The sequence below is a fragment of the Nycticebus coucang genome, chromosome 20 (assembly GCF_027406575.1).
Source record: "Nycticebus coucang isolate mNycCou1 chromosome 20, mNycCou1.pri, whole genome shotgun sequence".
Classification (NCBI taxonomy): Eukaryota; Metazoa; Chordata; class Mammalia; order Primates; family Lorisidae; genus Nycticebus; species Nycticebus coucang.
Genome location: NC_069799.1, coordinates 9828912 through 9901000, shown reverse-complemented (window position 1 = coordinate 9901000; position 72089 = coordinate 9828912). Strand labels below are relative to the sequence as shown.

The 72089-nt window shown below is 39.0% G+C and overlaps 1 protein-coding gene and 2 pseudogenes across 1 annotated transcript; 1 reads left to right on the top strand and 2 right to left on the bottom strand.

The window, feature by feature from the left end:
• Positions 1-19952: 19952 nt before the first annotated feature.
• LOC128573134 (protein ZBED8-like) lies at positions 19953-21540 on the bottom strand (annotated as a pseudogene).
• A 1969-nt stretch (positions 21541-23509) lies between these two features.
• Positions 23510-32090, bottom strand: LOC128573133 (GPN-loop GTPase 3-like; annotated as a pseudogene).
• A 178-nt stretch (positions 32091-32268) lies between these two features.
• LOC128573132 (transmembrane protein 241-like) lies at positions 32269-54403 on the top strand. Its single transcript, XM_053573315.1, has 3 exons — positions 32269-32293; positions 35884-36731; positions 54185-54403. The coding sequence occupies exons 1-3, from the start codon at positions 32269-32271 to the stop codon at positions 54401-54403; spliced, it is 1092 nt and encodes a 363-aa protein (XP_053429290.1).
• The last annotated feature ends 17686 nt before the right edge of the window (positions 54404-72089 follow it).

The following is a 72089-nucleotide window of genomic DNA, read 5'->3' as shown; positions in this document are numbered from 1 at the left end:
TTAGGTGATTCTCTTGCCTCAGTCTCCCGAGTAGCTGGGAACTACAGGCACCTGCCACAATGCCCAGCTATTTTTTGTTGTTGTTGTTGTAGTTTGGCAGGGACTGGGTTCAAACCTGCCACCCTCAGTGTATGGGGCTGGCACCCTACTCGCTGAACCACAGGCACCATCTCCCTTCCCCCCAAAAATGTCAAGGTTTTAGCCTAAGAATGCCATTAACTTCCTGAAAAGAAATCCTATGGGTCATATTTTCTAGGCACTGTAAAATGACAGCAGAAACTTATTTGTTGAAGAGCAACTAGCAAGTAAGGTCTAACCACATCCAAATTTTAATTAATATCCTTTTGAAAACTGTTGGATTAAGTGGAAAACCCAAACTGAAATATTACTTTTTAGGTATCAGTAAAATGCAGAGGAGGAAACAGCACCTGGTGTCAACCTGAACTCAAAATTTTTATTAAGTACAAGAGCAGTGCTATATAAAACTACTTATGTATGCATACACGGAAACTTTTCACTAAAATTGAGGATTTGCACTTCAAAAATTTGTTCAAATCTTAAAAACTTTCCATATAAAATAAAAATAATCATACCCTGCAAATATCAAGTTCTGTGGTATACTGGAGGTGTACAGCATGATGAACCAAATCAAGGAGATCAGGATTTCTCATAAGACCCTGTTTTCTGCCACAAAATGTCTGTGAAATGTCAAACCAGCATGCGTTGTGCTTTAAAAAATACTACATATTTTAAAAGTTTTATAATGCACACAGCAAAAAAAAAAAAAAGTACAAGGTCATTAAATACCTGACAGAATTGAATCACTATGGTAGCACAGGTGCCAACAGTGTTTAGATAGTTTAAACATGTGACTCCGCACATAAATGATTGCAAAACCTGTGTTAATGTAATTTTTTCATGCAATAACATATTTTAAATGGATGAACTTTGCCCTACAATTTGGAAAATATTTTATTAGAACTGAGTAGCACTAAAAGACTCATTGAACCAGCCTTGAGACCCTGGGATAAAACCGACTTGGTCATGATGTATGATTTGTTTGATATGTTGCTGGATTCTGTTAGAATCTTGTTGAATATTTTTGTATCTATATTCATTAGTGATATTGGTCTATAATTTTCTTTTCTTGTTGGGTCTTTTCCTGGTTTGGGGATCAGGGTGATGTTTGCTTCATAGAACGTGTTGGGTAGTCTTCCTTCTTTTTCTACCTTTTGGAACAGGTTGAGTAATATAGGTACTAATTCCTCTTTAAAGGTTTGGTAGAATTCTGACGTAAAACCATCTGGTCCCGGGCTTTTCTTTTTGGGGAGATTTATACAAAATCTCCCTATGACAGAATTGTGTGCTTTGAAGGTTTGTCAGACAGGGTATTATGCCAATTCCCTCAAAGGTGTTTGTAATCTGCTTGTGATCCTAAATACCAGGGGTCACACTAGACCCATGGGAAGACCACCAGGAATTGCCTTGACCAGTAGGGATACATTAAAAAATCTGACATGACATTTTACTCATTTTTGAGGTTAGTATTAGTTGGAGCAGTGGTTCTCAACGTTCCTACTGCTGCAACCCTTTAATGCAGTCCAAAGGGGTCGCGACCCACAGGTTGAGAACCGCTGAGTTGGAGGGTTACTTTGGTGACAAAGATTAACGCAATACACGCCATTAGGCCAAAATCACCACCCCAATGAGCTCACACGTGGAAAAGCTTGCAATTTGGCAGTTTCTTGCCTTTTTAGTAATTAGCTAAGTTTAACTTTGCTCTTGCTGGCTCTCCTTTCTAACAATCCCAAGGCCAGGACTGTCCTACTTTTAGGGCTGACTTGACAGATATGGGCTTGGAGTGAGGTGAGGTGATTGGCACCCTTTCCTTATTATCACATATTGAGGACCTCATCTCGAACACAAGGGATTATTCTACAGACTCAGCCGAGTGTCAATTTCTTAGCTTCAGTAATGGTGAGAACTCAAGACTCAGGGCGATGGTTAGGGTTGTTACCTGTACTCTGAGTCCATGAGAGCATGAGACATAAATTTTTCAATGAAGTGTTATGAGAATTCTCTTCTAGTAAATTCAGCATTATATCTCAGTGAATCACAACCAAATACAATAGATTTTTCCAGATGGAAAGATCAATTTCATGCAGTATGTGAGACTATTTTAAGATTTATTGAAGGACATTTATAATTTTATGATGCTGAATTTGAATTGTATTTAATTTTTTAATCATTTTCTCTCAACTTTCTGTATGTATATTAGGTGAAATTTTTTTAACATACCAGATATGAAATAATTTAAATATTCCTACTTTATTTTTTGTTTGTTCATACTTTATAATTTTGCAAATGCTGTAAGACTGTTCAAAATTATTTTATCATAGAACATGATTTTTAAGCATTTTCCAATGATGGTAATTTAGTTGATGTCCATGATCATTTTGTTTCATTATATTATAGTGATTACTAGTAAACTTATTTTATAATTATCATAAAACTATCATCACAATATTTACCAAATTTTTGTAGAATAATTAATGTTGTCAAATAGAGGTTGGTATTATCCAGTATCCCCACGATATATATTCAAATATATCCTTAAAATTCATTTTCATGACCAAGTGTGGGAGGCCGAGGTGGGTGAACTGCTTAAAGCTCAAGAGTTCAAGACCAGCCTGAGCAAGAGCGAGACCCCATCTCCAAAAAATTGCTGGGTGTTGTGGTGGGCACCCGTAGTCCCAGCTACTGGAGAAGCTGAGGCAAGAGAATCACTTGAGCCCAAGAGAGATAGAGGTTGCTGTGAACTGTGATGCTACAGTACTCTACTGAGTGAAATTCTGTTTCAAAAAAAAAAATCATTTTCATATCTATTAATATGTTATCTAAACAAATTGACTTACAACAATGTTTTGTACATTAGGTTGAGGATATTTGTTTAGTCATAAGATTAAAAAACAGGTGGGGATTTTCTAAAATCTGATTTGTACAGATGAACTTTTCTAAACTCTGAATTGGAAACTGTTTGTGGCCATGCAAAATGACTTTTAAAAATGTCAAAATTTGGTGTATGTATCTCAAGGAAGAAAGGGAATGTGATTAGTTTGATTCTACTTCTCAGATGTTATAAAACTCAAAACTGTGTGGATTTCTCCATATAATTGAATGACAGATGTTATGATTTCCTCCTGAGTCTAGAAAGCTTACATAAGGACTAACTAGGATAGAAATTAAACTGAGAATGAGGGGGCTTGAGGGGAGGAGACAAGATGGCTGACTGAAGCCAGCTTTCCACAGAGGCTCCCATCCAGTAGGAGAGTTAAAGGACAAAAATTCAGCAAGTAACCTGGTGGATTTGAGCTGCACTAAGAGAGAAGGTTGAAGAATGCACGTCAACCCCGCTGAGGCAAGCTGCGACCACAAGGATACAAACAAAATCCATCACCAAGCAGACGGGAATCCCCTCCCCCATGAGAATGGCTCAGAGTGCCCACAAACAATTGGGCACAGTTCAAAGGTCCTCCCACTACACTCCACGGGAGAGACCCTCTAAAAACTGGACCTACCTCCCCTACTAGGGTGCCACGGCATCCTCCTGCCATGCATAAAACTGTATAAACTGTATATAGTCTCTACCTGGAATCCTGAGGTCCGGCGCTCCCCTTCACTCACACTGAAGTCTGGATGCCAGTCCCGGTCGGAGGAGAGGGGACCGCACTAGAGTAGCAGTTCCCTGAGGTACAGTGTGACAGCCGTCTTTTGGTGACAATACAGCCAGGCATAAAACTGTGTAAAGCTGTGTGTATTCTCTGCCCACAACCCCAGGCTCCCAGCGCTCCCCTCTGCTCTCACTCCAAGGTCTGGAGGCCTGTCCACCAGGACAGGTGGACCACCTGTCCACCAGGGGTCCAGACTCTTGGGCGATTGCTCAAGGGATGTAGACAGTGCTGGGCTGCAGCAGGTCGGTGCAGACTCTGAGGTATGGGAGTGGAGAGAGGACAGTTGGTGCGAAGGGAGCTACACCAGAGCACCATTGCCTGAGCCATAAAACAGCAGCCCTCTTTTGCTAGCAATAAGGCTCACTACTGAATATTCTGAAGCCACACCCCCTGTCTCCCAGGGCAACCAGAGACTGAGTATAAGATTTGCCTGAGGCAACTCCAACTTGCAAACCGGGAAAACTCCCAGGGTGGGGCTGACCCAGAGGTCCGCTTTACTAAACCCAAGACGCACCTGGCCCTCAGGGCATCGTCAGTCTATAGACGATACAAGAGCAAAGACAAGCTGATTTGGAACTCAATTCAGCTTCTCTGCTGCAGGGGAACTGCAGAGTTGTTCTGTTCTGTTCTGTCAGTAACATTAATCAGGGGCGAGACTGGACCTGAGTGAAAACCCCCCAACCTTCATCAAGCACCTGAGGTTGTCAGGCCTCACCTCCTCATGCTAGAGAGAGGCAGAGTGCAGCGACCTGGCAGACTTCCTTGTGATTCAGGCAGGTGCAAACTCCTGGAGTACCGATTCACTACAGGCAACTGGGTCAGCCAACTGCAGGACTATCAGTGACTGGGTGTGGCAGCGGTGCAAGGTGAGGAAGGAGGCAGCAACCTTCCCAGACTAATCTATTGGGTGGCTCCTCCTGACTCCACACAGCACTGGAGCAAGCCACACCAGAGTAGTCACCAGACCCCTGTGATCCAGTTCCCAGAGACATCTTAAACTCTCTCACCGGAGACAGGTGCAGACTGAGACAACTGATTTGGACTTTTTGAACTGAACCAATTGCCTGAGGACAAATCAGGTGGTGCCCTGGGTGCACAGTGGTGGGAAGGTTTGATTTTTCTTTTCCAATTGTTTGACAGTGGGGGGTGGGGTGACATAATTGCTGATATTTCTCCACAGCTGAGACTTCAATCCAGAGTATCTGTTTCACTAGGCTGGAACAGAAACCAGCTGAAAACAAGACAGAACCACTTAGCCCCACCACACCAGACAGGGCCCCAGTTTCTCAGGCCACAACACTGTACAGGCCCTCGACAAAGCCCCAGGGGGAAAAAAATCAAAGGGAGTAAAGCAACCATGGGGTGGAATCAGTGGGAAAACTCTGGTAACATGAATAACCAGAATAGATCAAACCCCACGCCCCCAAGGAAAGATATGGCAAATGTAATTGAAGATCCTATTCATAAAAAACTGGCTGAGATGTCAGAAATCGAATTCAGAATTTGGATTTCAGACAAGATTAACAAAGTAGAATTAGGAATTCGAGGAGAAATTCAAATGTTGTCTCAAGAATTTAACGAATTTAAAGACAAAACAACCAAAGACTTAGACACACTGAAGCAAGAATTTGCAGCCCTCAAAGATATGAAAAATACAGTAGAATCCCTCAGCAACAGAATGGAGCAAGCAGAAGAAAGGATTTCTGACATTGAAGATAAAGCCTTTGAACACTCCCAAACTCTCAAAGAGGAAGAGAAATGGACAGCAAAAACAGATCATTCTCTCCGAGAGCTCTGGGATAATTCGAAGAAGGGGAATATCCGAATCATTGGAGTTCAGAAACAGATGAAGTGGCCTCGCTGGGCACAGAGGCCCTTCTGCATAAAATTATGAAAGGGAATTTTCCAGACATGCCTAGAGATTCTGAAATTCAGATAGAAGACAGCTTCAGAACCCCAGCACGACACAACCCCAATAAGACATCCCCCAGGCATATCATAATTAACTTCACTAAAGTTAATATGAAGGAGAAAATCCTCAAAGCTGCCAGGAGAAAGAAAACCATTACCTTCAAAGGGAAGAATATTAGAATAACTGAAGATCTCTCTGCTGAAACTTTTCAAGCCAGAAGAGGGTGGTCACCGACTTTTAATCTCCTAAAGCAAAATAACTTTCAACCCCAGGTCTTGTATCCAGCTAAACTGAGTTTCATTTATGATGGAGAAATTAAATACTTTAATGACATTAATATGTTGAAGAAATTTGCCATAACCAAACCAACTCTTCAGGATATTCTCAGACCTATCCTCCATAATGACCAACCCAATCCTATACCAGAAAAGTAAACTCACTCAGAAACTTTGGATCAAACTCCAACTTCCACACTGGCGAAAGGATTAAAAATGCCCACTGGACTTTTGAAACACTCGATACGCAAAACTTCATCAGACTTATCAATATTCTCCATTAATGTGAACGGCTTAAACTGTCCTCTAAAGAGGCACAGGCTGGCTGACTGGATAGAAAAACTCAGGCCAGATGTTTGTTGCATACAAGAGTCACATCTTAACTTAAAAGACAAATACAGACTCAGGGTGAAAGGATGGTCATCCATATTTCAGGCAAATGGTAATCAGAAAAAAGCAGGTGTTGCAATTTTATTTGCAGATACAATAGGCTTTAAACCAACAAAAGTAAGGAAGGACAAAAATGGTCACTTCATATTTGTTAAGGGTAATACTCAATATGATGAGATCTCAATTATTAATATCTATGAACCAAAACAGAATGCACCTCAATTTATAAGAGAAACTCTACCAGACATGAGCAACTTGATTTCCTCCAGCTCCACAATAGTCGGAGATTTCAACACTCCTTTGGCATTGTTGGATCAATCCTCCAACAAGAAGCTGAGCAAAGAAATTTTAGATTTAAACCTAACCATCCAACATTTGGATTTAGCAGACATCAACAGAACATTTCATCCCAACAAAACTGAGCACACATACTTCTCATCAGCCCATGGAACTTACTCCAAAATCAATCACAACTTAGGTCACAAGTCTAACCTCAGTAAATTTAAAGGAATAGAAATTATTCCATGCATCTTCTCGGACCACCATGGAATAAAACTTGAGCTGAGTAACAAGAGGAATCTGCGTACTCATACAAAAACATGGAAGTTAAATAACCTTATGCTGAATGATAGCTGAGTCAGAGATGAGATTAAGAAAGAAATCGCCAATTTTTGGGAACAAAATAACAATGAAGACATGAACTATCAGAACCTCTGAGACACCGCAAAGGCAGTTCAAAGAAATTTATAGCACTGCAAGCCTTCCTCAAGAGAACGGAAAGAGAGGAAGTTAACAACTTAATGGGACATCTCAGGCAACTGGAAAAGGACAAACATTCCAACCCCAAACCCAGTAGAAGAAAAGAAATAACCAAAATTAGAGCAGAATTAAATGAAATTGAAAACAGCAGTATAATACAACAGATCAATAAATCAAAAAGCTGGTTTTTTGAAAAGGTCATTAAAATAGATAAACTTTTGGCCAACCTAATCAGGAAAAAAAGAGTAAAATCTCTAATCTCATCAATCAAAAACAACAAAGACGCAATAACAACAGACACCTCAGAAATCAAAAAAATCCCTAATGAATATTACAAGAAAGTGTATTCTCATAAATACGAAAATCTGAAGGAAATGGACCGATACTTGGAAGCACGTCACCTTCCAAGACTTAACCAGAATCAAGTGGAAATGTTGAACAGGCCCATATCAATTTCGCAAATAGCATCAACCATACAAAACCTCCCTAAAAACAAAAGCCCGGGACCAGATGGTTTCACGTCAGAATTCTACCAAACCTTTAAAGAGGAATTAGTACCTATACTACTCAACCTGTTCCAAAAGGTAGAAAAAGAAGGAAGACTACCCAACACGTTCTATGAAGCAAATATCACCCTGATCCCCAAACCAGGAAAAGACCCAAAAAGAAAAGAAAATTATAAACCAATATCACTAATGAATATAGATGCAAAAATATTCAACAAGATTCTAACAGAATCCAGCAACATATCAAACAAATCATACATCATGACCAAGTCGGTTTTATCCCAGGGTCTCAAGGCTGGTTCAATATACGTAAATCTATAAATGTAATTCAGCACATAAACAAATTAAAAACAAAGACCATATGATTCTCTCAATCGATGTAGAAAAAACTTTTGATAACATCCAACATCCCTTCATGATCAGAACACTTAAGAAAATTGGTATAGAAGGGACATTTCTTAAACTGATAGAGGCCATCTACAGCAAACCCACAGCCAATATCATTGAATGGAGTTAAATTGGAATCATTTGCACTCAGATCAGGAACTAGACAAGGGTACCCATTGTCTCCATTGCTTTTTAACATTGTAATGAAAGTTTTAGCCACTGCAATTAGGGAAGAAAAGGCGATCAAGGGTATCCATATATGGTCAGAAGAGATCAAACTTTCGCTCTTCACAGATGATATGATAGTATACCTGGAAAACACTAGGGACTCTACTACAAAACTCTTAGAAGTGATCAAGGAATACAGCAGCTTCTCAGGTTACAAAATCAACATTCATAAATTGGTAGCCTTTATATATACCAATAATAGTCAAGTTGAAAAAACAGTTAAGGACTCTATCCCATTTACAGTAGTACCAAAGAAGATGAAATACTTGGGAGTTTATCTAACAAAGGACGTGAAAGATCTATATAAAGAGAACTATGAAACTCTAAGAAAAGAGATAGCTGAGAATGTTAAATGGAAAAATATAGCATGCTCATGGCTGGGAAGAATCAACATTGTTAAAATGTCCATATAACCAAAGCAATATATAATTTCAACGCAATCCCCATTAAAGCTCCACTGTCATACTTTAGAGATCTGGAAAAAACAATACTTCATTTTATATGGAATCAGAAAAAACCTCGAATAGCGAAGACATTACTCAGAAATAAAAACAAAGCAGGAGGAATCACTCTACCAGACTTCAGACTATACTACAAATCGATAGTGATCAAAACAGCATGGTACTGGCACAAAAACAGAGAAGTAGATGTCTGGAACAGAATAGAGAACCAAGAGATGAATCCAGCTAATTACCGTTACTTAATCTTTGACAAGCCAATTAAAAACATTCAATGGGGAAAGATTCCCTATTTAACAAATGGTGCTGGGTGAACTGGCTGGCAACCTGTAGAAGACTGAAACTGGACCCACACCTCTCACCATCAACCAAGATAGACTCTCACTGGATCAAAGATTTAAACCTAAGACATGAAACTATAAAAATACTAGAAGAGAAAACTCTTGAAGAAATTGGGTTGGGTGAGTTTTTTATGAGAAGGACCTCCCAGGCAATTGAAGCTGCTTCAAAAATACACTATCGGGACTTGATCAAACTAAGAACTTCTGCACAGCCAAGAACACAGTAAGTAAAGCAAGCAAACAGCCCTCAGAATGGGAAAAGATATTTGCAGGTTATGTCTCCGACAAAGGTTTAATAACCAGAATCCACAGAGAACTCAAACGCATTAGCAAGAAAAGAACAAGGGATCCCATCACAGGCTGGTCAAGGGATTTGAAGAGAAACTTCTCTGAAGAAGACAGGCACACAGCCTTCAGACATGAAAAATTGCTCATCATCTTTAATCATCAGAGAAATGAAAATCAAAACTACTTTGAGATATCATCTAACTCCAGTGAGACTAGCCTACATCACAAAATCCCAAGACCAGAGATGTTGGCGCGGATGTGGAGAAAGGGAACACTTTTGCACTGCTGGTGGGAATGCAAATTAATACATTCCTTTTGGAAAGAGATATGGAGAACACTTAGAGATCTAAAAATAGATCTGCCATTCAATCCTGTAATCCCTCTACTGGGCATATACCCAGAAGACCAAAAATCACATCATAACAAAGATATTTGTATCAGAATATTTATTGCAGCCCTATTCATAATTGCTAAGTCATGGAAAAAGCCCAAGTGCCCATCAATCCACGAATGGATTAATAAATTGTGGTATTTGTACACCATGGAATATTATGCAGCCTTAAAGAAACATGGAGACTTTTCCTCTTTCATGTTTACATGGATGGAGCTGGAACATATTCTTCTTAGTAAAGTGTCTCAAGAATGGAAGAAAAAGTACCCAATGTACTCACCCTTATTATGAAAATAATGTAGGACCTTCACATGAAAGCTATAACCCAGTTACAACCTAAGAATAGGGAGAAGGGGGAAAGGGAGGGGAGGGACGGGGGGAGGTGGAGGGAGGAGGGTTAATGGGATTACACCTGCGGTGCATCTTACAAGGGTATATGTGAATCTTAGTAAATGTGGAATGTAAAGGTCTTAGCAAAATAACTAAGAAAATGCCAGGAAAGCTATGTTAACTAGTGTGATGAAAATCTGTCAAACGGTCTATGAACCAAGTGTATGGTGCCCCATGATCAGACTAATGTACACAGCTATGATTTAATAAAAAAAAAATTGTGTCATGGGGGCAGAATGTAGTATAGTTTTCGCTTAAAAGTATTTGGCAATTGCATTTAGTGTGAGCAGAAAGAACAGCTCCATTCCAAGCAGTTCTGTGTTTGAGAGATGCATTGCCATTCTTCATTTGTCTTACTTGAATGGGGACTATCAGACTCCTCTGGGGACATGTTCTGCCCCCTTATTCCTGAGTCTCCTGTATTGTTTCTATGCATAGGATAGTTTTATTTCGCATGCTCAGCTTCAGAGTATACACTTTTAGTAACTGCCAAACTTTTGGTTTCTTTGACATCCACCAACCACATCTTTCTTACAATTGACTTAGCTGTGGGCACCATGTGTGCCTGGCAGCAAGTTGGGGGCCTTGAGGGCTTGGCCACCATGTACTCCCTGCTGCCTCCTCTGAGGGAACCAGACCCTATTTAGGATGCCTGAAAGCTATTCATTAACTGGCACATTATAGATTATTTTTCTTTGATAAACGTTTTTGGGTGTACTTATTGTCATTGTCCAAAGAAGCAGCAGCATCAGTCAGTTTTAAATTCTCTTGTAGCAACATCAGGGGAAAAATGAACACAACATACAGCTTTGTTTGGCACTATGCATGAGCCCAGATGAGGTAAAGAGATCTAAAGTTGTTTGATAATCCATTATGTGCTTTTGTTGAGCCCATGTATAATCCACCTTTCAGAGCACGGACAATGTGAGCTTTTACTGGTCTGAACTCCTGTGAGGTCTGGTTTGCCATAAAATTTAAGACTGTTCTTGGCCACAAGTGGTGGCTCACACCTGTAATCCTAGCAGGAGGCTGAGGCAGGTGGATTGTTTGAACTCAGGAGTTTGGGACCAACCTGATCAACAGCAAGATTCTGTCTCCACTAAAAGTAGAAAAACTAGCCAGGCATAGTGGTGCACACCTTTGTCCTAGCTACTTAAGCCCAAGAGTTTGAAGTTGCTGTGAGCTATGATGCCAAGCACTCTACCAAGAGTGACAAAGTGAGATTCTGTCTCAAAAATTAAAAAAGGGGGGGGGCGACGCCTGTGGCTCAAGGAGTAGGGCGTCAGCCCCAGCCAAAACTGAAAAAAAAAAAAAAAAAAGAAAGAAAAAAATAACTGGAATGTATGAGCCTATTGCTTGGCTCAAGCCTTAGACTCCAGCAGGTATGAGACAAACTGGGGCAAAAACGAGAGAGATAATGATCCATATATTTACTTTCATACAAAGTGCCAAAAAGACAAAATGCAGCAAAACATTGCTTTATGATAATAAAGCCACAAAAAATACCTATAAAATCATGGATGATGGTCACCTCTGGGGAAAGGAGGGAAACTAAGTCAGGGTAGAGTTTAATTATTATTAACACATAAAAATGTACATTCTTTTTTATGTGTAAAATAAATCATAACCAAAATATAAAAGTTATTTCAGCTTTAAAAGTGACAATTTTCAAATACAATGACTATATTTTGCCACGTATTCTAACCATCTCATCACTTCTTACTTACAGCCTTAGTTCAGTACAGACTTGTAGGTCTTTTCTAGGGTGTCTATTGATATTTACGTTGACCTTCTTTTCAGCAATGAATGAGTGGCAAAAGATTGGGAACATGCTCAGTATCTATTTAGAGAGAACCGGTGACGTACATGTCCATAGTCTTGTACACTTCTATGAAAATTAAGGAAGGCACCCACTTATGTGAAAAAAGGTACAAATATTATTTTTAAGTGAATAATAAGCAAAGTATTCTCTTTGTTCCAAACCATGTTGCTTTTACCTTTTATATCAAAGGAAAAAATATGTAGTTTAAATTACTTCCTTTTACATAAATGCTGAGGAAATGTCAAAAAATACAGTAATTCCTGGGTATCCTTAGGGAATTGGTTTCAAGATCTCTGGTAGATACCAAAATCTACAAATGCTCAAGTCCCTGATATAAAATTGGATAGCATTAGTATAAAAATTATGCATATTATTCTGTCTACTTTAAATATCTCTACATTATTTATAATGTCTAATATAAAGTAAATGCAATATAAATAATGTTATACCATATTTTTCAGGAAAAATGACAAAGAAAAAATCTGTGCATGTTTACTACAAATATAATATTTTTCAAATATTTTTGATCTCCAATTGGTTGAATCCATGGATGTGGAACCCAAACATACAGAGGGCTGAGTATAATAAATCACTACCTTAGGAATCTTGATGTAAGTAGATGGAAATGCTAAAGGATTTGGTAAAAGTCAGAGCCTTCATGTATGATTCCTTTTTCCTTTTTTCCTTGAGACAGAATCTCACTTTGTCACCCTCAGTAAGGTGCCCTGGCATCCATAGCTCACAGCAACCTCAAACTCTTGGGCTCAAGAGATCCTCCTGCCTTAGCCTTCTGAATAGCTGGGACTACAGGTGCCTACCACAGTTTCCTGCTATTTTTAGAAATTGTGCCTTGTTCTTGCTTAGGTTGGTCTTGAACTCCTGAGCTCAGGCAATCCACCTGCCTTGACTTTCCAGAGTGTTAGGATTATAGTCATTAGCCACCATACCTGGCCTTCATGCATGATTTCTAATGCTCAGCCTGAGTTTTTGAATTTCTACATTCACTATAAACAATTAATGATAGATAAAAAATTGTTAGGGATGGGTAGGGAACAGGCTAAGAAGGAAAAGAAAACCAGACAATTGCTGAGAAAGAAAAGTGGGAAAGTGCTAAGACAGAGGAAACAATTCCTTAACTTACACATGAGCAGGACAAGGAAGATAGACTATACTGGCCTACTACGAAATCAGAAGTAGCCACAATTGTGGTTAGAAAGTTTAGAAATTCAGGTACTGTTCAACTCCTAAGACTCCCACGGAGGGATGGATCAATAAGAACTTTTTGAAAAAGTTAGTATCCCATGATTAATCAATGTCCTATTAATATCTTGGAGAATTCCAAAGGTGAAGTTAGTTAAGAATAATGTGGAATCACCTTGATCAAGGCCTTAGATGAAAGAAAAGCATAAACATGAGTTAGGAAATGCATAAACATTAGTAAGTAGAGCAAAGCTAGGAATTAGGGAATAAATACATGAGAAAAAGTTTGTAAGGGATCCTTCCTTATTTTCTAGGAAGAGACCCATACCTTCCTTTCAGGTGTGTTCTATTTGCTTATAAACTTAAGTATGTTCTATATGCTTAAAATAATTAAACTTTTCTGTTAAATTGCTACTGCCTCCTGGCTTCCTCTTTTTGCAATAGCTCTGCTTTTGCTGCTTAGTTTCCTTTTTTTGTGCTGAACAAATCAAAATGCTTTTACATTCTGGAGACCACTTGCTGGTGGCACCCAGAGAAAGCCCAGACCATAGCCTCCTGACAATTATATTAACTCTATTTTATTTTTAATAGTTTATACATCAAAAGCACGTAACATGTTTTTGCATACCATAAGAATGATATCTTTCAATTTTTTTGTAAACAACATAACAGTTGAGATTGCAGAACATTTACTGATGTAGGCAGAATATTTAATGCATTATGATGGCATGACAGCCTGAGGAGCTCTAGAGAAACATGATCGTTATTTTAAAAGAACTATTTAAAGCCTCTGAAAATTATCCATGAGGCAAACATCAAAGGAGGAACATCTATTTAACACAGTCTCTGGAAGTTCTGTGAGGATGTTAAGTCTATGGTGTTTCAGTACTGATTGCTTCCTTCTTCTTGATCTCAGCTCAGTGAGGGGAAGACTCCAGACCAGACTGTACAGCCAAGAATACAAGGTTCTCTGTTCCCCAGAAAAGTCAGAGAACTTTTTCTAAGAAGAGTTTGACTTTAACATTTTTCACCCTACCTCTTACTACCCTCTACTAAGGTTAATCCTATATGGGTATGCTTAAATGGTAGGAATATGGTTCTGAACTCATGCCTACTAATGGAATGGAAGCTCTACTGTGAGCATGGTGTGTTCGGAATACTGCAACACTGGTCAGTTTCATCCTAGCTCAGGAGGTGGTAGATTCACAGCAGGAGACACAGGCTGCTATCTCTCCCCTCCAATGAACACTCAGTTCTTAAAAAGAAAAAAAAAAATTACTCTGGAAGCAACTTGCCATTGTACCTACCTAAGTTTCAGAACCTTATCAGAGACATTTTTCTATGAGTGAAAGAAGTTGTAGAACATATAACTCTTCATCTCTTGCCAAAGAAATTAATTTCAATTGTAACAGATTATATGAAATTCAAGCCAAAGGGTGCTCCACCCTCAACAGTGGAAATAGATGTGAAAATCAAGTAGGAAAAGATGGATTTAATGAAAAGACAGTGTAGATTGTGGGCCAACTACTTGGTAATAAAGAACCACTGGGGGACCCCCTTCAGGGATGAAGAAATATCAAACACTAATATTGGGTAGCATTCTTATAAAGAAATTGTGGGAGGCGGTGCCGCCTGTAGCTCAGTGAGTAGGGCACTAGCTACTACTCACTGAGCCAGGTTCAAACCCCGCCCTGGCCAAATTGCAATAAAAAATAGCTGGGCATTGTGGTGGGTGCCTGTAGTCCCAGCAACTCGGGAGGCTGAGGCAAGAGAATCACCTAAGCCCAGGAGTTGGAGGTTGCTGGGAATTGTGTGACGCCATGGCATGGTACTGAGGGTGATAAAGTGAGACTCTGTCTCTAAAAAAAAGAAAAAGAAAAAGAAATTGTGGGGAAGAAATCCTCAGGACTCTGACAAAAGTACAGCTATGTGGGAGACAAGTAGAGAAAGAAAACAGGCCAGAACCAATTTGCCTGATCACAGCAACCCCCTTCCCATACTCCTGTAAATCCTCACGACCCTGACAAGGGCATAGCCATCCTGGGAAGACAGCTAGTGATAGAAAGCAGGCCAGAGACCAAGTGGCATGGTCACAGAAGCCCTCTCCCCACCCTCCTGAAATGTTTTAGGGCTGGTGTTCCTGGAAAGCATCAGAATCTCCTATCCTGTCCTGCTTGGCACTGGAGATAAGGCCTTCCTGCAAGATTAATACCTTTTGTGGAAGGCAGTAATTCTAAAATCAGTCTTTGCAGGAAAGATGACTTCCCTCACTTCTCATGACTGCCTCCCACATTCCAACTACACTAATGAAATTCCCTTGAAACTGTGTGAGTCAAACTTGGCTGACTTATGGTCAGACTCTATTCTGCTCCTTTAAAATAAAGCCTCTCCTTCATCCCTGGACTGGCCTCCTCTCCTTGCACACTCTGGCCAGACCCTATCCCTAAACCTCTCAAAAAACTTAACTAAAGGCATAAATGAAATGATTTCACATCATTTAAAAAATAAAATAATAAAAAACAAGCCAAAACCAGTAAATAATAAGTGTCGGTGAGAATGAAGAGAAATTGGAATCATTGTGCACTCTTGGTTGTATGTGGCACTTGTCTCTGAAGCTTCATCAGACAAACAAGAACAAGTTGATGCGGAAAAGCAAAGAGGAATCCACCCAAGGATGCCAAATTCTGTTATCAAAAGTTTGGCACTTGTTCCCAAGGCTGCATTAGAAAAATGAAAAATGGTTGAAGAAAAAGAAAGAGGAGTTTTTATCATTTTTCTAGCAAGTGAGTAGGGTGGAGACTCCCATATTAAAATGCCATCATCCTAATCATAAGCAGAAAAATAGAGATTTTAATGGGAAGGTTTTCAGCTTCAGTTTATTTGCTGTTTGACTATATTGTGATTCATTCCATCTCCAGTGAAGACAATCCCATTATCTCTGCCCCAGACCTCCAAGTGGAGCAAAGGACCCTACTGTGCTCCTCCCAGCCATTGGCCTGAGGCAGGAGTGCAGGTTTCAATTCCCAAAGTGAGTGGGGGAGGTTTTAAAAAGAGAACAACAACAACAAAAAAAAACATTTTTACCCTTCAGCTCATTCTGTTACATATTTCCCACTGTCAATTTTACCCTTTCATATCTATAAGAGAAAGGAGGGGCAATAGTCATCAAATTATTTCCTGCTGAATTGGGGCAATGTTTTATTTTATTTATTTATTTATTTATTTATTTATTTATTTATTTATTTATTTTTGAGACAGTCTCACTATGTTGCCCTGTGTAGAGTTTTATGGTGTCACAGCTCACAGCAACATCAATGTCTTGGGCTTAAGCAATTCTCTTGCCTCAGCCTCCCAAGTAGCTGGGACTACAGGCACCTGCCACAATGCTGGGCTATTTTTTGGTTGCAGTTGTCATTGTTGTTTGGCAGGCCCAGCTGGATTCAAACCCGCCAAGCTCTGGTATATGTGGCTGGCATGCTAGCTGCTGAGCTACAGGTGCCAAGCCTGGGGCAATGTTTTAGATGGAAGTTTTATACTTATATATGTCTTTGCAAAGCTTTGGTAGTAGATTTATAAAAATAACGAATGTAACAGATTACAGGTGCAAAAACATAAACAACTATAGCCATGAATATGGCTTACTCAATATGGTTAAATAAGAAAGAAACATGGGATCTCTGAGCAGGCAGCTATTAATCACACCCTTTCAGGCTCGGCACCTGTGGCTCAAGTGGCTAAGGTGCCAGCCACATACACCTGAGCTGGCGGGTTCAAATCCAGCATGGGCCCGCCAAACAACAATGACGGCTGCAACCAAAAAATAGCCAGGCGTTGTGGCGGGCACCTGTGGTCCCAGCTACTTGGGAAGCTGAGGCAAGAGAATCACTTGAGCCCAGGAGTTGGAGGTTACTGTGAGCTGTGATGCCACAGCATTCTACCCCGGGTGACAGCTTGAGGCTCTGTCTCAAAACAAAACAAAACAAAACACACCCTTTCAGTGATCCAAGAACTTGGTTTTTGTAAATTTGGAAATCATATTCATGAATCTTACACCAAATGAGGTTTAGGATGACAAACCCAGCAGGAAGACAGATCAGCAGATTTGTTAGCTCATGTCGTGAGAATAAGATGGAGTCAGTCAGGCTAGGGCAGACACAACACAGCTGGTCTGGTCAGTTTAGATTCTACGAGCCTTTCATCTCAGGTCTTCCATTCTTGTTTTGTAAATTTTGCTCCCACCCTCAAGATGTATATCTTAAGTATCTAAGGATGATTGATTTAGGAGATTAACTTTCGAATTAGAAATATTGTGATCATGAGTTATGCTGATCATAGTTTATTAGTGTTATGGTCTTTGGTTTGAACCTTTATGTATGAAACTGTGGTTTTGGAAATGGAAGGGCAGAACAGTGTCAGAGATGCTACTCTGATTGTTCTCCAGAAGTGCTGGCCATATGATAATAAAGCTTTTTAGATATAATCCTTATGTCTGCATTTGGCTGATAGTGACAAGCCTCCAGACCCTCTACAAGAGGCACTAGTCTGGAGAAATCCTCAGTAAGGAGTTATCTCTCTATCCTATACACAGAAAAAATAATCAAGGAAAGCTTAGCAAAAATATCAACATTTTCATTTCCCTCCTCTGTTTTAAACAGATACTTTATATTGTCTAAAGGCTGGCGCCTTCACTGAAGGCTTGGGTCTTCTTTTTCAATGGGATAACTATTTAGTTTGGTGTGATACATCTGGTAATTCTAATGAGGTGTGAGTTGTTAGAGGTAATTCATAGGGTCTCTTCCATTTCTCTGCTTCCAAATGAGGCAAGGATCTGAAAGAGGTGAATTCATGCATAGCAGTTAGCATCTGACTCACTCATTTGATGAAATTGCTTTAGTCTGCTTTCTTTACTCATGGTTATAATATCATATTTACCTCAAGATGCTAGAAAGGGTCTTTTATAAATGATTCTGTAGGGATTTTACTTAAACCTGCTTTTAGGGGCTGCCTTTATTCAGAGGAGGGCAAATGGCGACACCCAATCTCACTTTATATGGGTTTCTCACTTCAATTCCAAAATGTAAGAATTGGCTTCCTTGCCGGATTGTCTCTACTACAAAGGGGTGGTCTGTTGCCACTCTTGCAAAATGCCCAGGTCACCATAGATGTACTTCTGCGTGCTATCAACCATTGCATGCCTGCTGATATGCTCAGTCTTTGCAGCTGACTGCCCACAGCATCCATCACCAACATGCCATATTCCATGTGGTTGGCCTCGTCCCTGTACTGCGGATGCTTATTATCCCATTGTCCTCAGAGCCCTGTTTCTATTCTACCCTGGCATATGCTTGTTAGGAACTCAGCAAAGGCCTGCATGATGTAGGTGAAAAGCCTATATGCCTCTGTACCCACCATTCTGAGAGTGAGCAAGGACAAAGTCTTTCTTTACACAACCAGGAAGAAATCGAGGCAGAACTCTGTTGAAACCATTAAGCCTGATCACTGAGGAGGTGAAATTCCTGTGATCAGAAGCTGGCCCCAGAGGCTGAGGTGTGCAAGCATGTCATCTGTATGTCTTAGGAATCATGGGCTGTGTCTTAGCAAGATAGTGTTAACTGCCTCCAGATGGTGAAGGGCCCAGAGGGCAGGTGAAGAATCAACCTTTTCCCCCACAGCAGTCTTGTGACTTATTGGTTTATGGGAAAATGGCTAACAGCATGTTTTTCCAAGATTACTATTTTTAAATATAATGGAAAGTTTAGAAGAATGAGTATCAGTTGATCAGTAGATTAGCAGACTCCAGGGAAAGGTTAATTTGTTTTTACAATATACCTATGAAGTGATTGTGTGATTGTTGATTAACATTGTGTACGTGCAGAATTGGCTATATATGCCAGGTAGAAATAAAGAAGTTTGCTACTTGCCACCATAGGAGCTTGTAGTCCCCTTTATTGCATACTATTTCAATAAGCAGGTCTATACTCTGCATCACTGACCACTCTAAAGAACCACACGCAACACATGACCTGGGCCAGTAGCTCCTGGCAGGAGCCTATCTCAAAGTGAGTTCCTTTAGAAAGATTCTGGTAACTTATGATGCCCCTCTTCATTTAGGTAGTACAAGCCTCTACCTAGCCTAAAAATGTATCTCCTAATACAAACCTGGGTGTCTGAGTGGAATTGCCAGTCACCAAAGGTGTGTTCCCACATGCAGGGCTCCCTGTGCAGTGAGTCACCTTTCTGTTCTTGGACTGCCCCAAGCAAATAAACAGTTTATTGAAAGTGGGATATTCTCAAGTAATAACCCACCAAATCCATTAAGAGGCATCGTGCCGCTAATGTGTGCATTCATGCAGGTGCCCCAGAAGAGGCTGAACCAAGGCCTCAGGCAGGAGAATGAGTTCGTGACAATCCTGTCCCCATTTAAATATGCCATTGCACATATTGAACCTTAATCTTTAGTTTTAAAGAGGATCTAAATCTAGCCAGTGTATCAAGGCTCTGAGGAACTAATAATCTCCAGCAGTTTCCTTAGCACAGTGGTTCTCAACCTTCCTAATGCTGCAACCCTTTAATACAGTTCCTTATGTTGTGGTGACCACCAACCATAAAATTATTTTTGTTGGTACTTCATAACTATAATTTTTCTACTGTTATGAATTGTAATGTAAATATCTAATATGCAGGATATAGTTTCATTGTTAAAAATTGAACATAATTAAAGCATAGTAATCAATCACAAAAAACAATATGTAATTATATAACATTATATAACAATATGTAATTATGTAACAGTCTTAATATAACAACAGTAAACTATATTGCTACATTTTGCAACAGTATGCATAAAAAGCCAACGCGAAGTTGGCATAAAAAGTCAGTGCGAAGGTTGAGATTGCATCTGTCTCACCAGATGAGAAATTCTCAGGGCAGTCTTTGCAAAAGCACAATGAAGATCATCTTCCACAATTCTACTTTTGTATTTAGACTTGATAACCAACAAATTGGAAAACCCTGTTTCACAAAGATATGTTGTTGGAAATGGAAGAAGAAGGTGCAACACAGTCTCAGAACAAGATATGACTGCAAACACTTGATCCAGAATTTTGTAACTGGCAGTGTAGAGAAATCAGTTCTTGCTGCATCTTGTTAATAAGTTCAATGAACTCCTCTTGTGCTATCTCAGAAACATCTTCAACTTTGACTGTGAATGGGCTTTATCATCATAATCCTTTTGTCTGGTTTAATGTCATGTTCCTCAAAGAAAGCAGATAAGGTAGGCAACATGTAAATTTTATTTTCATCCATTTTTTTTTTTTTTTTTTTTTTTTTTGCCAAAGCTGAAGTTTCATTTGGAATGATCAGATCTTTTCAGACAAATCAAGGCATGTTGCATTTGGTTCTTGCAGTGATAAATTTAACTCATTCAAGATGGCAAAGATGTCAACCAAAGAAGCTATTTTCTGCAGTTCACTTTTATTGCTGAAAAGTACTTTGAACTGCAGTCTTGCTTTCTGATTAAAAAACATTTTGAGTTCATCATGAAGCCCAAAAACATGTTTTAAAATTTTTCCTCTTGACAACCATCTATGTGAAATAGCAGAGCATTATTCAGTGCATCCAACTCATTGCACAGTTGTGAAAACAGCTGACTGTTTAAAGTGCTCGCCTTTACAAAATTGACAGAACTTACGACACTTCTCATTACTTCTTGTAACTCTTGAGGCAGCATCTTAGTTGCTAATATTTGCCAATGAATCATACAGCGAGTTCTGATGACTTTTGGTGACTCATTCAGTACCAAACATTGAAATCCAGATCGACATCCTAGCATAGCTGGAGCACCATCTGTGCAAACAACACAAACCTTTTCCCAAGAGATCTTATGGCTCTCTCAGAGCCAACTGTGGCAATAACATCACGTGCGGTAGTTGTCCTTTCAAGAAGTTTGCAAAAAAGAAACTCATCTTTAAATTTACCATCATTAATATACCTCACGTAAACCAGTAACTGTGAACAGTTTGCAACGTCTGTAGATTCATCAAGCTGGATAATAAATATTGGAAGTGGAGCAGATTTAATTTCCTGGATTACCTGATCAAGAATGTCAGCAGACATGTCATCTATTCTTTGTGGACAGTGTGGTTAGATAAGGAAATTGCACACAATTTTGTAACAAATTCATCTCCAATCATAACTTGAACAACATCTTTGACCACTAGCAACAGTAAATCCTCAGCAGTGGTGTGAGGTTTCATAATTCTGGTGATTCTGAGTGCCACCAAATATGAAGCTTCAACAGCTGCTATGTTTTGTTTGTGGTACTTGCCACCAGTGTCAAGTCTAGCTTTCTTGAGTCCATCAGCTTTGCTTCCAAAATAGTTGGTATCCTTGCCGGCAAAGCTCAGATGCTTGCTATCAAAATGGCATTTTAGTTTGTTCGGCTTCATAGGAAGATATAACATATTGTGGTTTCTCAATTCCTGCTGTAATTATTGAGGTAAACCATACTGTAAAAAAAATCCTCACTATATTTTTTCTTTTTTCTTTTTTTTTTTAGAGACAGAATCTCACTTTATTGCCCTTGGTATGGTGTCACAGCTCACAGCAACTTCCAACTCCTGTGCTTAGGTGACTCCTTTGCCTCAGCCTCCCAACTAGCTGGGACTACAGGTGCCCACCACAATGCCCAGCTATTTTTTTTTTGTTGCAGTTTGCCAGGGCTGTGTTTGAACCTGCCACCCTCGGTATATGGGGCTGGTGCCCTACCAGCTGAGCCACAGGAGCCACCCCTATATTTTCTTTTCTTAATGTTCTTCTCTACATGATCCATTGTCATGGGATGGTTTGCCAATGAAAAGAATATATAACAATAGCTTTAATAATACAAAAGGTGATACATGGAATAGTTCAGTCAATACAGTTCATTAAAATTTCATATATGGGGCCAGTGCCTTACTCCTTTGAGCCATAGGTGCTGCCCTGGACATATATATGTGTATATATATATATGCAGTAGTTGATGATTTTACAGTACATGATTTTACATTTACCCAATGATTATAATTCATGAAGTGTCGTTTTACCTCCAATATTGCTGCTTTCTTTTTTCTTTCTTTCTTTTTTTTTTTTTTTTAGAGACAGAGTCTCACTTTATTGCCCTTGGTAGAGTGCCATCTTGCCTCAGCCTCCCAAATAGTTGGGACTACAGGCACCTGCCACAATGCCCAGCTATTTTTTTGTTGCAGTTTGGCCAGGGCTGGGTTTGAACCCACCACCCTTGGTATATGGGGCTGGTGCCCTACCCACTGAGCCACAGGCACTGTCCCAATATTGCTGCTTTCAACACAGAGGCTGCTTTCTGCACAGTAGCTGCTCTCTACACAAGTGTGACTGGTCTGCATAAGTACGTTATGGCGCCAACCCCGTCACATTCACCTGTATTTGTATGGGGTGTTATGTGATGGGGTTGAATATGTATTTTCTGATGGTCTTAGGCGACCCTTGTGAAGGGGTTGTTTGACCCAAAGGGGTTGCCACCCACAGGTTAAGAACCATTGCCTAGCAGCTCTGCCAGTGGCCTGATTTCTTTTTGCAATGATGGCCATCCATTTGGGTTCAGTTATGTGGGAAAGGGATCCTCAAACCTTAGATATCCCCTTAGCATAAGCATGACCATTTTAGTGAGGCAGCACTTAAAGAAACAGGGCTGAGAATTGAGCCAAAGTTCAAACCACAGAACAGTGGCCACAAAGGAGGCCTAGAGGTTGAACCGTAGAACAGTGGTTAAAGTCCTGCGTCTCCAGTATATTCAGTTAGGGCAATCACTCCAGTAAGGTGGCAGAGTTTGGAATTTCCACCCTGATAACAGCTTCTCAGCAGGAGATAGTGCCTCCCATGGCTACCCCCCATCCACATTCCTGCTATATTTTGCTATAGCTTGATAAAGATGCTTGAAACCAGGAGGGTCTGGGCTGACCTTGGCTCATACTTCATTTCTATTCTTTCCCCTAATAAACTCCCTTTGTCCTGAGACTGGCCTCCTCTCTTTTCCTATAACCACCACCCCATTTCTATCCTATGCCTAACATCTTTTAAGCCATGGCCTATATTAGGGCCATTATTTCAGTGGCTTACTTAATATCCTTATTTTATATCATCAGGAGCTCCCTTTCTTTCCAAATGGCACCACGGACATGCACAATGATAAAAATATACTTAGAGTCTGCCTAATGTTTCTGCCTATCCAGTTTCCTCTGGATAACTGAAGAGCTCTCATTAAGGAATTGGAGACAAACATAGTCCTTGGTTGTAGTGCATTTGTGACTGCCACATATCCAGCTCTTTGCTGTTCATAAAGGTCTTCTGCCAGTGAAAAGATTCAGACCTGGATCTGGCAGATTTATACTGTTAGAACCTTAAGTCAGTCATGCTTCAAAGACTCATTCTCTTCAGCTGGTAACAGGGTGGCAGGACTGCGAATAGACAACAGTCTTTAATAACAACTCACAAGTAGCTGCTATTGCCCAGAGGCAAAGAGGCCATTTTCTTATAATATTGTACAGTGGCTTTGATGAGTATGACACTGGTTGTGGAATGACCCCCAGCATCTACATGAAGACTCCAAGTCTCATTCCCTGTTTTTCATATTATTTATTAATTTATTCAAATTTTAGTTATTTTTAATGTTTAATTATACAAATAATACATTTTCAGTGTAGGAAAATTGGAAGATACAAATGAGCAATGATTTTATATCCTACCAAAGTTTTCTCTTGGACATACATGAACATGTTATTCTAATTCCTGGCCCTCAAAAACAATACAAACAGTAAAAATAACGTCAGACTAACCTTAACTATAGCAGAGGTAGTAATTTACGTTATATACAAATCTATGTGCAATCATCTCAATTTTGGCTTTTAAAATCTAAATTGTTGCTGTTGAAATAATACTAAAAGATTATTCTTTAAATAGCAACAGTTTCAGAATAACTCAGAACTTGATTCAGACATGCTTCTGATAAAGAGCCAAGTACCATTTTCCCCATTAAAATAAATACATATCTGCTATTGCATACTTTGAACAGAAAGAAGAACATTCTGCTGGTATGACAACAGATCTTCATATGTAGTTACTTTCTAGTATACTCTTCATCCACCCTGGCATTCTTTTTTTTTTTTATTGTTGGGGATTCATTGAGGGTACAATAAGCCAGGTTACACTGATTGTAATTGTTAGGTAAAGTCCCTCTTGCAATCATGTCTTGCCCCCATAAAGTGTGACACACACCAAGGCCCCACCCACCTCCCTCCTTCAATCTTTCCGTTTCCCCCCTATAAACATAATTGTCATTAATTGTCCTCATATCAAAATTGAGTACATAGGATTCATGCTTCTCCATTCTTGTGATGCTTTACTAAGAATAATGTCTTCCACGTCCATCCAGGTTAATACGAAGGATGTAAAGTCTCCATTTTTTTTAATGACTGAATAGTATTCCATGGTATACATATACCACAGCTTGTTAATCCATTCCTGGGTTGGTGGGCATTTAGGCTGTTTCCACATTTTGGCAATTGTAAATTGAGCTGCAATAAACAGTCTAGTACAAGTGTCCTTATGATAAAAGGATTTCTTTCCTTCTGGGTAGATACCCAGTAATGGGATTGCAGGATCAAATGGGAGGTCTAGCTTGAGTGCTTTGAGGTTTCTCCATACTTCCTTCCAGAAAGGTTGTACTAGTTTGCAGTCCCACCAGCAGTGTAAAAGTGTTCCCTTCTCTCCACATCCATGCCAGCATCTGCAGTTTTGAGATTTTGTGATGTGGGCCATTCTCACTGGGGTTAGATGATATCTCAGGGTTGTTTTGATTTGCATTTCTCTAATAGATAGAGATGATGAACATTTTTTCATGTGTTTGTTAGCCATTCGTCTGTCGTCTTCAGAGAAAGTTCTATTCATGTCTCTTGCCCATTGATATAAGGGATTGTTGGCTTTTTTCATGTGGATTAATTTGAGTTCTCTATAGATCCTAGTTATCAAGCTTTTGTCTGATTGAAAATATGCAAATATCCTTTCCCATTGTGTAGGTTGTCTCTTTGCTTTGCTTATTGTCTCCTTAGCTGTACAGAAGTTTTTCAGTTTAATGAAGTCCCATTTGTTTATTTTTGTTGTTGTTGCAATTGCCATGGCAGTCTTCTTCATGAAGTCTATCCCCAGACCAATATCTTCCAGTGTTTTTCCTATGCTTTCTTGGAGGATTTTTATTGTTTCATGCCTTAAGTTTAAGTCCTTTATCCATCTTGAATCAATTTTTGTGAGTGGGGAAAGGTGTAGGTCCAGTTTCAGTCTTTTACATGTAGACATCCAGTTCTCCCAACACCATTTATTGAATAGGGAGTCTTTCCCCCAAGGTATGTTCTTGTTTGGTTTATCAAAGATTAGGTGGTTGTAAAATGTTAGTTTCATTTCTTGGTTTTCAATTCGATTCCAAGTGTCTATGTCTCTGTTTTTGTGCCAGTACCATGCTGTCTTGAGCACTATGGCTTTGTAGTACAGACTAAAATCTGGTATGCTGATGCCCCCAGCTTTATTTTTGTTACAGAGAACTGCCTTAGCTATACGGGGTTTTTTCCGGTTCCATACAAAACGCAGAATCATTTTTTCCAAATCTTGAAAGTACGATGTTGGCATTTTGATAGGAATGGCATTGAATAGGTAGAATGCTTTGGGAAGTATAGACATTTTAACAATGTTGATTCTTCCCATCCATGAGCATGGTATGTTCTTCCATTTGTTAATATCCTCTGCTATTTCCTTCCTGAGGATTTCATAGTTTTCTTTATAGAGGTCCTTCACCTCCTTCGTTAGGTACATTCCTAGGTATTTCATTTTCTTTGAGACTATGGTGAAGGGAGTTGTGTCCTTAATTAGCGTCTCATCTTGATTGTTATTGGTGTACACAAAGGCTACTGACTTGTGGACATTGATTTTATATCCTTAAACATTATTGTATTTTGTGATCACTTCTAGGAGTCTTGTGGTTGAGTCTTTGGGGTTCTCTAAGTATAAGATCATGTCGTCAGCAAAGAGGGAGAGTTTGACCTCCTCTGCTCCCATTTGGATTCCCTTTATTTCCTTGTCTTGCCTAATTGTATTGGCTAGAACTTCCAGCACTACGTTGAATAGTAAAGGTGACAGAGGACAACCTTGTCTGGTACCAGTTCTAAGAGGAAAAGTTTTCAGTTTTACTCCATTCAGTAAAATATTGGCTGTGGGTTTGTCATAGATAGCTTCAATGAGTTTTAGAAATGTGCCACTTATGCCTATACTCTTCAGTGTTCTAATTAGAAAAGGATGCTGGATTTTATCAAATGCTTTTTCTGCATCTATTGGCAGGATCATGTGATCTTTATTTTTGCCTCTGTTAATATGGTGGATAACGTTTATGGACTTGCGTATGTTAAACCAGCCTTGCATCCCTGGGATGAAGCCTACTTGATCATGATGAATGACTTTTTTGATGATAAGCTGTAATCTATTGGCTAGGATTTTGTTGAGAATTTTTGCGTCTATGTTCATGAGTGAGATTGGTCTGAAATTCTCCTTTTTGTTTGGGTCTTTTCCTGGTTTTGGTATCAGGGTGATGTTTGCTTCATAGAATGTGTTGGGGAAGATTCCTTCTTCCTCAATTTTTTGGAATAATTTCTGCAGTACAGGAATAAGCTCTTCCTTGAAGGTTTGATAGAATTCTGGAATGAAGCCATCTGGACCAGGGCATTTTTTGGTTGGAAGATTTTTTATTGATTCTTTGATCTCAGTGCTTGAAATTGGTCTGTTCAGGAGCTCTATTTCTTCCTGGGTGAGTCTAGGGACAGGGTGTGATTCCAAATATTGATCCATTTCTTTCACATTGTCAAATTTCTGAGCATACAGTTTCTGGTAGTATTCAGAGATGATCTCTTGTATCTCTGTGGGATCAGTTGTTATTTCCCCTTTATCATTTCTGATTGAGGTTACTAGAGATTTTACTTTTCTATTGCTCATTAGTCTGGCCAATGGTTCATCTATTTTATTTATTTTTTCAAAAAACCAACTCCTTGTTTCATTAATTTTCTGAATGATTCTTTTGTTTTCAATTTCATTGATCTCTGATTTGATTTTGTATATTTCTTTTCTTCTACTGAGGTTAGGCTTAGATTGTTCTTCTTTTTCCAGTTCCATAAGATCTCTTGTGAGATTATTGATGTGCTCTCTTTCTGTTTTTCGAATGTAGGCATCTAAACCGATGAATTTTCCTCTCAAAACTGCTTTTGCAGTATCCCACAGGTTTTGGTAGCTTGTGTCTTCATTGTTGTTATGCTCAAGGAAGTTAATGATTTCCTGTTTTATTTCTTCCTTCACCCATCTGTTATTCAACAGAAGATTGTTTAGTTTCCATGCCTTTGGGTGGGGTCGAGCATTTTTGTTAGAGTTGAGTTCCACCTTTAGTGCCTTATGGTCTGAGAAGATACAAGGTAAAATTTCAATTCTTTTGATTCTGTTGATATTTGTTTTGTTTCCCAGGATATGATCAATTTTGGAAAATGTTCCATGGGGTGATGAGAAGATTGTATATTCTTTATCTTTGGGATGGAGTGTTCTATATGCGTCTATCAAGCACAGTTGTTCTAGGGTCTCATTTAAGTCTCTTATATCCTTGTTTAATTTCTGTTTAGAGGATCTGTCCAGCTCTGTAAGAGGAGTGTTAAGGTCCCCTGTTATTATGGCATTATCAGATATCATATTGCTCAGACTGAGTAAGGTCTTTTTCAAGAATCTGGGAGCATTTAAATTGGGTGCATAGATATTTAGAATTGAAATGTCTTCTTGTTGTATTTTTCCCTTGACAAATATAAAGTGACCATCTTTGTCTTTTTTGACTTTAGTTGCTTTAAATCCATGTATCTGAAAATAAGATTGCAACTCCTCTTTTCTTCTGAATTCCATTTGCCTGAAAAATTGTCTTCCAACCCTTGACTCGGAGCTTTAATTTGTCTTTTGAAGCCAGGTATGTTTCTTGCAGACAGCAAATGGATGGCTTGTGTTTTTTAATGCAGTCAGCCAGTCTATGTCTCTTCAGTGGGGAATTCAAGCCATTAACATTTATTGAGATAATTGATAAGTGTGGTAGTATTCTATTCGTCTTATTTTGTGAGAGTCCATTGCTTAGTTTTATCTTTTGCATCAGTGTGGAGGTTAGGTTCTGTCCTTTAATTTCTGAGTTCTTACTTTGCTGCTGATCCATTGTGGTTGTCAGTGTGTAGAACAGGTTGAAGTATTTCCTGTAGAGCTGGTCTTGTTGTGGCGAATTTCCTCAATGTTTGTATATCTGTAAATGATTTGATTTCTCCGTTAATTTTGAAGCTTAGCTTAGCAGGGTACAGAATTCTGGGCTGGAAATTGTTCTGTTTAAGTAGATTAAAGGTAGATGACCATTGTCTTCTTGCTTGGAAATTTCATTAGAGAAGTCTGCGTTCACTCTGATGGATTTGCCCCTGTACGTCAACTGGCGCTTACTCCTGACAGCTTGCAGCTGTCTTGACTTTGGACAGGTTCATCACAATGTGTCTTGGAGAAGCTCGGTTAGAGTTGAGGCGACCTGGGGTCTGATAGCCCTCTGAAAGCAGTGTGTCAGAATCTTTGGTGATATTTGGGAAATTTTCTTTTATAATATTCTCTAGTATGGCTTCTATTCGTCTGGGGCATTCTTCTTCCCCTTCTGGAAATCCTATAACTCGTATGTTGGAAAGCTTCATAAAGTCCCATAATTCTCACAGTGAACATTCTGCTTTCTCTCTCTTCTTTTGTGCCTCTTTTACTATCTGAGTTATCTCAAAAACTTTGTCTTCTACCTCTGAAATTCTTTCTTCTGCATGGTCTAACCTGTTGCTGATACTTTTCATTGCATCTTTAAGTTCCCTGATTGACTGTTTCATTTCCTTCAGCTCTGCTATATCCTTTTTATATTCTTCATATCGTTCATCTCTGATTTGATTCTGTTTTTGGATTTCCTTTTGGTTATTTTCCAGTTTATTAGCTGTTTCCTTCATTGTTTCCATCATTTCTTTCATTGTTTTCAACATGTGTATTCTGAATTCCCTTTCTGTCATTCCTAACATTTCTGTATAGGTGGAATCCTCTGCAGTAGCTACCTCATGGTCCCTTGGTGGGGTTGTTCTGGAGTTGTTCTTCATGTTGCCTAGAGTTTTCTGCTGATTCTTCCTCATGGGTGATTTCTTTTATCTGTTTCCTTGCCCTAATTTTCCTTTCACTTCCTCTTGCTCTTTAAGTTCTCGTGCCTGTGGAAGTTGCGGGTGGGTTTAGACGGACTGAACACACATGACCACTTGCCGGTTTTCCACTGTTTTAGTCCTCTTCTTGGGGTCCAGAAGACTCTCGCTGACTCCTTGTATCCTCTAGGGGTGATGATAGGTAGATCCCACCAGCCAAAGATGCCTGGAGTCCTATATCCCCAGACTCACGGTGCCCAGATGCAAGGAAGCTGTTACTCGGCTGCCATCTTGCTCCGCCTCCCACCCTGGCATTCTTAAAAATATTCATTAAACACAGAGGAAGATTCATCTTCACATCCCTTTGGTTATTTAAATTACAAGTCTTCACTGTATTAAATGGCAAAACCAATATGCTCTAATACAATGTTCATGCTTTCTTCCTCAGACTGATTATAAGGTAAAAATCAAACCATGCTATAGTGATCAATCAGTGCACATATAGCATTAATCAAGTTTTTAAATTTTTTGCCTGTTTTTTTTTTTATTTTTAGAAACAGAATCTAACTTTGTCGTCCTCAGTAGAGTGTTGTGGCATCACAGCTCACAGTAACCTCCAGCTCTTGGGTTTAGGCGATTCTCTTCCCTCAGCCTCCTGAGTAGCTGGGACTACTCAGCACCCACCACAAAGCCCGGCTGTTTTTTTTTTTTTTTTTTTGCAGTTTGGCTGCAGTTGTAACCCACCACTCTCGGTATATGGGGCCAGTGCCCTACTCACTGAGCAACAGGTACCACCCCACAGATAATTTTATTCAATTTTACTTTAAGGCAACAACAACCGGAGCAAACAATCTACACATTGGGAAAGGATATTTGCATATTCGAATCAGACAAAAGCTTTATAACTAGGATCTACAGAGAACTCAAACTAATAAACATAAAAAGAGCCAACAGTCCTTTAGATCATGGGGCAAGAGAGATGAATAGAACCTTCTCTAAAGAAGACACACAAATGGTTAATAGACACATGAATTTTTTGCTCTCTAAAGTACTTGTAGAATCTTCTAACAAAGAATAGCTGTCTGCATCTAGAAATTTCTCCATTTCCTTTTTTGCTTTCTTACTCATTCGATCCATTTTTGTCATGATGTTAACTTGTGGAATTTCTAGAGAAATCATGACACCCAAGGCCGCCAAAATGGCAGAAATAAATTTGAATGACTTCACCATGAGCTGAGAATCAACAAGAAAAACTCCACAGACTCAGAACTCTCACTACTCCAGATGCTACACCAGATGTTTCATCACAGGCAGATGAGCGTACAACTTAGTCTGAACTGGACAGTCAAAAAGGATGTAGTTATCATCTACATGGCCAAGACAGCTCTCTAGCCAGTCAAAAATATTGGCAAAGTATTCCATGCAAGATACCCATCCTTCATTGGTACTGAACTTCCAAGAATCATCCTCCATCACATTATCCACTTCAATCAGTTCCTGGATGTCAGCTGTCACAGAATAGTTGAAGTGTTCTGCTGTTGGATCTAGGTTTACAACTTGGAATGCCCAGGTGAGGGCTTCACACAATAGGTGCTCTTCAGGCTGGCTGCAGGATCCATGACCAGCTACACTTAGTGAGGTATGTAGGCTCTCTGGCTTTCTGGAGCTGCCAGCCACACTTCTTTCAGCTTTTGTGTGATGGCCATTAGTATTATTTAATTTCTTTCTGTAAGTCAGGTAACCCCAAAGTGGAGGAAGTCATAAGACTTTGAATTAGTTTTTCTTTTTTTTTTTTTTTTTTAGTAAGGCTACTCTTTTTTTAATAGGCAATAACCTCAAAGCATGCATTAGTTTTTCAAAGTCATCTTGACAGTCTGTGGTTCAAATCAGGGGCCCCACATCTGTTCCTTTCAGGGTTCCATACAAGGGCTTAACCATATTGGTCTAATGTTTGGGCTAATTTGGAATTCCAGATAACTAAAGTGCTGTTTGTAAATCTGTCCAACTGCAGATTCTGCAAGTCCCTTGCTAAGCTGTCATAAAACAGGGCAGGAGAGTTATTTTATTTTATTGTTCTCTTCCTTATGATATTCTTTTTTTATCATCATTATTGTTTTTATTTTGGATTAATATAAGGATACAGACAATGAGATTATATTGTTTGCATTTGTTAGGTATTGTCTGAGTTCTTAACCTAGGAGGTGTGCCATATACCCTTACATTGTACCCATTAGGTGAAAGCATAACTTTCCACCTCCCTCCCCTCTTCTCTCCCTCCAACTTAACTTGATTGTGCTTTTCTCTCATGTGGGCCTGTTACTGTTCATCTACTAGTTTCAAATTAGTATTGAGTACATATGTTTCTTGTTTTTCCATTCTTGAGGTAAGGAGAATGTTCTTTTCTTTCTTTTTTTTTTTAATAAAGATAAATTTTATTTAGGAAGAACAAAGAGAAAGTTTAGAGGACTTCCAAAGAGTGTTGAAAGTGGGTTCCTTTCATGATGGAGAGGTGAAAGAGATGAAGATGCAAAGGCAGTACAGAAGTATAAATACTTCTTACTTTGAAATTGGTTGCAACTTTTTCACTGGCTTCTCTGTGCCCTCAGGTATTATTGTTTTTTTTCCTATTGGTCATTGATTATTGCCTTTCTATTGTTAATTGGTTACCTAGGTTACCTTATACTCACATCCTTCTGGGCCCTCCAGATTTCCTGGTTCCACAGACCAGGCTTCCCTTCCATTCCCCTTGAAGTTCCTTTCTGCTTTTTGTTTGTTTGTTTGTTTGCTTGCTTTTGGCCAGGGCCGTTTTTGAACACGCCACCTCCAGCATATAGGATGGGCACCCTACTCCTTTGAGACACAGGCACCACCCTGAAGTTCCTTTCTGCATGTCTCTTCTAATTCCCTCCCTTAAGAGATATGGTTCTGGCAAGATGGTGGCCGAGTAACAGCTTCCTTGCATCTGGGCACCGTGAGTCTGGGGAGATAGGACACCAGGCATCTCTGGCTGGTGGGATCGGCCTATCATCACCCTTGCAAGAGACTTCTGGATCCCAAGAGGAGGACTAAAACAGTGGAAAAGTGGCAAGTGGTCGCATGTGTTCAATCTGTCTAAACCCGCCCACGACTGTAAGTTCAGAAGCAGCACGACTGCAAACCAGAAAGGCCTTACCTGCGAACTGTTTTGGTGTCTTTGGACTTGGCACTCAGTTGAACTGCCTTGGGGAGAGCCTGAGTGGGAGTGCGGAGAACTTTGGCGGTTGTCTAGGGCCCCAGTCTGAGCCGCTGAGACAGATGGAGCTAATAGTGATTGGCTGTGGGTCACAGGGAGCCATTGTGAGCCATCTGCCCCGGCAAGCTCCGCCCTCAGGGTCACAGAGCTAGAATTGGGTGGGAGCTGGTAACCCAGCAACCAAGTAGCCTAAGGGCGGGGTCTGAGCCGCCTTGCAGCCCTAATCCTCAGGGGCAGAGTGAGACCAGTTTTGGCACACTGGGTAAGTGGATAGCCACTTCAGCAGTGATTCCAGCGACAAGCACTTTCCTGGGAAAGCTTCTGCTCAGCAAGTGAACAAGTTCAAAGTGCCTTTTAAGTGGGCTGAAGAGAGATTTAGGGTGTCTACCTGCTGGAGTTTGAGAAATCAGCAGCCTCCAGTCATATCAGAACTGTGATTAACATCTCATACCCCAGAAGAACACGTGTTACCCAGACAATATTCAAAAACATACACATACTGCTTTGTGTTTGGTTGTGTGTTTTGTTTTTTTTTTTGCTTTGGTTGTTTTTTTAGTTTATTTTGATGTTGCTGATGTTGTTTTGTTTTTTAGTTCAACCTTTTCCATAAAGATCCTATTTCTTTCTCAATTTTTCTAGTTTAATTATAATTTTCCATTGCTGCCTTTTTCAATAATTAGAACTTCATTTTTGCTAGTGTTTCTACTGCTATTATTTGGTTTTCCACCCAATTTTATGCTGTAAAGTTTTCTGTTTGTTTGTTTTGGTTTGATTTATAGCATTTTTGTCTTTCCTCTCTACTTGGCGGAGGTGGGGTACTGTGTCTGATCAGGTTAGCAAAGAGATGCTGACCTCAAGGGAACCACCCAACTGGGCGCCCCCAGAAGGTGGGGTTTTTTTAAGGTTGTGTCAAAGTACCCTACTGTACACCTATATTGCTCTGTCTCCCTCTTTCTGTGCCTCTATTCTTTTTGTCAATATTCCTTTTACCCATCCCCTCTCCTTTCTCTATTTTTCTTTTTTTTTCTTATTACTTGGTCCTCCTTTCGTTCATCCCTTTTTTGCTCTTCAACCTTCTAACCCTTCTGGTCCTGTAACCCTTAGTCCACAGGCAAGAGAACTTAAAGAGCAAGAGGAAGTGAAAGGAAAATTAGGGCAAGGAAACAGATAAAAGGAATCACTCATGAGGAAGAATAAGCAGAAAACTCCAGGCAACATGAAGAACCAGTCCAGAACAACCCCGCCAAGGAACCATGAGGTAGCTACTGCAGATGATTCCATCTATAAAGAAATGTTAGGAATGACAGAAAGGGAATTTAGAATACACATGTTGAAAACAATGAAACAAATGATGGAAACAATGAAGGAAAGTGCTAATAAAGTGGAAAATAACCAAAAGGAAATCCAAAAACAGAATCAAATAAGATATGAATGGTATGAAGTATATAAAAAGGATATAGCAGAGCTGAAGGAACTGAAACAGTCAATTAGGGAACTTAAAGATGCAATGGAAAGTATCAGCAACAGGTTAGACCATGCAGAAGAAAGAATTTCAGAGGTAGAAAACAAAGTTCTTGAGATAACTCAGATAGTAAAAGAGGCAGAAAAGAAGAGAGAGAAAGCAGAACTTTCACTGTCAGAATTATGGGACTTTATGAAGCATTCCAACATATGAGTTATAGGAATCCCAGAAGGGGAAGAAGAATGCCCCAGACGAATAGAAGCCATACTAGAGAATATTATAAAAGAAAATTTCCCAAATATCACCAAAGATTCTGACACACTGCTTTCAGAGGGCTATCGGACCCCAGGTCGCCTCAACTCTAACCGAGTTTCTCCAAGATCATTGTGATGAACCTGTCCTAAGTCAAGACAAAAGAAAAGATTCTACAAGCTGCCCGGAGTAAGTGCCAGTTGACGTACAGGGGCAAATCCATCAGAGTGAACGCAGACTTCTCTAATGAAATTTCCAAGCAAGAAGACAATGGTCATCTAGCTTTAATCTACTTAAACAGAACAATTTCCAGCCCAGAATTCTGTACCCTGCTAAGCTAAGCTTCAAAATTCATGGAGAAATCAAATCATTTACGGATATACAAACATTGAGGAAATTCACCACAAGACCAGCTCTACAGGAAATACTTCAAACTGTTCTGCACACTGACCACCACAGTGGATCAGTAGCAAAGTAACAACTCAGAAATTAAAGGACAGAACCTAACCTCCACACTGACGAAAAAGATAAAACTAAGCAATGGACTCTCACCAAATAAGACGAATAGAATACTACAACACTTATCAATTATCTCAATAAATGTTAATGGCTTGAATTCCCCACTGAAGAGACATAGATTGGCTGACTGGATTAAAAAACACAAGCCATCCATTTGCTGTCTGCAAGAAACACACCTGGCTTCAAAAGACAAAGCTCCGAGTCAAGGGTTGGAAGACAATTTTTCAGGCAAATGGAATTCAGAAGAAAAGAGGAGTTGCAATCTTATTTTCAGATACATATGGATTTAAAGGAACTAAAGTCAAAAAAGACAAAGATGGTCACTTTATATTTGTCAAGGGAAAAATACAACAAGAAGACATTTCAATTATAAAAATTTATGTACCCAATTTAAATGCTCCCAGATTCTTGAAACAGACCTTACTCAGTCTGAGCAATATGATATCTGATAATACCATAATAACAGGGGATTTTAACACTCCTCTTAGAGAGCTGGACATATCCTCTAAACAGAAATCAAACAAAGATATAAGAGATTTAAATGAGACCATAGAACAACTGTTGCTTGATAGACGCATATAGAACACTCCATCCCAAAGATAAAGAATATACATTCTTCTCATCACCCCATGGAACATTCTCCAAAATTCATCATATCCTGGGACATAAAACAAATATCAACAAAATCAAAAGAATTGAAATTTTACCTTGTATCTTCTCAGACCATAAGGCACTAAAGGTGGAACTCAACTCTAACAAAAATGCTCGACTCCACCTAAAGGCATGGAAATTAAACAATCTTCTGTTGAATAATGGATGGATGCAGGAAGAAATAAAACAGTAAATCATTAACTTCCTTGAGCATAACAACAATGAAGACACAAACTACCAAAACCTGTTGGATACTGCAAAAGCAGTTTTGAGAGGAAAATTCATCGGTTTAGATGCCTACATTCGAAAAACAGAAAGAGAGCACATCAACAATCTCACAAGAGACCTTATGGAATTGGAAAAAGAAGAACAATCTAAGCCTAAACTCAGTAGAAGAAAAGAAATATCCAAAATCAAGGTTTCTGGGCTGCGGCGACTGCTGGGGTCCAGCGGCCGGGCTCTAGCTGTGTCCAGGGGATCAGGTGGGCGGGCGGGAGCAGCTTGTCCCCGGGAAAGGAGCGAATTGACAGATGTGCGGTAGGAGGTCCCTGGTCGGCCTCATCTTCTGTACCTGCTATCTGGCTTCTTACCTCACGAACAAGGTGGCAGACATTCATCGGTGGACTTTTGCTTCATGTGTCATGGAAGCTGGGCTGGGTGGAGATCAACAGCAGTTCAAGATCTAATGTTTTGACGTGGCTTCCTGCTTCGGTGCTGTTTGTGGGTATAATCTATGCTGGATCCAGAGCCTTGTCCAGACTGGCCATTCCTGTGTTTCTCACTTTGCATAATGTAGCTGAAGTTATCATCTGTGGCTACCAGAAGTGTTTTCGGAAGGAGAAGACATCTCCTGTAAAGATCTGTAGCGCCCTCTTCCTGCTGGCCGCGGCAGGGTGCCTTCCCTTCAATGACTCCCAGTTTGATCCAGATGGATATTTTTGGGCTGTAATTCACTTCTTCTGTGTAGGAGCTTATAAAATACTACAGAAGTTCCAGAAACCCAGTGCACTAAGTGACATTGACCAGCAGTATTTAAACTATATATTCAGCGTGGCGCTCCTGGCATTTGCATCTCATCCCACAGGTGATCTCTTCAGTGTCCTGGACTTCCCGTTCCTGTATTTCTACAGATTCCATGGCAGCTGCTGTGCCAGTGGATTTTTAGGATTCTTTCTCATGTTCAGTATAGTGAAGCTAAAAAGCCTTCTGGCCCCAGGACAGTGTGCAGCCTGGATTTTCGTTGCTAAGCTGAGACTTCAAGCCAGAGTAGAAGTTGCAATAGGATCGAACAGAAACCAGCTGAAAACAAGACAGAACCACTTTGCTCCACCACACCAGACAGGGCCCCAGTTTCTCAGGCCACAACACTGTACGGGCCCTCGATAAAACCCCAGGGGAAAAACCAAAGGGAGTAAACCATGGGGCGGAATCAGCGGAAAAACTCTGGTAACATGAATAACCAGAATAGATCAACCCCGCCAAGAAAAGATACGGCAGATGTGATTGAAGATCCCATTCATAAACAACTGGCTGAGATGTCAGAAGTCGAATTCAGAATTTGGTTTGCAGACAAGATTAATAAAATGGAATTAGGAATTCGAGGAGAAATTCAAAAACTGTCTCAAGAATTTAACGAATTTAAAGACAAAACCACCAAAGACTTAGACACACTGAAACAAGAACTTACAGCCCTCAAAGATATGAAAAATACAGTAGAATCCCTCAGTAACAGAATGGAGCAAGCAGAAGAAAGGATTTCTGACATTGAAGATAAAGTCTTCGAACGCTCCCAATCTCTCAAAGAGGAAGAGAAATGGAGAGCAAAAACGGATCACTCACTCAGAGAGCTCTCAGATAATTCGAAAAAAAATAACATAAGAGTTATAGGAATTTCGGAGACTGATGAAGTGGCAGCCAAGGGCACAGAGGCACTTCTACATGAAATTATGAAAGAAAATTTTCCAGACATGCCTAGAGAATCTGAAATTCAGATAGCAGACAGCTTCAGAACCCCAGCACGATTCAACCCCAATAAGCCATCTCCCAGACATATCATAATTAGCTTCACTAAAGTTAACATGAAAGAGAAGATTCTCAAAGCAGCCCAGCGAAAGAAAACTATAACGTACAAAGGTAAGAATATTAGAATAACTGCAGATCTCTCTGCTGAAACTTTTCAAGCAAGAAGAGGCTGGTCATCAACTTTTAATCTCCTAAAACAAAAAAACTTTCAACCCAGGATCTTGTATCCAGCTAAGCTGAGTTTCATCTATGATGGAGAAATTAAATACTTCAATGACATTCATATGTTGAAAAAATTTGCCATAAGTAAACCAGCTCTTCAGGATGTTCTCAGACCTATCCTCCACAATGACCAACCCAATCCTATACCACAAAAGTAAACTCAATCAGAAACTTCGGATCAAACTCCAACTCCCACACTGGCGAAAGGATTAAAAATGTCCACTGGACCTTTGAAAAACTCGATACCCAAAATTCCACCAGACTTATCCTTACTCTCCATCAATGTGAATGGCTTAAACTGTCCTCTAAAGAGGCATAGGTTAGCTGACTGGATACAAAAACTTAAGCCAGATATTTGTTGCATACAAGAGTCACATCTCAACTTAAAAGACAAATACAGACTCAGGGTGAAAGGATGGTCATCCATATTTCAGGCAAATGGTAATCAGAAAAAAGCAGGTGTTGCAATTTTATTTGCAGATACAGTAGGCTTTAAACCATCAAAAGTAAGGAAGGACAAGAATGGTCACTTCATATTTGTTAAGGGTAATACTCAATATGACGAGATCTCAATTATTAATATCTATGCACCCAACCAGAATGCACCTCAATTTATAAGAGAAACTCTAACAGACATGAGTAACTTGATTTCCTCCAGCTCCATAATCGTTGGAGATTTCAACACTCCCTTGGCAGTGTTGGATCGATCCTCCAGAAAGAAGCTGAGCAAAGAAATCTTAGATTTAAACCTAACCATCCAATATTTAGATTTAGCAGACATCTACAGAACATTTCATCCCAACAAAACTGAATACACATACTTCTCATCAGCCCACGGAACTTACTCCAAAATTGATCACATTTTAGGTCACAAGTCTAACCTCAGTAAATTTAAAGGAATAGAAATTATTCCATGCATCTTCTCGGACCATCATGGAATAAAACTTGAATTGAGTAACAACAGGAATCTGCATACCCATACAAAAACATGGAAGTTAAATAACCTTATGCTGAATGATAGCTGGGTCAGAGATGAGATTAAGAAAGAAATCACCAATTTTTTGGAACAAAATGACAATGAAGACACAAGCTATCAGAACCTCTGGGACACTGCAAAGGCAGTTCTAAGAGGGAAATTTATAGCACTGCAAGCCTTCCTCAAGAGAACGGAAAGAGAGGAAGTTAACAACTTAATGGGACATCTCACGCAACTGGAAAAGGAAGAACATTCCAACCCCAAACCCAGTAGAAGAAAAGAAATAACCAAAATTAGAGCAGAATTAAATGAAATTGAAAACAAAAGAATAATACAACAGATCAATAAATCAAAAAGCTGGTTTTTTGAAAAGGTCAATAAAATAGATAAACCTCTGGCCAACCTAATCAGGAAAAAAAGAGTAAAATCTCTAATATCATCAATCAGAAACAACAAAGACAAAATAACCACAGACTCATCAGAAATCCAAAAAATCCTTAATGAATATTACAAGAAACTTTATTCTCAGAAATATGAAAATCTGAAGGAAATAGACCGATACTTGGAAGCACGCCACCTTCCAAGACTTAACCAGAATCAAGTGGAAATGTTGAACAGACCCATATCAAGTTCAGAAATAGCATCAACTATACAAAACCTCCCTAAAAAGAAAAGCCCGGGACCAGATGGTTTCACGTCAGAATTCTACCAAACCTTTAAAGAGGAATTAGTACCTATATTACTCAACCTGTTCCAAAATGTAGAAAAAGAAGGAAGACTACCCAACACGTTCTATGACGCAAATATCACCCTGATCCCCAAACCAGGAAAAGACCCAACAAGAAAAGAAAATTATAGACCAATATCACTAATGAATATAGATGCAAAAATATTCAACAAGATCCTAACAAACAGAATCCAGCAACACATCAAACAAATTATACATCATGACCAAGTTGGTTTTATCCCAGGGTCTCAAGGCTGGTTCAATATACGTAAATCTATAAATGTAATTCAGCACATAAACAAATTAAAAAACAAAGACCATATGATTCTCTCAATTGATGCAGAAAAAGCTTTTGATAATATCCAGCATCCCTTCATGACCAGAACACTCAAGAAAATTGGTCTAGAAGGGACTTTTCTTAAACTGATAGAGGCTATCTACAGCAAACCCACAGCCAATATCATATTGAATGGAGTTAAATTGGAATCATTTCCACTCAGATCAGGAACCAGACAAGGCTGCCCATTGTCTCCATTGCTTTTCAACATTGTAATGGAAGTTTTAGCCACCACAATTAGGGAAGAAAAGGCGATCAAGGGTATCCATATAGGGTCAGAAGAGATCAAACTCTCGCTCTTCGCAGATGATATGATTGTGTATCTGGAAAACACTAGGGACTCTACTACAAAACTCCTAGAAGTGATCAAGGAATACAGCAGCGTCTCAGGTTACAAAATCAACATTCATAAATCGGTAGCCTTTATATACACCAACAACAGTCAAATTGAAAAAGCAGTTAAGGACTCTATCCCATTCACAGTAGTGCCAAAGAAGATGAAATATTTGGGAATTTACCTAACAAAAGACGTGAAAGATCTCTATAAAGAGAACTATGAAACTCTAAGAAAAGAAATAGCTGAAAATGTTAACAAATGGAAAAACATACCATGCTCATGGCTAGGAAGAATCAACATTATCAAAATGTCCATACTACCCAAAGCAATATATAATTTCAACGCACTCCCTATTAAAGCTCCACTGTCATATTTTAAAGATCTTGAAAAAACATTACTTCGTTTTATATGGAATCAGAAAAAACCTCGAATAGCCAAGACATTACTCAGAAATAAAAACAAAACAGGAGGAATCACACTACCAGACCTCAGACTTTACTACAAATCGATAGTGATCAAAACAGCATGGTATTGGCACAAAAACAGAGAAGTAGATATCTGGAATAGAATAGAGAACCAAGAGATGAATCCAGCTACTTACCGCTATTTGATTTTTGACAAGCCAATTAAAAATGTTCAGTGGGGAAAAGATTCCCTATTTAACAAATGGTGCTGGGTGAACTGGCTGGCAACCTGCAGAAGACTGAAATTGGACCCACACCTTTCACCATTAACTAAGATAGACTCTCATTGGATTAAAGATTTAAACTTAAGACATGAAACTATAAAAATACTAGAGGAGAATGCAGGGAAAACCCTTGAAGAAATTGGTCTGGGTGAGTATTTCATGAGGAGAACCCCCCGGGCAATTGAAGCAGCTTCAAAAATACACTACTGGGACTTGATCAAACTAAAAAGCTTCTGCACAGCTAAGAACACAGTAAGCAGAGCAAGCAGACAGCCCTCAGAATGGGAGAAGATATTTGCAGGGTATAACTCTGACAAAGGTTTAATAACCAGAATCCACAGAGAACTCAAACGCATCAGCAAGAAAAAAACAAGGGATCCCATCGCAGGCTGGGCAAGGGATTTGAAGAGAAACTTCTCTGAAGAAGACAGGCGCACGGCCTTCAGACATATCAAAAAATGCTCATCATCTTTAATCATCAGAGAAATGCAAATCAAAACTACTTTGAGATATCATCTAACTCCAATGAGACTAGCCTATATCACAAAATCTCTAGACCAGAGATGTTGGCGTGGATGCGGAGAAAAGGGAACACTTCTGCACTGCTGGTGGGAATGCAAATTAATACACTCCTTTTGGAAAGATATATGGAGAACACTCAGAGATCTAAAAATAGATCTGCCATTCAATCCTGTAATTCCTCTGCTGGGCATATACCCAGAAGACCAAAAATCACAACATAACAAAGATATTTGTACCAGATTGTTTATTGCAGCCCAATTCATAATTGCTAAGTCATGGAAAAAGCCGAAGTGCCCATCGATCCACGAATGGATTAATAAATTGTGGTATATGTATACCATGGAATACTATGCAGCCTTAAAGAAAGATGGAGACTTTACCTCTTTCATGTTTACATGGATAGAGCTGGAACATATTCTTCTTAGTAAAGTATCCCAAGAATGGAAGAAAAAATACCCAATGTACACAGCCCTACTATGAAACTAATTTGGGACTCCCACATGAAAGCTATAACCCAGCTACAACTTAACAACAGGGGGAAGTGGGAAAGGGGGAGGTGGGTAGAGGGAGGGGAATCGGTGGGATCACACCTGTGGTGCATATTACAGGGGTATTTGCGAAACTTGGTAAATGTAGAATATAAATGTTTTGGCACAGTAACTGAGATAAAGCCGGAAAGGCTATGTTAACCACTGTGATAAAAAAGTGTCAAATGGTTTATGAAGTGAGTGTATGATGCCCCATGATCATATCATTGTATACAGTTATGATTTAATAAAAAAATTAAAAAAAAAAAGAAATATCCAAAATCAAATCAGAGATCAATGAAATTGAAAACAAAAGAATCATTCAGAAAATTAATGAAACAAGGAGTTGGTTTTTTGAAGAAATAAATAAAATAGATAAACCATTGGCCAGACTAACGAGGAATAGAAAAGTAAAATCTCTAGTAACCTCAATCAGAAATGATAAAGGGGAAATAACAACTGATCCTACAGAGATACAAGAGATCATCTCTGAATACTACCAGAAACTCTATGCCCAGAAATTTGACAATGTGAAGGAAATGGATCAATATTTGGAATCACATCCTCTCCCGAGACTCAGCCAGGAAGAAATAGAGCTCCTGAACAGACCGATTTCAAGCACTGAGATCAAAGAAACAATAAAAAAACTTTTTTTTTTTTAATTTAATTTTTTTTTGTTTTTGTTGGGGATTCATTGAGGGTACAATAAGCCAGGTTACACTGATTGCAATTGTTAGGTAAAGTCCCTCTTCCAATCATGTCTTGCCCCCATAAAGTGTGACACACACCAAGGCCCCACCCACCTCTCTCCTTCCCTCTTTCTGTTCCCCCCCCATAACCATAATTGTCATTAATTGTCCTCATATGAAAATTGAGTACATAGGATTCATTCTTCTCCATTCTTGTGATACTTTACTAAGAATAATGTCTTCCACGTCCATCCAGGTTAATACAATGGATGTAAAGTCTCCATTGTTTTTAATGGCTGAATAGTATTCCATGGTATACTGAATGTTCATCATTTCTATATATTAGAGAAATGCAAATCAAAACATCCCTGAGATATCATCTAACCCCAGTGAGAGTGGTCCACATCACAAAATCTCAAAACTGCAGATGTAGCGTGGATGTGGAGAGAAGGAATAAAAAATCTTCCAACCAAAAAATGCCCTGGTCCAGATGGCTTCACTCCAGAATTCTATCAAACCTTCAAGGAAGAGCTTATGCCTATACTGCAGAAATTATTCCAAAAAATTGAGGAAGAAGGAATCTTCCCCAAAACATTCTATGAAGCAAACATCACCCTGATACCAAAACCAGGAAAAGACCCAAACAAAAAGGAGAATTTCAGACCAATCTCACTCATGAATATAGATGCAAAAATTCTCAACAAAATCCTAGCCAATAGATTACAGCTTATCATCAAAAAAGTCATTCATCATGATCAAGTAGGCTTCATCCCAGGGATGCAAGGCTGGTTTAACATACGCAAGTCCATAAACGTTATCCACCATATTAACAGAGGCAAAAATAAAGATCACGTGATCCTCTCAATAGATGCAGAAAAAGCATAGGATATAATCCAGCATCCTTTTCTAATTAGAACACTGAAGAATACAGGCATAGGTGGCACATTTCTTTTTTTTTTTTTGTAGAGACAGAGTCTCACTATTTATGGCTCTTGGTAGAGTGCCATGGCATCACACAGCTCACAGCAACCTCCAACTCCTGGGCTTAAGTGATTCTCTTGCCTCAGCCTCCCTAGTAGCTGGGACTACAGGCACCCACCACAACACCCAGCTATTTTTTGTTTGCAGTTTGGCCAGGGCCAGGTTTGAACCCGTCACCGTTGGTATATGGGGCCGGTGCCTTACCGACTGAGCCAGAGGCGCCACCCAGGTGGCACATTTCTAAAAATGATTGAAGCTATCTATGACAAACCCACAGCCAATATTTTACTGAATGGAGTAAAACTCAAAGCTTTTCCTCTTAGAACTGGAACCAGACAAGGTTGTCCTCTGTCACCTTTACTATTCAAAATAGTGCTGGAAGTTCTAGCCAATACAATTAGGCAAGACAAGGAAATAAAGGGAATCCAAATGGGAGCAGAGGAGGTCAAACTCTCCCTCTTCGCTGACGACATGATCTTATACTTAGAGAACCCCAAAGACTCAACCACAAGACTCCTAGAAGTCATCAAAAATACAGTAATGTTTCAGGATATAAAATCAATGTCCACAAGTCAGTAGCCTTTGTATACACCAATAACAGTCAAGATGAGAAGCTAATTAAGGACACAACTCCCTTCACCATAGTTTCAAAGAAAATGAAATACCTAGGAATATACCTAATGAAGCAGGTGAAGGACCTCTATAAAGAAAACTATGAAATCCTCAGAAAGGAAATAGTAGAGGATATTAAGAAATGGAAGAACATACCATGCTCATGTATGGGAAGAATCAACATTGTTAAAATGTCTATACTTCCCAAAGCAATCTACCTATTCAATGCCATTCCTATCAAAATACCAGCATCGTACTTTCAAGATGTGGCAAAAATGATTCTGCATTTTGTATGGAACCAGAAAAAACCCCATATAGCTAAGGCAGTTCTTAGTAATAAAACTAAAGCTGGGGGCATCAGCATACCAGATTTTAGTCTGTACTACAAAGCCATAGTGCTCAAGACAGCATGGTACTGGCACAAAAACAGAGACATAGACACTTGGAATCAAATTGAAAACCAAGAAATGAAGCTAACATCTTACAGCCACGTAATCTTTGATAAACCAAACAAGAACATACCTTGGGGGAAAGACTCCCTATTCAATAAATGGTGTTGGGAGAACTGGATGTCTACATGTAAAAGACTGAAACTGGACTCACTCCTTTCCCCACTCACAAAAATTGATTCAAGATGGATAAAGGACTTAAATTTAAGGTATGAAACAATAAAATTCCTCCAAGAAAGCATAGGAAAAACACTGGAAGATATTGGCCTGGGGAAAGACTTCATGAAGAAGACTGCCATGGCAATTGCAACAACAAAAATAAACAAATGGGACTTCATTAAACTGAAAAGCTTCTGTACAGCTAAGGAGACAATAACCAAAGCAAAGAGACAACCTACACAATGGGAAAGGATATTTGCATATTTGCAATCAGACAAAAGCTTGATAACTAGGGTCTATAGAGAACTCAAATTAATCCACATGAAAAAATCCAACAATCCCATATATCAATGGGCAAGAGACATGAATAGAACTTTCTCTAAAGATGACAGACGAATGGCTAACAAACACATGAAAAAATGTTCATCATCTCTATATATTAGAGAAATGCAAATCAAAACAACCCTGAGATATCATCTAACCCCAGTGAGAATGGCCCACGTCACGAAATCTCAAAACTGCAGATGCTGGCGTGGATGTGGAGAGAAGGGAACACTTTTACACTGCTGGTGGGACTGCAAACTAGTACAACCTTTCTGGAAGGAAATATGGAGAAACCTCAAAGCACTCAAGCTAGACCTCCCATTTGATCCTGCAATCCCATTACTGGGCATCTACCCAGAAGGAAAAAAATCCTTTTATCATAAGGACACTTGTACTAGACTGTTTATTGCAGCTCAATTTACAATTGCCAAAATGTAGAAACAGCCTAAATGCCCACCAACCCAGGAATGGATTAACAAGCTGTGGTATATGTATACCATGGAATACTATTCAGCCATTAAAAAAAATGGAGACTTTACATCCTTCGTATTAACCTGGATGGACGTGGAAGACATTATTCTTAGTAAAGCATCACAAGAATGGAGAAGCATGAATCCTATGTACTCAATTTTGATATGACGACAATTAATGACGATTAAGGTTATGGGGGGGAAGCAGAAAGAGGGACGGAGGGAGGAGGTGGGGCCTTGGTGTGTGTCACACTTTATGTGGGCAAGACATGATTGCAAGAGGGACTTTACCTAACAATTGCAATCAGTGTAACCTGGCTTATTGTACCCTCAATGAATCCCCAACAATAAAAAAACAAAAAGAGAGATATGGTTCTGAAATATTGAAGGGAAAATAGACAACAACTCTCTTAGCTACTTCCTGTTATCAAAAAGCGGCATTTTCCTACCTTTTCTACCATCCTCAGGTTCACTACTCTAAAGGGGTTTTGGAGGTCAGAAGTTTCTGGCCACTTGGTCAATACATTCTGTTAGATAATTGCCCCAGAGAAAGCCCCTTCTTGACTGACTAACCAAGATTAGCTGTCTCACTCTTAAAGTTACAGCTACCCACTGAAAATTTCAAACTTATGACCTGCCGTTAATGGCTCTTGCCACCAAAGTAGTAACTCCTTATTGGCTATTCTACCATCCCATCACCATTCTAAGACTCCCCTAACCGAACCTATATAGCTTGCTCTCTCCCTCTCTCTCTACTCCTCTCTCCTTCCCCTCCTCTCTCACCTTCTCTTCACTTCTCTCCTTCTCTCTTCTCTTCTCTTCTCTTCTCTTCTCTTCTCTTCTCTTCTCTTCTCTTCTCTTCTCTTCTCTTCTCTTCTCTTCCCTCCTCTGCTCTCCTCTCCTCTCCTCTCTCTCTCTCTCTTCTTTTCTCTCCTCCTTGGTGCTGCTCTGCAGCATCCCTCCCTCGCCAATAAAAACCTTTCCTACAAGCCTTGGTGGTCTGTGAGATCTCTGCTGGTCGAGTGCCCCCCTTTCAGGTTCCATAGTATTTGCTGGAATCATTGTCTACCATCATCTTAATGTGGAACTGTTGGAGTCTGGAAGACATAACTGGGGTCTAATGTGGAATCCAGGGGATGCAGATGTCATCTGAGAGTCTTTTTCCTAGGGTTTTTGTACCAGAAAAAACTTGACGTTTTTTCCTTCCCAGGTTTTGCTGCACCAGAAAAGATGTTTGTGTCAGGGCTCCTGTTTCCCTGAACCCAGTTGATCAGGTTTGATTATTAGGCTGAACTAGAAAGTTCAACCAAGGCATGGTAGTAATTGAAAGCAAAAATGAATGGGAACAGAAAATAAAACTGGAGCGGGACAAGCTGTAGAGGAATGGACACTCTACTTGCAAAGGACAGTTACTGATTCTTATCACATTAAAAGGAAACGCTGAGAACAGGGCAGTCTCCTGGCAAGCCTAGAGACATTTTGTGACTTGGGGGCAATCCCCCAAGTAACTCAGTGTTCCAGAATGAGATAAGATCGGTCACTCACTAGTAAGCATGTGTTAAACGTGGATGCTTAGTACTTCTTCATGAGGGTTGTGGGGAAAGAACACATGAGGAGAGCACATGGCAATCGTTATGCATGCAGCCCTCGTATGTAATTACCTTAACTCTCCACACCGGTTGTATATGTAATTATCTTAATTCCCACACCTGTTGTGTATAACCTTAATAAATAGCTGTTGTGGAGGGGACTCTGGGCTACCCTGCACTTAAGGTTAGCCCGCCTCCCGCAAGCTTGTACTTCTAATCTGTGTCACACCGGGTTCCTTCCTGCTGCGACTGAGACAAGGGCCTTAGGGGTCATGAAAACAAGCAGCATGAATAGCGAGCAAAAGTAACATATACAAGTCTCAGTATAACAGAAACATTTCGTTTAAGAAGAATAAAGGGAAAGTTTAGATCACTTCCAAAGAAAGTTGGAAGTGGGTCCCTCTCATGATGGAGAGAAGGTGAGAGAGAACAAGGAGAATGTTCTTTAACTCCATCCAGGAAAACAGAAGAGAGATAAAATCTCCAGGTTTTTAATGACTGAATAGTAATGTGATGCCTCCGTATTTGTTTACATTTCTTAAAATTGTATTGGGTATTCAGTTTTTTTTTCTGGTTCCATATGAAACAAAGTACTATTTTTTTCAAGTTCTTCAAAGTTTGATCTTGGTGCTTTGATGGAGACTGCATTAAATCTGTAGATTGCTTTGGGCATTATGGACATTTAACAATGTTGATTATTCCCAGCCATGACCAATGGTATGTTCTTCCATTTGTTTTTGTTTGTTTGTTTGTGACAGAGTCTCACTTTGTTGCTCTTGGTAGAGTGCTGTGGTGTCATAGCTCACAGCAACCTCAATCTCTTGGGTTTAAACAATTCTCTTGCCTCAGCCTCCCAAGTAGCTGAGACTATAGGTACCCGCCACAATACCTGGCTATTTTTAGAGGTGGGGGTCTCACTCTAGCTCAGGCTGTTCTCAAACCCATGAGTTCAAGCAGTCCACCCACTTTGGCCTCTCAGAGTGCTAGAATTATAGGCGTGAGCCACCAACACTTGGTCCTGTTCTTCCATTTGTTAATATCTCCTGCTATTTCTTTTCTCAGGGTATCACAGTCCTCTTTATATAGATTCTTTATGTGCTTTGTTAGGTAAATTCCCAGGTATTTCATTTTCTTTGAATCTACTGTGAAGGGTATTGTGTCTTTGATTTGATTTTCAGCTTGACTATTGGTGTATATGAAAGCTACTGATTTATGCACATTGATTTTTTTTTGAGACAGAGTTTCACTTTGTTGCCCTCAGTAGAGTGCCATGGCATTACAGCTCACAGCTCACAGAAACTTTAAACTCTTGGGGCTTAAGTGATTCTCTTACCTCAGTCTCCCAAGTAGCTGGGACTACAGGCACCCGCCACAATGTCCAACTGTTTTTTTTTTTGTTGTTGTTGTTTGTTTGTTTGCTTTGGTTGTAGTTGTCATCATTGTTTGGCAGGCCCAGGCTGGATTTGAACCCACCAGCTCCGGTGTATGTGGCTTGCGCCCTGGCCACTGAGCTACAGGCACCAAGCCATATGCACGTTGATTTTACATCCTAAGATGTTACTGTGTTCTTTTTTTGTTTCAGGTTCATTGAATGTACAAAGAATTAGGTTACACTGATTGCATTTGTTAGGTAAAGACTCTCTTATAATTGCATTCTGCCCCCAAGAGATGTGCCATACACCGTGACACCCCCATACCTATCCTTCTCTCCTTCTACACCTCTCCCTGCTCCCTCATTCTCCTGCCCTCCACTTTGAATTGATTTGAGTTTTTCTCTTATGAGGGTATGTATTAGATCATCTACTGGCTTCATATTAGGGTAGGAGTCTCATGGTTGTATCCCTGGAGTTTTCTAACTATAAGAGCATATCATCAGGAGATTGAAAGTTTGACCTCCTCTGTTCCTTTTGGATATATTTGATATCCTTTTGCCTGATTGTATTGGATAGGACTTCAGCACTATGTTTAAGTCTGAACATGTTTAATAGTGGACATCCTTGTCAAGTTCCAGTTCTACATGGAAATGCTTTCAGTTTTTACTCCATTCAGTATGATATTGGCTATAGGGTTTATTGTAGATGGCTTCTACCAGTTTAAGAAATGTCCCTTCTATGCCTATTTTCTTGGGTCCTTGTCAGAAAAGGATGCTGAATTTTGTCAAATACTTTTTCTGTGTCTATTGTGAGGATCATATGGTGTTTGTTTTTGCTTCTATTTATGTCGTGAATTGCATTTATGGATTTGCATACGTTGAACTAATCTTCCATCCCCAGAGTAAAGCTCACCTGATTATGATGTATAATTTGTTTAATGTGTAGCTACATTCTATTTGCTAGGATTTTGCTGAGTATTTTTGCATTGATATTCATTAATGACATTGGTCTGTAGTTTTCCTTGTTTGTTGTGTCCTTTCCTGGTTTTGGTATCAGGGTGATATTTGATTCATAAATAAGGAGTTAGGAAGAGTTCCTTTCTTCTCAGTGTTTTGGAATAGATTCTGCGACATATATACAAGCTCTTCTTTGAGGGTTTGTTAGAATTCTGGTGAAAAATCATCTGGTCCAGGACTTAGTTTTATTGAGAGTTTTTTTTTTTTTTATTGTTGCAGTTTCAGTGCGTGATACTGGCCTTTCAAGAGTTCTGTTTCTTCCTGGTTAAGTCTAGGGAGCTAGTGTGATTCCAGTTATTGGTCCATTTCCTCCATATTTTCAAATTTCTGGGCATAGAGTTTTGGGGGGTTTTTTTGTTTGTTTGTTTGTTTTGTTACATTTTATTTCATTTGGTAGTAATCAGTGATGATCTTTTATATCTCTGTGATATCTGTTGTTTTCGCATTTTGTGTTTCTGACTGAGGTTATTAGAGATCTTTGTTTTCCGTTTCTAATTAATCTGGTCAAAGGTTTATTGATTTTATTTATCTTTTCAAAGAACCAACTTGCTGTTCTGTTAATCTTCTGTATGGTTCTTTTGTTCTTGATTTCATTTAATTCTGAACTCATTTTGGTTATTTTTTTTTCTTCTGCTAAGTTTGGGATTGGATTGCTCTTCCTTTTCCAGTTCCTTGATATGATTTATTAGGCTGTTGATTCACACTCTTTCTATTTTTTGGATGTAGACATTTAGGGTGATAAATTTCCCTCTTAGGATGGCTTTTTCAGTATCCCACAGGTTTTGATAGCACCCGGTTTTATTGTCATTTTGTTTTAAGAATCTAACAATTTCCTTTTTTATCTCCTCCTTGACCCAGATGTTATTTGGTAAAATGTTTAGTTTCCATGACTTTGTGTGCAGATGGTTTTTGTTGGAGTTGAGTTCCACCTTTTATTTCATTGTGGTCTGAAAAGATACAAGATATAATTTCTATTCTTTTTTGTTGTTGTTGTTGCAGTTTTTGGCCAGGGCCAGGTGTGAACCCACCACCTCCAGTATATGGGGCTGGCGCTCTACTCCTTGAGCCACAGGCACTGCCCTAATTTCTATTCTTTTAAATTCATTGAGATTTGATTTGTGATCTAGGATATGGTAAATTTTGGAGAATGATCTATCAGCTGACATGAAGAATGTACACTCAATATTATTGGGGCAGTATGTTCTGAATATGTTAAGCCTGTTTGTTCATATTTAAATCCATTGTTTCCTTGTTTAGCTTTTGCTTGGATAACCTGCTCACTTCTGTCAGCAGAGTGTTGAAATTCCCAGTTCTCATGCTGTTTTATAGTAACACATTGTTCTGACTGGTTAGGGTTCATTTTATACACGTGGGAACATTTAGGTTGGGTGCATAAATATTTAGAATTGACATGTCTTCTTATTGTATTGTCCCTTGACCAGTATACAGTATCTATCTTTGTTTTTTCTACTTCTGTTGCTTTAAATCCAATTGTATTGGCAAATAAGATTACAACACCTGCTTTCTTCTGATTTCCATTTGCCTAAAGTATTGTTTTCTAGCCCCTCACCCTTAGTCATTTTTTGTCCTTGGAGGTGAGATGTGTTTCCTAAAGACAGTATATACATGGGGTGTGTGTGTGTGTGTGTGTGTGTGTGTGTGTGTGTGTGTGTGTGTGTGTGTGTGTGTGTGTTTTAATCCAGTTAGCCAGACTGTGCCTCCTCAGTGGGGAATTTAGGCCATTCACATTTATTGAGAGAATTGATAAATATCACAGGGCTCTATTCATCTTCTTTTGGGGACATTTTTGCCTACTTTTATCACAGGCTGTTCTGGAAGCTAGACTTTGTCCTCTGGTTTCTGGGTGTCTTTACTTCACTGGTGGTCCATTGTGATGGTCTGTGTATAGTATGGGTCTGAATACTTCCTGTAGAGCTGGGCTTATAGTGGCAAATTTCCTCAATGTTTTCTTGTCAGTAAAAGATTTGATTTTTCTATTGAATATAAAACTGAGGTTAACAGGATGCAGAATCTAGTTGTTTTGTTTGAGAAGACTGAATACAGGTGAGAACTCTCTTCTGGCTTGCAAAATTTCTGCTAAAAATCCATTGTCAACTTAATGTTTTTGCTTTTGTTGGTAAGCTTCTGCTTATTCCTGGATGCTTGCGGAATTTTCTGTTTTGTTTTGAATTTGGCCAGGTTAATTACAATGTGTCAAAGAGAAGCTCTGTGTGAATTGAAATGACCTGGGGTTCAATATCAATCTACAAGGGCTGTGTCTGAATGTTTGGTGATGCTTAGAAAATTTTTGGTTATGATATCCTCCAGGAGGGCTTCCAGGCCTTTGGGACTCTGTTTTTCTCCTTTGGGGGTAGAGAGGATATTATTTTATAATTCACAATATCTGACCCCATCTGTAGACAGATCAACAATTCAGCCTTTACGAATTATTTCAACTTTCATGTGTATGTGAATGTTTCATCTGGTTGTCATTGCCTATACATTACTTTTACAATATTTCAGCTAACTGCAACTGTTTTCTGCATATGCAATATTTGTAGTAAATTTTCAGAATACAAATTCAATACATTAATCTCAGTGAATTTTAAATTGCTACCAATAAGGTATAGAAAATAATTTTCATAAGATAACATAGTCTATTAAAACTAATTTTCTTGGAGTCCTAAGATATGTCTAATAAATGGTATAAAATGATAGTCCTTTATTAAGTTCCATGAAATTTATAATCATGTTTATTTTGTTTGTTAGTGAACTGAAGAAAATATACTTCTAAAATCTGAAGAGCTCACAAAAGTCTAAATATAGCCACAATGTTTTACAAAATGCTCCTGGGAAGCCTTATAGAATGAATGTTCATGTACCCCTCTGACATCAAATTTAATTAGAATTTAATTAAAATTCTAATACCAATGTGATGGTATTAAGAGGCAACATTTCAGGCATGGCCGGAAAGGCAGCCGCCCCCTCGCCCATCACCCAACGCACGTTCGTGGGGAACCTGGTGCTAAGCCATCGTAGATGACCTGCTTCTGGGTCAGGGTTCCATACGTAGCAGAGCAGCTCCCTTGCTGCGATTTATTGAAAGTCAGCCATCGACACAAGGGTTTGTTAAAAGAAAAAAGAAATTAAAAAAGAAGATTTTTTTTATTTATTTTTATTTTTTTTTCCCATTTTTTTTTTTATTAAATCATAACTGTATACAATGATATGATTATGGGGCATCATACACTCACTTAAATAAAAAAAATAAAATAAAATAAAAAGAGGTGACATTTCTGGCTTGGTGACTGTAGCACAATCGTTACAGCGCCAGCTACATACCCCTAGAGTGGTGGGTTCAAACCCAGCCCGGGCCAGTGAAACAACAATGACAACTGCAGCAATAACAACAACAAAAAAAGGTTGACATTTCTGAGAGGTAATTAGTATTATATGAGACCATGAGAAAGTTCTATGAATGGAATTAGTGTCCTTATGAGATGATGTCACTTTTAGATAACAGAAATACCATGTAATTATTAATATTATTTTATTTTAATAAACCATGTAGTAAAAGTATAACAAGATATTGTCATGGTTGTCCTATGTGATTTAGCATTACTTTGCCAAGTCCAGATAATAGGAAACAGAACAGACTTAACCACTGTAACAAATTCTCCAATCTTAAATTTGGATAAATTTTGTAATTCACCAATTTATCTACCATACATTTTAAATAAAAAATATATTAATTTTCCACAGTGAAAATGGAAGAGATACTTTATTATTTTCCCCTGGTACAATTTTTGAGTAAAATCTTTGAAATTCCATTTGAAATAATCTCCCCCCATCCCCCAAAAGAAACCTCATTTGGTCCTCAGAATCTTTCTATACATGTTCAGGGAATGTAATAATGAAAATCTGAATTTTTAACAAATAAAATATAAAACTAATATTTACTTTTGAAATCCACTTCTTTCTTACCTCTTTGAAATTCATCTTATCTTTTAAGTCTGTTGATAAAATACATTTTTATAAATATAAATATAAAATATATTTTATATTAAATATAAAAATAAATTTATATTTAATGGAAGACTGAGCCTCAAATAAGAAAACAAAAATTTTTAAGGTGGCAAACACAGGGAGAGGCAGGACTGGCTGGAATACAGACACATCTAACTCCAGTGTCAAAAGGGTCAGCAGGGTGGGAACATCCTCCCACCCCTATTCTGCTCAGTGAGGTGCTCGGTGACTACCCTACGAGGAGACACTGCACTGTGCCTAAAGTGCATTTTTGCATTATTCATTTTTGCAACACCTTGTTAGAATGGGGTTTCCTTGTCCTTTTAGAAAGTTGGTTTTTTTTTCCCACTTTACAAGTGAGAAAATCCAGAGGGCAAGACTCATTTCTGCCTTTCCCCCTCAATACTAGCATCCAATTGGCTGAACACCAGCGAGTCTCCAAATAAGGGAATCCGGTGAAGAGGGAATAATACCTTAACAAGCAAAGAGGTTAGCTTTTTTAGGTGAAGGGATAACAGACTCTGGATCTGTGGGAAGCCTGTCCCAGCACAGGTGGTTTCATCCAGTTCCACCCAGCCTCCCTACCTTCTCAGGACACCAACTAGGCATTCTAAGGATTCCCAGCTTCTGAGTTGTCCAAAAGTCCTCCCTATGGCTTGCATGGTCTCTGCAGTTTACAGAGGCTGTAGTGGAGCAACCTGGGGCCTCTGGAGCCCGAAGAGAACTAGCCACGGAGTTCTCCTGTAGCAGTAGAACCGTCAGGCAGAGAGACAAAGGTACCGCCGTATTGGAGAAGACCACTCCCCTCTCTGGCTACACATCTGATAGGACAGTTTCCGCCTTAGCTGCTGGAGCCACACACACCCAGGCCCTGAGGGGGCAGCAGATGTAATCGGTCTCAGGGCTAAAGAGGGCCAGGATGACAGGTACTCAAATGCAGTGCTTTCTTAGGCTGGGTTTTCTCTCTGCTCTGGAATCTGATTCCACTCAGAGTAGCATTTGCATTTATATTATTCACAAATGGAAACAGTGGCAATTGTTTTAAAATTTCACAGTTTATAACAATCTGACCTCTAGATTTTTTTTTTTTTTTTTGAGACAAAGTCTCACTATGTCATTCTTGGTAGAGTGCTGTGATGTCACAGCTCACATCAGCCTCAAATTCTTTGGGCTTAGAGATTCTCTTGTCTCAGCCTCCCAAGTAGCTGGGACTACAAGCACCTGGCACAATGCTTAGCTATTTTTTGGTTGAAGTTGTCATTGTTGTTTGGCAGGCCCAGGCTGGATTCGAACCTGCCAGCTCCCGTGTATGTGGCTGGCACCCTGGCCACTGAGCTACAGGTGTTGAGCCTGGCCTCTAGTCTTTGAGGAGGCAGCCCTAGCTATGAAAAGAGAGGCAATCCTCTAAGGCAGCAATATACAAAGATATAGAATGTGAGCTCCGTGTGTCATTTAAATTTTTGTAGCAGCCACATGAAAGAAAATAAAAAGGTAAAATTGATTGTATTAATTCATTTAAATTTTTGTAGCAGCCACATGAAAGAAAATAAAAAGGTAAAATTGATTGTATTAATTCATTTAACCCAATATATCCCAACTATTATCATTTAAATATGTAAAAATGGAAAAAATACTGAAGGATTTTTTTCCATATGTTGTTTTTTCTAATTTCACATTAATATGAGGGCACAAATTTGTAGGCTATACTGTTCTCTATTCTAAGGTAAATTTAAGTTGAAGAAGAGCCCCTCACCTGGGGGGTTGTGATGAACAGCCTCACATTGTGCACATTAGGTGAGATCCCACCAATTGCCTTTACTCCTCCCACCGATCACCCTCCTTCCTTCTCCATCCCCTATTATTAGACTATATTTCTATTTTACCATTCATATGGGAATGTAGTTTTTGCCATATTGATTTCAAAAATAGTATTGAGTACATGGGAATTTGTTTTCCACACTCGAGATACTTTATTACGAAGAATGTGTTTCAAGTCCATCCAGGATAATAGAAAAGATGTAAAATCTTCATATTTTTAATGGCTGAATGGTATTCCATGTTAATTCATTCATAGGTTGATGGGCATTTGGGTTGCTTCCATGACTTGGCAATTGTCAATTGAGCTGCAATAAACATTCTGGTGCAAATGTCTTTGTGGTAAACATGAATTTTGTTCTTCTGGGTAGATGCCTAGTAATGGAATTGCAGAATCAAATGGAAGGTCAAATTTTAGTTCTTTAATAATTTTCCATACTTCTTTTCATAAAGGTTGTATTAGTTTTCAATCCTACCAGTGTAGAAGTGTTCCTTTCTCTCCACACCCACACCAGCCTCTGCAGATTTGGGACTTTGTGAGGTGGGCTAATCTTCCTGGAGTTAGGCGATATTTCAGAGTGGTTTGGATTGATTTCTCAGATGATTACAGACGATGAGCATTGTTTCATATTTGTTTGACCATTCATCTGTCTTCAAGAAGTTTCTGTTCAAGTCTTTTGATCATTTATAAATGGATTTGTTTGCTCTTTTCTCTTCTTTCTCTTTCTTTCTTTTTCTTTTTTTCTTTTTTTTTTTTTGAGACTGAGTCTTACTTTGTTGCCCTCAGTAGAGTGCTGTGGTGTCACAGGTCACAGCAACCTCAATCTCTTAAGCTGAAGCTATTCTCTTGCCTCAGCCACCTGAGTAGCTGGGACTACAGGTGCCTGCCACAATGCCCAGCTATTTTTAGAGATGAGGTCTCGCTCTGGGTCAGGCTGGTCTCAAACTTGTGAGCTCAGGCAATCCACCTGCCTCAGCCTCCAGAATGCCAGGATTATAGGTGTGAGCCACCACGCCTGGCCTGTTTGCTCTTTTCCTGTTGATTAATTTGACTTCTCTGTAGATTCTACTTATCATGCCTTTGTCAGATTCATAACACGCAAAGATCTTCCATTCCACAGGCTGTCTGTTTGCTTTAGTTGTGGCACCCTTAGCTGTGCAGAAGCTTTTTAGCTTGACCAAATCCCATTTATTTATTTTTGGGGTTGCTGCAATTGGCAGGAGGGTCTTCTTCATAGATCTTTTCTGAGGCCAATATTGTCAAGCATTTTCCCCACACTCTCTTCTATAATGTTTATTGATTTGTGTCTTTTTTTCCTTCAGTTTTTGGGCGGGGCTGGGTTTGAACCTGCCACCTCTGGCATATGGGGTCAGTACCCTACTCCTTTGAGCCACAGGCACCACCCTGATTTGTGTCTTAAACTTAAATCTTTTATCTAGTCAGAATCAATTTTTGGCTAAGGAGAGAGATGTGGATCCAGTTTCAGTCTCATACCTGTGGCTAACCAGTTCCCCTAGCACCATTTATTAAATAGGGATTCTCTTACTCAGTGCATGTTTTTGTTTGGTTTATCAAAGAGCAAATGGTGATATGTGGCTGGGTTCATCTCTAACTTCTCAATTCTATTCCATAGATTGATATCTCTATTTTTGTGCCAGTAACATGCTGTTTTGATGACTATAGACTTGTAGTATAAACTGAAGTCCGGTGATGTGATGCCTCCAGATTTCTCTTTGTTTTTAAGAATTGTATTGGATATTCAGGTTTTCTTCTGGTTCCATATGAAATGAAGTACTATTTTTTCAAGTTCTTCAAAGTATGATATCGGTACTTTAATGTGGACTGCATTAAACCTGTAGATTGCTTTGGGTACACTGGATATTTTAACAATGTTGATTCTTCCCAGACATGACCGATGGTATGTGCTTCCACTTGTTAATGTCTTCTATTTCTTTTCTCAGATTTTCACAGTTCTCTTTATAAAGATCTATCACATACTTTGTTAGATATATTCCCAGGTATTCATCTTCCTTGGAGCTACTTTAAAAGGTGATTTCATTTGATTTTCTTTGATTTGATTCTTTGATTCTCAGCTTGAATGCTTTTGGCATAAATGAAGACAACTGATTTGTGGGCATTGATTTAATATCCCAAGACACTACTGTACTCCTTGATCAATTCTAAAAGGTTTGTAATTGAATTCCTGGGTTTTTGCAAGTGTAAGATCATGTCATCCTCACAGTGAGAGAGTTTAGCCTCTTCTGTCCCAATTTGAATACCTTTGATTTCCTCTTCTTGACTGATTGCAATGACTAGGACTTCCACTACTATGTTGACTAGCAGTGTTGATAGTGGGGCATCGTTGTCTAGTTTCAGTTCTGAATGGTAGTTTGGAATTGTTGTCTAGTTTCAGTTCAGTTTTACTCTATTCAATATGATATTGGCTGTGGGTTTGCTGTAGGTGGCCTCTATCAATTTAAGAAATGTCCCATCTAGGCCTATTGTTTTAAGTGTTGTTAGCAGGAAATGATGCTGAATATTGTCAAAACTCTTTTCTGCATCAGTTGAAGGAATCATATCATTTTTGTCTTTGATTTTATTTGTATATTAAATTACCTTTATGGATTTATGTATGTTAAACCAACCTTCAATCCTCTAGAATAAAACCTACTTCACGATGATGTAAAACTCTTTTAATGCGTCACTGTATTCTGTCTGCTAAGATCTTATTGAATGTTTTTGCATCAATATTCATTAATGATATTAGCCTATAGATTTCTTTTTCTTGGGTCTTTTCCTAGTTTTGGAGTCAGGATGATTTTGCTTCATAGAACATTTTGGGAAGGATTTCTTCCCTCTTTATGTTTTGGAATAGGTTATGCAATATTGGCACTAGTTTTTCTTTCTTTTATTTTTTTTATTCTTTTTTTTTTTTTATTGTTGGGGATTCATTGAGGGTACAATAAGCCAGGTTACACGGATTGCAATTGTTAGGTAAAGTCCCTCTTGCAATCATGTCTTGCCCACATAAAGTGTGACACACACCAAGGCCCCACCCCCCTCACTCCTTCCCTCTTTCTGCTTCCACCCCATAACCATAATCGTCATTAATAGGTCTCATATCAAAATTGAGTACATAGGATTCATGCTTCTCCATTCTTGTGATGCTTTACTAAGAATAATGTCTTCCACATCCATCCAGGTTAATACGAAGGATGTAAAGTCTCCATTTTTTTTATGGCTGAATAGTATTCCATGGTATACATATACCACAGCTTGTTAATCCATTCCTGGGTTGGTGGGCATTTAGGCTGTTTCCACATTTTGGCGATTGTAAATTGAGCTGCAATAAACAGTCTAGTACAAGTGTCCTTATGATAAAAGGATTTTTTTCCTTCTGGGTAGATGCCCAGTAATGGGATTGCAGGATCAAATGGGAGGTCTAGCTTGAGTGCTTTGAGGTTTCTCCATACTTCCTTCCAGAAAGATTGTATTAGTTTGCAGTCCCACCAGCAGTGTAAAAGTGTTCCCTTCTCTCCACATCCACGCCAGCATCTGCAGTTTTGAGATTTTGTGATGTGGGCCATTCTCACTGGGGTTAGATGATATCTCAGGGTTGTTTTGATTTGCATTTCTCTAATATATAGAGATGATGAACACTTTTTCATGTGTTTGTTATTGTTAGCCATTCGTTTGTCGTCTTCAGAGAAAGTTCTATTCATGTCTCTTGCCCATTGATATATGGGATTGTTGGCTTTTTTCATGTGGATTAATTTGAGTTCTCTATAGATCCTAGTTATCAAGCTTTTGTCTGATTGCAAATATGCAAATATCCTTTCCCATTGTGTAGGTTGTCTCTTTGCTTTGGTTATTGTCTCCTTAGCTGTACAGAAGCTTTTCAGTTTAATGAAGTCCCATTTGTTTATTTTTGTTGTTGTCGCAATTGCCATGGCAATCTTCTTCATGAAGTCTTTCCCCAGGCCAATATCTTCCAGTGTTTTTCCTATGCTTTCTTGGAGGATTTTTATTGTTTCATGCCTTAAATTTAAGTCCTTTATCCATCTTGAATCAATTTTTGTGAGTGGGGAAAGGTGTGGGTTGAGTTTCAGTCTTTTACATGTAGACATCCAGTTCTCCCAACACCATTTATTGAATAGGGAGTCTTTCCCCCAAGGTATGTTCTTGTTTGGTTTATCAGATTAGGTGGTTGTAAAATGTTAGTTTCATTTCTTGGTTTTCAATTTGATTCCAAGTGTCTATGTCTCTGTTTTTGTGCCAGTACCATGCTGTCTTGAGCACCTATGGCTTTGTAGTACAGACTAAAATGTGGTATGCTGATGCCCCCAGCTTTATTTTTGTTTCAGAGAACTGCCTTAGCTATACGGGGTTTTTTCCGGTCCCATATAAAACGCTGAATCATTTTTTCCAAATCTTAAAAGTATGATGTTGGTATTTTGCTAGGAATGGCATTGAATAGGTAGATTGATTGGGAAGTATAGACATTTTAACAATGTTGATTATTCCCGTCCATGAGCACGGTATGTTCTTCAATTTGTTAATATCCTCTGCTATTTACTTTCTGAGGATTTCATAGTTTTCTTTATAGAGGTCCTTCACCTCCTTCGTTAGGTATATTCCTAGGTATTTCATTTTCTTTGAAACTATGGTGAAGGGAGTTGTGTCCTTAATTAGCGTCTCATCTTGACTGTTATTGGTATATACAAAGGATACTGACTTGTGGACATTGATTTTATATCCTGAAACATTACTGTATTTTTTGATGACTTCTAGGAGTCTTGTGGTTGAGTCTTTGGGGTTCTCTAAGTATAAGATCATGTCGTCAGCAAAGAGGGAGAGTTTGACCTCCTCTGCTCCCATTTGGATTCCCTTTATTTCCTTGTCTTGCCTAATTGTATTGGCTAGAACTTCCAGCACTACGTTGAATAGTAAAGGTGACAGAGGACAACCTTGTCTGGTTCCAGTTCTAAGAGGAAAAGTTTTCAGTTTTACTCCATTCAGTAAAATATTGGCTGTGGGTTTGTCATAGACAGCTTCAATCAGTTTCAGGAATGTGCCACCTATGCCTATACTCTTCAGTGTTCTAATTAGAAAAGGATGCCGGATTTTATCAAATGCTTTTTCTGCATCTATTAAGAGGATCATGTGGTCTTTATTTTTGCCTCTGTTAATATGGTGGATAACGTTTATGGACTTGCGTATGTTAAACCAGCCTTGCATCCCTGGGATGAAGCCTACTTGATCATGATGAATGACTTTTTTGATGATTAGCTGTAATCTATTGGCTAGGATTATGTTGAGAATTTTTGCATCTATATTCATGAGTGAGATTGGTCTGAAATTCTCCTTTTTGTTTGGGTCTTTTCCTAGTTTTGGTATCAGGGTGATGTTTGCTTCATAGAATGTGTTGGGGAAGATTCCTTCTTCCTCAATTTTTTGGAATAATTTCTGCAGTACAGGAATAAGCTCTTCCTTGAAGGTTTGATAGAATTCTGGAGTGAAGCCATCTGGACCAGGGCATTTTTTGGTTGGAAGATTTTTTATTGTTTCTTTGATCTCGGTGCTTGAAATTGGTCTGTTCAGGAGCTCTATTTCTTCCTGGCTGAGTCTAGGGAGAGGGTGTGATTCCAAATATTGATCCATTTCTTTCACATTGTCAAATTTCTGGGCATAGAGTTTCTGGTAGTATTCAGAGATGATCTCTTGTATCTCTGTGGGATCAGTTGTTATTTCCCCTTTATCATTTCTGACTGAGGTTACTAGAGATTTTACTTTTCTATTCCTCATTAGTCTGGCCAATGGTTTATCTATTTTATTTATTTTGTCAAAAAACCAACTCCTTGTTTCATTAATTTTCTGAATGATTCTTTTGTTTTCAATTTCATTGATCTCTGATTTGATTTTGGATATTTCTTTTCTTCTACTGAGTGTAGGCTTAGATTGTTCTTCTTTTTGCAATTCCATAAGATCTCTTGTGAAATTGTTGATTTATTCTCTTTCTGTTTTTCGAATGTAGGCATCTAAAGTGATGAATTTCCCTCTCAAAACTGCTTTTACAGTATCCCACATGTTTTGGGACCTTGTGTCTTCATTATTGTTATTCTCAAGGAAGTTAATGATTTCCTGTTTTATTTCTTCCTGCACCCATCTGTTATTCAACAGAAGGTTGTTTAATTTCCATGCCTTTGGCTGGAGTCCAGCATTTTTTTAGAGTTGAGTTCCACCTTTAGTGCCTTATGGTCTGAGAAGATACAAGGTAAAATTTCAGTTCTTTTGATTCTGTTGATATTTGTTTTGTGTCCCAAGATATGATGAATTTTGGAGAATGTTCCATGGGGTGATGAGAAGAATGTATATTCTTTATCTTTGGGATGGAGTGTTCTATATGCGTCTATCAAGCACAGTTGTTCTAGGGTCTCATTTAAATCTCCTGTATCCTTGTTTAATTTCTGTTTAGAGGATCTGTCCAGCTCTGTAAGAGGAGTGTTAAGGTCCCCTGTTATTATGGTATTATCAGATATCATATTGCTCAGACTGAGTAAGGTCTGTTTCAAGAATCTGGGAGCATTTAAATTGGGTGCATAAATATTTAGAATTGAAATGTCTTCTTGTTGTATTTTTCCCTTGACCAATATAAAGTGACCATCTTTGTCTTTTTTGACTTTAGTTGCTTTAAATCCACATGTATCTGAAAATAAGATTGCAACTCCTCTTTTCTCCTGAATTCCATTTGCCTGAAAAATTGTCTTCCAACCCTTGACTCGGAGCTTTAATTTGTCTTTTGAAGCCAGGTGTGTTTCTTGCAGACAGCCAATCGATGGCTTGTGTTTTTTAATCCAGTCAACCAGTCTATATCTCTTCAGTGGGGAATTCAAGTCATTACCATTTATTGAGATAATTGATAAGTGTAGTAGTATTCTATTCGTGTTATTTTGTGAGAGTCCATTGCTTAGTTTTATCTTTTGCGTCAGTGTGGAGGTTAGGTTCTGTCCTTTAATTTCTGAGTTCTTACTTTGCTGCTGATCCATTGTGGTGGTCAGTGTGCAGAACAGGTTGAAGTATTTCCTGTAGAGCTGGTCTTGTGGCGAATTTCCTCAATGTTTTTATATCTGTACATGATTTGATTTCTCCGTCAATTTTTAAGCTTAGCTTAGCAGGGTACAGAATTCTGGGTGGGAAATTTTTCTGTTTAAGTAGATTAAAGGTAGATGACCATTGTCTTCTTGCTTGGAAAATTTCATTAGAGAAGTCTGCGGTCACTCTGATGGATTTGCCCCTGTAGGTCAACTGGCGTTTACTCCTGGCAGCTTGCAGAATCTTTTCTTTTGTCTTGACTTTGGACAGGTTCATCACAATGTGTCTTGGAGAAGCTCTGTTAGAGTTGAGGTGACCTGGGGTCCGATAGCCCTCTGAAAGCAGTGTGTCAGAATCTTTGGTGATATTTGGGAAATTTTCTTTTTCTTTTTTTTTTTTTTGGCCGGGGCTGGGCTTGAACCCACCACCTCCGGCATATGGGACCGGCGCCCTACCCGTTGAGCCACAGGCGCCGCCCGATATTTGGGAAATTTTCTTTTATAATATTCTCTAGTATGGCTTCCATTCGTCTGGGGCATTCTTCTTTCCCTTCTGGAATTCGTATAACTCATACCTTGGAACGCTTCCTAAAGTCCCATAATTCTGACAGTGAAAGTTCTGCTTTCTCTCTCTTCTTTTCTGCCTCTTTTACTATCTGAGTTATCTCAAGAACTTTGTTTTCTACCTCTGAAATTCTTTCTTCTGCATGGTCTAACCTGTTGCTGATACTTTCCATTGCATGTTTAAGTTCCCTAATTGACTGTTTCAATTCCTTCAGCTCTGCTATATACTTTTTATATTTTTCATATCATTCATCTCTTATTTGATTCTGTTTTTGAATTTCCTTTTGGTTATTTTCCACTTTATTAGCAGTTTCCTTCATTGTTTCCATCATTTCTTTCATTGTTTTCAACATATGTATTCTAAATTCCCTTTCTGTCATTCCTAACATTTCATTATAGGTGGAATCCTTTGCATTAGCTACCTCATGGTCCCTTTGCTGGGTTGTTCTGGACTGGTTCTTCATGTTGCCTGGAGTTTTTTGCTGATTCTTTCTCATGAGTGATTTCTTTTATCTGTTTCCTTGCCCTAATTTTCCTTTCACTTCCTCTTGCTCTTTAAGTTCTCGTGCCTGTGGACTAAGTGTGACAGGACCAGAAGTGTGAGAAGGTTGAAGAGCAAGAAAGGGATGAAAGAAAGGAGGACCGAGTCATAAGAAAAAAAAAAAGAAAAATAGAGAAAGGAGAGGGGGTGGGTAAAAGGAATATTGACCAAAAGAAGAGAGGCACAGAAAGAGGGAGTCAGAGCAATATAGGTATACAGTAGGGTACTTTGATACAACCTTAAAAAAAACCCACCTTCTGGGGGTGTCCAGTTGCATGGTTCCCTTGAGGCAGCAGCTCTTTGCTAACCTGATCAGACACAGTACCCCACCTCCACCAAGTAGAGAGGAAAGACAAAAATGCTATAAATCAAACCAAAGCAAGCAAACAGAAAACTTTATGGGATAAAATTGGGTGGAATACCAAATAATAGCGGTAGAAACACTAACAAAAATGAATTTCTAATTATTGAAATAGGCAGCAATGGGAAATTATAATTAAACTAGAAAAATAGAGAAAGAAAAAGGATCTTTATGGAAAAGGTTGAACTTAAAAAACAAAACAACATCAAAATAAACAAAAAAAAAAACCAACCAAACCAAAAAAAAAAAAAAAAACACAACCAAAAACAAAGCAGTATGTATATGTTATTGAATATTGTCTGGGCAATACGTGGTCTTCTGGGGTATGAGATGTTAATCACAGTTCTGATACGACTGGAGGCTGCTAGTTTCTCAAACCCCAGCACGTAGACACCCTAAATCTCTCTTGAGCCCACTTAAAAGGCACTTTGAACTTGTTCACTTGCTGAGCAGAAGCTTTCCCAGGGAAATGCTTGTCGCTGGAATCACTGCTGAAGTGGCTATCCACTTACCCAGTGTGCCAAAACTGGTCTCCCTCTGCCCCTGAGGGTTAGGGCTGCAAGGCGGCTCAGACCCCGCCCTTAGGCTACTTGGTCTCTGGGTTACCAGCTCCCACCCAATTCTAGCTCTGCGACCCTGAGGGCGGAGGTTGCTGGGGCAGATGGCTCACAATGGCTGCCTGTGACCCAGAGCCAAACACTATTAGCTCCGTCTGGCTCAGCGGCTCAGACTGGGGCCCTAGACAAAGGCCAAAGTTCTCCGCACTCCTGCTCAGGCTCTCCCCAAGGCAGTTCAGCTGAGTGCCAAGTCCAAAGACACCAAAACGGTTCACAGGTAAGGCCTTTCTGGTTTGCAGTCTCGCTGGTACTGAACTTACAGTTGCGGGTGGGTTTAGACGGATTGAACACGCGAACACACGTGACCACTGTTTTAGTCCTCCTCTTGGGGTCCAGAAGTCTCTCGCTGACTCCCTGTATCCTCTCGGGGGTGATGATAGGCAGATCCCACCAGCCAGAGATGCCTGGAGTCCTATCTCCCCAGACTCACGTTGCCCAGATGCAAGGAAGCTGTTACTCGGCTGCCATCTTCTCAAGGTACCGGCACTAGTTTTTCTTTGAAGGTTTGGTGAAATTCTGGTGTGAAGCCATCTGATCTAGGGCTTTTCTTTATTGGATGAGTTTGTATTTTTGATGCCTTTTCAGACCTTGATGTAGGTGAATTCAGAATGTGTAATTTTCTCTGGTTGAGTTTAGGAAGGTGGCATGATTCCAGGTATTGGTCCATTTTCTCTACATTTTCCTATTTGGGAGCATAGATTTTCCTGTAGTAATAATTGAGGATCTTTTGTATTTCTGTGGTGTCTGTTGTTATAGCCCCTTTACCAGTTCTGATTGAAGTTATTGGAGATCTTACTTTTCTGTTGCTGGTTAGTCTAGCCAAGGTCTTATAGATTTTATTAATCTTTTCAAAGAACCAATTTTTTGTTTCACCAATTTTCTGTAATTCTTTTGTTTTCAATTTCATTGAATTCTAATCTATTTTTGTTCATTTATTTTCTTCTTCTGGGTTTGGAGTTGGATTGTACTTCCTTTCCTGTGGCTTGATATGGCCTACTAGATTGTTGACTTGCTCTCTTTCTGTTTTCTTGATGAAGCATCTAGTGCTATAAATTTGCCACTTAGGAGTGCCTTTGCTATATCCCAGAGGTTTTGATAGCTTGTGGCTTCATTATCATTTTGTTCAAGAAATCTAATGATTTACTTCTTAATTGCATGTTTGACCCAGCTGTTGTTCAGCATGAGGTTATTTAGTTTCCATGACTATTTGACTATGAAGATTTCTAGTGCTGTTGAGTTCAACTTTTATTCTATGATGTTTTGAAAAGATACAATTAATAGTTTTTATTCTTTTGAAACTGTTGAGGTTATATTTGTGACTTATGATAAAGTTTGGGAGATGACATACATGCTGATGAGGAGAATGTGTATTTAGTTTTTTGGTGATGAAATGTTCTGTATGTGTCTCTTAAAGCCATTTGTTCTAGGATTGTGTTTAAGTACATTATTTTTTTGCTTGGTTTCTGCTTAGAGGATGTGTCCATTACTCTCAAGGCAGGGGTTAAATCTCCAACCATTATGGTGTGAGAAGATATCATATCATTTAGATCATTTCAGGTTTGTTTTATGAGCCAAGGAGAGTTCAAGCTGGGTGTGTAAATATTAATTATTGAAATATCTTCATGTTTTGTGCTTCCATTGACCAGTATGTAGTGTCCACCTTTTCTTTATTTTGGTTAGTTTAAGTCAATTGTATCTCCAAATAAAATTGTATCCCTTGCTTTTTTCTGATACCACTTTACCCTGTATCTCACTTTATCCTTTGAAGTCAGGTGTGTTTCTTGTAGACCACAAATATTGGGCTTGAGCTTTTATATGTAGTCACCCAACCTGTGCCTCTATAGAGGGGAGTTCAAGCCATTCATATTTATTGAGAGAATTGATAGGTATGGTTGAGTTTTGGTCGTCTTGTTTTTGTTTAAAGTTATAGAGCTTAGTTTTTTCTCCTTGTACCATTCTGGAAGATAGACTTTGTTCTTTAATTTCTGGATGTGATTACTTTGGGAATGGACCATCATGCTGGCCATTATGAAGAATGGGTGTGTGTACTTTCTGTAGTGTTAATGTAGTTATAGCAAATTTCCTCCATATTTGCATGTCAGTGAAACATTTGGTTTCTCCATCACAATTGAAACTCAGTTTAGCAGGATACAGAATCCTGGGATGAAAATTGTTTTGTTTAAGAAGATTAAAGACCAATGACCTTCCTCTTGTTATTTGAATAATGTGAGCTGAAAGATTTATGGTCATCCTAATATTTTCCCCTTTGTAGGTAAGACTTTTCTTATGCCTGGCTGATGCAAGATTTTCTCCTTCATGTCAACTTTGGCAAAGCTAATTACAATGTGCCTAGGAGATGCTTTGTTTGGATTGAGTCATGCCAGAGTTCTGAAACTATCTACTATATGAATTTCTGTGTCTCACAATGCTTGAGAAATTATCCAATATAATGTCTTCGAGTAGAGAATCAGTGTCTTTAGGACCATCCTCTTCTCCTTCAAGAATTCCTATAATTCAGATGCTTAATCTTTTGAAATAGTCCCATAACTCTCAGGAAATATTCTGTTTTTATTCTCCTTTTTTTCTGCTTTAAATGATTGGGTTAGTTCAAAGGTCTTATTTTCAATTTCTGAAATTTTTCTTCTCCATATTCTACTCTATTACTAAGGATCTCTACTGTGTTTCAGAACTCCTCAAATGCCTCTCTTAATTCCTTACTCTATTACATCTTTCCTCATGATGTATATATCTTTGGTGACTTTGTCTTTAAATTCACTAATTTATTGAGACAATTTTTGAACTAGTTTTTTTGGTTTCTATTTCCATCTTCTGAATTCCAATCATCTCGTCACCCATATTCTGAGTTCTCTTTCTGACATTTCAGCAATTTTCTATAGATGGTATTTTCTGCTGTATCTCCCTTGTAACCTCTTGGAGGAGTTGATCTGCTCTGATTTTTTATGTTGCCAGAATTCTTCTGCTGGCTCAACCCCATGAATATTTTCAGCTTTTTTATGGCAATATATTATACTTTTTTAGTTGAAATGATAAGTTGTCCCTGAATAGTTATTGAGAGATAATCTAATTTGGGACCCTTAGGAAACACTGTACAGACCTATCTGGCAACTAAAATTAGTGGAGTGAGAGTAGATTGGGAATCTTAAGATATTGGAGCTAAACATTCCTTTCCCAATGAGCTGGAGCTTGTGCTGGTGGCCCTTCCCCGACATCCTTATGATATTCCATTGCAGGGCTGCTGGGAGAATCTCTGATGGCCAGGTTGGTGAAGTAGCACAAACTGGTTTGGTCCTGGTATCAGCCTGTCCTATACCCAATTCCAAGGAATCACAGTATTTTTCTGGAATCTCTGCTACTCAAAGATGCAAGCAGCTGCAGCCCAGCTATGACTGGCAGGGTATAATTCATGGGCAGAGCCACTGGGGTCTGCTCTTCAGTGTTCCAACTCCCGCATGTGCAACCAAATTCAAATAAGAGGTGAACCTGCAGCCCCAGACAGGAGCACCTTGAGAACAAGAATTCAAAGATAACTCTGAACTGAGAATTACAATGAAACTCACTCATGCAGCACTAGTAAAACACACACAAACAAATTTAGAGGATCATAAGGGGTCACCAGTCACATGCACCAAGGCAAGAGCTCTTCGGGAAGCTGAGGAAAAGTCTAATGTAGCAGAAATGTGAGCCATCAGGTACAACACCTCCCCCCACCAAAGTTAGAACTGCGGTGCTATTGTTTCTTCTCAAAGCAGTGCTGTGTGTGCCTCAGGTCGGCAGCCCACACAATGCAGGAGACTCTTGGAGAACTGGCTAAACACTTTGGCCTTTGGAGGGGGGCAGTTCGCAGGCAATCAGAGAGGAGAAAGTGTGCACAGTGGGCTCAGGACTGCAGAGAGTTTGTTCACTTTTGCACTAGGCAGTTTGGGGACTGGACTCAGGTGGAAATTCCCAGGTGCAGAAGAACCAAAACCTGTGGCTCCCTCCCATGGCGTGAGTTCAAAGGTCCTTTCTTTCCTGCTTTCTGGTGGAAAGCCCATGGTAGGCCTCCCAGTTGTAGGAGGGATCTCTCATCCTCTTGGCAACTGGTGCCTTTAGTCATTCTGTACCTGATCTCTGTTATCTTTTTTGTTCTTTCTTGGCCTTGCAATTTTGCTCAGTGAGGATGATGTGCACCTTGATTTCTTCTCATTGTGCTTAACTCCCTACTTTTGTCTTCTCTGGGTTCACTTTAGTCCAACTTCTCTTCTTCTGGACAGAGCTTCTGGTAGAAGCTGCCTCTAATTGGCCATCTTGCCCCTTCTAATTGAAGGATTTGGGGGTGGCACAAAATCTTCAAAACTTTGTATTTTAAGCTTTTAGTGCATTTTAATTCATATGAGTCATTCCATGCCCCATAGTACCAGTGCCTGCCACTCTGAAGTGTATCCTTCAGGGCTCTGGGAACTCGGACTTTCAATAGTGTTTGAGGCATCAGTTGGGAGATAGGGATGCTGTTGGAGCCTGTGACATCCTAAGTGTTTAGGATGCCCTCTTCAGTGGATGCCATTTAGTTTCTTTCCCAAGTTACACAAAGCACAGTGCAGGCCCTGTCCCTGGAGCATAGCCTTGAACTTATTTGCAGATAATGACTCTACTTTTGGGAAACACCTTTTCATCTTAGTAAAGACTAAACTGGGCCTAGTTATTCAAGGTTTAACCTTGGACTGTGAAGGTGCTATGTGATCAGAACTGCCTATCATAAACTCAGTGATAGCTCAGAAAGTCATAAAGTTAGGCATGCACAGCAATACTCCATCATCACATGGCTGTGGAATATAGGAGACTAGACAAGAGAAGGGCCTGTAGGCACAAGTAGGCTACATAAAGTGGCCCAAATACCTATAGTCCTCACTAATGCTGCATTGCCATCTCTCTCTCAGCCACACCGAGGGCCTCATGGGAAGTTCTCTATGAATAGACAAAGAGAGAGAAAACCTGGGCATGGTTTTCAAATGGCCACATTACCCAAAAGTAGGCAGCTATGACACTACAACTCTTTTTGAGGACATTTCTGACCAAGAAAGATGAGAGTAAATTTTTCCAGAAAGCAGAATTTTAAGCAGTGTATCAAATTGTTCATTTTAATGAGAAGGAGATACAGCCAGAAGTGCAATTACTATATATAACATTCATAAACTATGGCCAATAATTTGGCAGATTGTCAAAGATGTGGAATAAATATGATTAGGACATTAATAATAAAAAATTTGGAAATGTTGGTAAAATTCTCAAAATAAGCAAAAAATGTAAAGATTTTTGTGTCCCATGGGAACACTCAGCAAAATGTGACTATAGAGATCTTCAATAATCTAGTGGACAGGTGTGGTGGCTCACGCCTGTAATCCTAGCACTCTGAGAGGCGGAGACAGGTAGATCACTTGAGCTCAGGAGTTTGAGACCAGCCTGAGCAAGAGAGAACCTCTGTCATTAAAGAAAATAGCCAGGCATTGTGGCAGGCATCTATAGTCCCAACTACTTTAACAAATACTACTAGTATAAGCATGATATATCTTTAATTTTAAAGAAAAAAATAACAACATAATCCAGGAAGAACTACTAATAACCTAGATCTGTCAGGAATGAAGGTTTGGGTTACCCATTAGTAGGAAGAACTACTTATAACTTGGACCTGTCAGAAATGAAGGTTTGAGTTACCCATTAGTAGGAAGAACTACTAATAATCTGGACCTGTCAGGAATGAAGGTTTGGGTTACCCATTAGTAGGAACAACCACTACTAACCTGGACCTGTCAGGAATAAAGGTTACCCATTAGTAGGAAGAACCACTAATAACCCAGACCTGTCAGGAATGAAGGTTTGGGTTACCCATTAGTAGGAACAACCACTACTAACCTGGACCTGTCAGGAATAAAGGTTACCCATTAGTAGGAAGAACCACTAATAACCCGGACCTGTCAGGAATGAAGATTTGGGTTACCCCATTAGGTAAAGAAGCACAATCAGTTGAGGTAGTTGATGAAGGCAAAGGAAATATAATATGAACAGTGGAAGAATTCAGTTATAAATACCATCTACAAATGTGTGACCAGTTGCAGAAAACAGAAATATAATTTTTCCTTCTTTATTTTAAAATGAATGTTTTTGTCGGTATATATGTTAATATATATATATATGTATATATATATGTATATATATATGTATATATATATGTATGTATGATACAACTATGCTGTAAAGTATGATATGATATACATATGAAATACTCTAAACTTTTTACTAGAAGATTCAAAGTTCTTAGATGATATTAACTCCATGATACTCCATCACTTATATGCTACTATTAACAATGTTTAAATAGTATAATCTAAAACTACTAAATTTTATGTTTCAGTATTTTTTTCTTTTTTTACTTTTTAAGATTTGTTTATTCACATCATATGGAGATTATTTGTTGCTAACATACAGAAATAGTAGTGATTTTTAAATATTGATCTTGAATCATGCAACCTTACTGAACTCATTTATTCTAGTGGGCATTTGTGAATTTCCTAGACACTTCTGTATATAGTATATCATTTGTATAGGATCCTAATCCTCTTCTGGGGAACATTAGTTTCTCTTTGTTGCATAATATTCCTGCCTGAATACCTCCAGTATAATGTTGAATAAATAGACATTCTTGCCTTGTTTCTAAACTAAGTTTCCCAAGCCAATATATATATATATATATATAGTGTATATATATATATACACACATACTTTACAGAATAGTTGTATCATATACACATATATATACACAATATATATAAAAATATATTTATATATAAATATATATATGTGTCTCAAAAAATATATATATACATATATATTTTATATATATTTATATATAAATATATACACATATATATTTATATATAAATATATACATATATATTTATATATATGTGTATGTATATATGTATATATAAATATATACATATATATTTTATATATATGTGTATATATATTTATATATACATATAAATATATATGTATATATATATATTTTTTTTTTTTGAGACAGCCTTACTATGTCACGCTGGGGAGAGTGCTGTGGTGGCATAACTCTTAGCAACCTGAAACTCTTGGGCTTAAGCGATTCTCTTGCCTCAGCCTCCCAAGTAGCTGGGACTACAGGCACTCACCACAATGCCTGGCTATTTTTTTGTTGCAGTTGTCATTGTTGTTTAGCTGGCCCCAACCTGCCAGCCTCTGTGTATGTGGCAGGTGCCCCACTCACTGAGCTACGGGCACGGAGCCAACCCAGGATTTCAATCATTGCATGTAATATCAGCTGTAGGATTTTCATAGATGCCCTTCAGCAGCCCTAGAACCTTCCCTTCTGTTGCTACTCAGTTTAGGGTTTATCATAAATGGGTATGGATTTGTCAAATGTTCTGTGTTCATCAAAATAACACTTTTTGGTATTCTATTGCTGTATTATATTGACCAATCTTTGGATATTAAGCTACATTTTCATTTGAGTGAAATCCTGAGTAAAAATGGTCAATAATGTTTTGAATGTTGTTTC

Bases quoted from the DNA above. Each gene is read 5' to 3' on its own strand.
- LOC128573132 (XM_053573315.1), top strand. From the start codon at position 32,269: ATGGTTCTGGCAAGATGGTGGCCGA. The intron at 32,294-35,883 runs GTAACAGCTTCC...TCCAAAATCAAG, and splicing joins TCTGGCAAGATGGTGGCCGA to GTTTCTGGGCTGCGGCGACT. The intron at 36,732-54,184 runs GTAGAAGTTGCA...TGGTCTCTGCAG, and splicing joins AGCTGAGACTTCAAGCCAGA to TTTACAGAGGCTGTAGTGGA.